Here is a 72089-nt window from a genome sequence, read left to right as displayed (position 1 = left end):
GTCAAACTGGTGTGGTCTGCCCCTTCAGCCCCGGCAGGTGGCAAAACACTGGATATTATATTATTATTACCGACATGGCAGGAGTGTGGGCAGCGAGGGCAGAATGTACCCCTGGCTGGGGCGAGAAGCTGCACAGGGTTAGTGGAGCTTCTGTTTCCAATTCAGTGAAGATTAACCTCTTGAGTGCCAGAGGAGTGCGCAATACAATAACCCTGGTGTTTAAAGTGTTAATAGTGCTGGACCAGGATAGGCTTCTATGGCGGTATAACGTCACGGTGTGGTGTCCGTGTGCGCACGATGTAATGTCCCTGCCGTGACACGTTACCGAGCTCACAGCCGTGTCTCCCAGGACACATTCACATGTCACGTGCTGCCCCCTGCAGTGTGTATAAACAGTCCACATATATGTGCATTATAATCACATGTGCCACGGCTCGCAAACCCAACCAGATGCAACTGATGTAAATATTATATATCATTGAGATATATATATATATTCTAATACATAAATTGGGGTGATATATATATTATTAGATATTATTGGGGTGATATATATATATATATAAATTCGGGATGTATATATAATATATAAATTCGGGTGGTATATATATTATAATATATTAATTGGGGTCATATATATTATATAATTCATCCTCACACACAACTTCTTCAGTTTCAACAACAATATATATCTGCAAACCATGGGCACTGCCACGGGGACGAGAATGGCACCACAATATGCCAGTGTATTTATGGCTGACCTGGAACAACGATTCTTGGAAACACAACTTCACAAACCCTACAAATATTATCGCTACATTGATGATATTTTCATTGTCTGGACGGACGGAAAAGAAAACCTCAGAGAGTTCCATAACGCATTTAATACATTTCACCCATCTATCAAACTCAAAATGGACTTCTCCACAGAAAGTGTAAACGTCTTGGATACAACTGTCACAATAAACAAAGACACACTACATACATCCCTATACAGAAAACCCACAGACCGAGCCAACTACCTGCACAAATCCAGCTTCCATCCATCCCACACAAAGCAAGGCATCATCCATAGCCAAGCCACCAGGTACCACCGCATCTGCTCCAACACTGATAACAGAGACATGCATCTAAAAACACTGTCTGAGACACTCAAACAAAAGGGATACAAACCTAGGATCATCAATAAGAAAATTAACTCTGCTCTACAAACACCACGTGAACACCTGTTGCAATACACAGACAAACAAACATCCTCACGCATACCTCTAGTAGCCACATACAATCCTGCCCTAGAAGAAATCCGAAAAATCATCAAGGATCTGCAGCCAATGCTAGCAGAGGATGTGGTGTTAAAAGAAATTTTCCCTGAACCCCCCATCTTGGCCTTCAGACAACCAGCGAATCTCAAACAAAAGCTGGTGAGTAGCAAACTACATACTGAAACTACACAGATAATGGAAGCAAACCATGCAACAAAGCCAGATGCACACTCTGCCAACACATCTGTACCAGCAACACAGCCACCCACAACAACAAGACATACAACATTACAGGATCAACAACAAGACACACAATATTACAGGATCAACAACAACAACACACAACATTACAGGATCAACAACAAGACACACAACATTACAGGATCAACAACAAGACATACAATATTACAGGATCAACAACAACAACACACAACATTACAGGATCAACAAGACACACAACATTACAGGATCAACAAGACACACAACATTACAGAATCAACAAGACACACAATATTACAGGATCGCACTCATGCACTTCACAGAATGTTGTATACATGATTCAATGCACCAGATGTACTATAGGGTGTTACATCGGTGAAACCTGCCAGCAACTCAATAAAAGGATGAATCTGCACAGATACTCCATCAACCATCATGATGAAGAAAACCTTTGCACTCCAGTTGGGCGCCGCTTCACCCAAACCGGTCACTCCATACATGACCTTAAAATCAAAACACTGAGAGGTCATTTCAAAAACACCCAAGAAAGAAAGACATTTGAAGCCAAAATGATACATTTTTATGATCGTAAAAACAGAGGACTTAATGTGGATTTGAGCTTCTTAGAACACTATCAACACTTACTATAACCTGTGCCTTTTCTTCTTCTCTCTCTCCTACACGCTCACCCCTGCCCCCCCCCAGCCTTATCTGTGCAGTTTATGCCACTATTTACTATTTAAGACCCTCTTAGTTTTTTGTCTGCAAATTCTCCACCGTGTTGTTTTAACCCCTGTTTTAACCCCTGTATCAGAACATGTACTGGTCAGCTTTAAACTGTGTTTTTCACTTACTTGGTCAGAAATGCTTTTGAATCGATAAAGGGAGGACTCCCGAAAGCTCGTCTATTATTTTAAATACTGTTAGTCCAATAAAAAAGGTATTACAAGATTCTGCAACATTCTGTTTTTTTGCATAAATTAGGGTGAAATATATTATAATATATTATTGGGGTGATATATATATATATATATATAATATAAATTGAGGAGAGATATTTATTGTCACGGAGCTGGCTTGTCCGACCGACTACCTCCGCTGTCTTGTGCTCCCTTAGCCTGGGACAACACACTTCACCCGGTTCCCCAGTCACTCGCCGAGACTCAGTGTAGGGTAAAACCAAACGAAGACTGATTTATTTTAGACACACAGAGCTGGATATATCCAGCAAAACACACATTAACATAAAACAAGACATTGGGACACAAACCGCCCCCTTAATCTGCCTCTCAGAGACAACAGGGGCAGTAACGGGATTAACAATACAATAGGGGGGAGACTGATTTATACAACATTAAACATCAAAGAATGGTGGTCACTCCCTGGTGGCAGATCCTGGCTGTCTGCCGGAGATAATCCTCTCAGCCAGTGATGAGATGATACTGCTGGGGGTAGCCACAGAAGTCTCTACAAACCCAGGGCCCATAGTCAATAGGGAGGAGGCTGGCAGTCAGGCTTCTCCAGTGGCCCCAGTGATGGAGGCTTCCGTCACAATTCTCCCCCCTTCGAATTGGACTGACATAGGATGAGACCCCAAACGGGTTGACTCCGTAGTCAGTCAGTTTATTTGGCCCATTAATGCCCTCCCAAAATTGGTGCTCCTGCTGCTGCTAGGGAGATGGACCTGCTGTCACATCTCTCGGTTCCTCCCACTGCCGCTGGGGAGGAAAAACAAGTTCCTCCGCTCCCGGACATGTGAGCTGCCGCTCGGGAGAAGGGCCGGCTGCCACATCTCCCTGGATCCCTGTAGTCATTGCAGATGTGGGGCAGAAGCCAGCAGCGCTCTGCCCTGTTGCCAGCTCTTCAGATGGGACTAAGAGATCTGGGCAGACTGCCCAGCATTCTGAGGCCCCCGGTGTGGAGACCGCAGTGTTATCCACCCCTCTTGGGTTAACATCCTCAGATGTAAAATCAGTTAGATCCACAATCTCTGGATCTGGTTGTGGAGCACAGTCGCACAGCTCCAGTATCGGATCTGGATTAGCTGCCCAGTATCCCTCTGACTCAGGGGTGGAGACCGCAGTCCCATCCACCCCGCCTGGGTCAACATCCTCAGGTGACCACTCAATCACATCCACAAAATCCACACAATCCCTGGACACTGGGGCATTCTGTTGAACGCGGTCAAACAGTTTTTTATACGCCTTCTCCAGTTCCCACTCCTGCGTAATTAAAAAGTCTAAATCACCTTTAAGTCCTAGCGCATCTGGGAGGTCCCACTCCCTGAAATCCCGGATGTCCTCAATCCGCCACTCCGCTGTACTGCCGAAGTCTGGATCCTCCTGAAGACTATCCCATAATAATCCAGGGCCACCAAAGTCATAGCCCTCTGGAGAACAATCTTTCGCAGTTCCCCAATATGCTTGCTCTGTATACCACTGCAGAGCCCTATAGTGATCTTCCAGCTCTACCTCCTGTTGGACCAGCTTGTCCAATTCGGATACCCATTGCTCCTGGGGTTGCTGTCCCAGGAAAGACATCCGTAGTTCCCGCTGGTCTCTAATCTTTTGTTCGGAGTTTGGAAGACACTGACCCCGGCGTATAACAGCCCTCTGCCATACTGACCGTCGAACCACTTGCCTCAGGTTCTGGTATTGTTCTGTAGGCAGGGCAGTGGTGTAGCAGGAGAGGATGACCCGCAGCAGTCCCTGGAATTCGGATACCACATCCATGTCCTTGTCAAGGCGGCCGAAGTCTGCCGTCCTGTCGGTCAATCCCGGTAGAAAGTAAGTGTCCCTCAGACTAAGAAGAAATCCCACCGCTGCCACCAATGTCACGGAGCTGGCTTGTCCGACCGACTACCTCCCCGCTGGTCTCTAATTTTTTTTTTATTTTTTTTTCTAAATGTATCCGTATATTTGAGTTTGGATTCAAAACACTGCATTTAGGCATTTCACACAGTGGACATACTAGATGAATTAACAATATAGGTTATACACTTGTACTTACTGAAACAAGATTAACATGTGAACAAAAGCACCAACTACAATAAATTATGTCTTAACCTTATTAATTTTCCAGCCAAACAAGGATCTTACTTTTAGTCTGCATGCCTCATTCTTCTGTAATTGACTGTTGTAGCAAAACTTGTGTATTTATATACATATATATAATTTTTATAGATTATACTGGAAGATTGATCTGTTATGTATTCAAGGTAACCTTAATTTCAAACTGTTTTTCCTGCTCTTCCATTATAAACTCAACCAGAGTGATGACAACCATGGCTGACATGGATATATCTGATGTACCTGACTTGAATCTATGCCTTGTAAACATGACTGCTCTTGACAGTAACATACCACATATTTCTTGAATAAAATTAAAGTCACACTTCATTGCATCATTCTGCAATTTATCTAAAAGTAACTCCATAATCCCGGAGAGATATGTCACATACTGACATTACAGAAATCAAAATCTGCAGTAACACAGCTGAAAAATAAACAGTAAACATCTTGGCTGTAATATTAAAACCAAAGTTCTTACAACAGCAAATAAATAATAAGTTAGGAATAATTACAAACGTCATTTGGGTCTCTCAGAGGAAAGTATCTGTCACGGAGCTGGCTAGTCCGAGCGACTACCTCCGCTGTCTTGTGCTCCCTTAGCCTGGGACAACACACTTTCCCCGGTTCCCCAGTCACTCGCCGAGACTCAGCGTAGGGTAAAACCAAACGAAGACTGATTTATTTTAGACACACAGAGCTGGATATATCCAGCAAAACACACATTAACATAAAACAAGATATTGGGACACAAACCGCCCCCTTAATCTGCCTCCCAGAGACAACAGGGGCAGTAACGGGATTAACAATACAATAGGGGGGAGACTGATTTATACAACATTAAACATCAAAGAATGGTGGTCACTCCCTGGTGGCAGATCCTGGCTGTCTGCCGGAGATAATCCCCTCAGCCAGTGATGAGATGATACTGCTGGGGGTAGCCACAGAAGTCTCTACAAACCCAGGGCCCATAGTCAATAGGGAGGAGGCTGGCAGTCAGGCCTCTCCAGTGGCCCCAGTGATGGAGGCTTCCGTCACATTTATTATTGGGGTGATACATGTATATATTATAATATATAAATTATGATATATGATATATATAAATTGTGGTGATATATTATAATATATAAATTGGGGAGATATATATTATTGGAGTGATACAGGTATATATATATATATATTATAATATATAAATTGGGGAGATATATATTATTGGAGTGATACATGTATATATATATATATATATATTATAATATATAAATTGGGGTGTACACAGGAATATTAAAACAATTCATTCCAGAAAAAAGGATCAAAAATACATATATTAACAAAATGTTTTTAGTTAAAAAGCGGCGGTATAACGGTTCTGTGTGGCGCGTTTCGCCAGCACTGGCTTCCTCACAGGCGAATAAGTGCATAAAGAGGAGGAAAGATAATGAGAAGAAGAATGGGAGGACTAAGCATGGCTCTATACCTCTGCAACTCAACAATGGCTACATTTCTTTAATAAAATTATTGGTAATAAATGTTTGGGGTTTTTACGGGAATTAGCAAAAATGATGAAATTGTACATATGATTAACGGCATCGCTAATCAAGGAATATATATAAAATCTATGGAATAGAATATATCTCAGATAGAAGAAAACAAAGGGGGGGAGGTGCAGCTTTATGCCAATAAACACATATCCATAAGTACATATATATATATGCACACGTGCATACATGCATATGTGCAAGATACAGTGGCTTAGTATGTTGCTGTATAAATATTAATCCAATCAGTGATTGTTGAATTACTTATTTTTTTTAAAACGTATAAGACGCGGACCCACTTGTTGTATGTAGTGTTGGTGATATATATATTATTGGAGTCATATATATATATATATATTATTGAGGTGATCTATACATAAAATATTATTGAAGTGACATATATATAAATATATATATTATTGGGGTTATATACTGTTTATGTGTTATTATATATTATTGGGGTGATATTTATATATATAGTATTCAGGTGATATATAAATTATTGGGGTTTTATATTATACAGTATTTGGGATGATATATATAGATATCATTGGGGTGATATATGTATATATTATATTATTGGGGCAATATATATTATATAATAGGGTGATATATATATATATATATATATATATTATTGGGTGATATACACTGCTCAAAATAATAAAGGGAACACTTAAACAACACAATGTAACTCGAAGTCAATGACACTTCTGTGAAATCCCACTGTCCACTCAGGAAGCAACACTGATGGACAATCTATTTCACACGTTGCTGTGCAAACGGAACAGACAACAGGTGGAGATTATAGGCAATTAGCAAGACCCCCCAATAAAGGAGAGGTTCTGCAGGTGGTGACCACAGACCACGTCTCAGTTCCTATGCTTCCTGGCTGATGTTTTGGTCTCTTTTGAACGCTGGCGGTGCTTTCACTCTCGTGGTCGCATGAGACGGAGTCTACAACCCACACAAGTGGCTCAGGTAGTGCAGCTCATCCAGGATGGCACATCAATGCGAGCTGTGGCAAGAAGGTTTGCTGTGTCTGTCAGCGTAGTGTCCAGAGCATGGAGGCGCTACCAGGAGACAGGCCGGTACATCAGGAGACGTGGAGGAGGCCGTAGGAGGGCAACAACCCAGCAGCAGGACCGCTACCTCCGCCTTTGTGCAAGGAGAAGCAGGAGGAGCACTGCCAGAGCCCTGCAAAATAACCTCCAGCAGGCCACAAATGTGCATGTGTCCACTCAAACGGTCAGAAACAGACTCCATGAGGGTGGTATGAGGGCCCGACGGCCACAGGTGGGGGTTGTGCTTACAGCCCAACACCGTGCAGGACGTTTGGCATTTGCCAGAGAACACCAGGATTGGCATATTCGCCACTGGCGCCCTGCGCTCTTCACAGATGAAAGCAGGTTCACACTGAGCACGTGTGACAGACGTGACATTCTGCAACATCCTCCAGCATGACCGGTTTGGCGGTGGGTCAGTAATGGTGTGGGGTCTCTTTGGGGGGCCGCACAGCCCTCCATGTGCTTGCCAGAGGCAGCCTGACTGCCATTAGGTACCGAGATGAGATCCTCAGACCCCTTGTGAGACCGTATGCTGGTGCGGTTGGCCCTGGGTTCCTCCTAATGCAAGACAATGCTAGACCTCATGTGGCTGGAGTGTGTCAGCAGTTCCTGCAAGAGGAAGGCATTGATGCGATGGACCGGCCGCCCGTTCCCCAGACCTGAATCCGACTGAGCGCATCTGGGACATCATGTCTCGCTCCATCCACCAACGCCAAGTTGCACCACAGACTGTCCAGGAGTTGGCGGATGCTTTAGTCCAGGTCTGGGAGGACATCCCTCAGGAGACCATCCGCAACCTCATCAGGAGCATGCCCAGGCGTTGTAGGGAGGTCATACGGCACGTGGAGGCCACACACACTACTGAGCCTCATTGTGACTTGTTTTAAGGACATTACATCAAAGTTGGATCAGCCTGTAGTGTGGTTTTCCATTTTGATTTTGAGTGCGACTCCATATCCAGACCTCCATGGGTTGATAAATTTGATTTCCATTGAGAATTTTTGTGTGATTTTGTTGTCAGCACATTCAGCTATGTAAAGACGGACGTACGTCATACGATTAGTTCATTCATTCAGATCTAGGATGTGTAATCTTAGTGTTCCCTTTATTATTTTGAGCAGTGTATATTATATAGTATTGGGTGATATATATTAGTGGATGATATATATATATTATATAGTATTGGGTGATATATATTATTGGATGATATATTATAGAGTATAGTATTAGGTGATATATATTATATAGTAGTGGTCGATATATATTATATATTATATAGTATTGGGTGGTATATATTATTGGATGATATATATTATATAGTATTGGGTGATATATATTATTGGATGATATATATATTATATAGTATAGTATTTGGTGATATATATTATATAGTAGTGGGTGATATATATATTATTGGATGATATATATTATATAGTATAGTATTGGGAGATATATATTATATAGTATTGGGTGATTTATATTATATAGTATAGTATTGGGTAATATATATTATATAGTATTGGGTGATATATATAATTGGATGATATATATTATATAGTATAGTATTTGGTGATATATTATATAGTATTGGGTGATATATATTATATAGTATTCGGTGATATATATTATTGGATGATTTATATTATATAGTATTGGGTGATATATATTATATAGTATTCGGTGATATATATTATTGGATGATATATATCATATAGTATAGTATTGGGTGATATATTATATAGTATTGGGTGATATATATTATATAGTATTCGGTGATATATATTATATAGTATTGGGTGATATATATTATTGGATGATTTATATTATATAGTATTGGGTGATATATATTATATAGTATAGTATTGGGTGATATATTATATAGTATTGGGTGATATATATTATATAGTATTGGGTGATATATATTATTGGATGATATATATCATATAGTATAGTATTGGGTGATATATTATATAGTATTCGGTGATATATATTATTGGATGATATATATCATATAGTATAGTATTGGGTGATATATATTATATAGTATTCGGTGATATATATTATTGGATGATATATATCATATAGTATAGTATTGGGTGATATATATTATATAGTATTGGGTGATATATATTATATAGTATTGGGTGATATATATTATATAGTATTGGGTGATATATATTATTAGATTATTTATATTATATAGTATTGGGTGATATATATTATATAGTATAGTATTGGGTGATATATATTATTGGATGATATATATTATATAGTATTGGGTGATATATATTATATAGTATTGGGTGATATATATTATTAGATGATTTATATTATATAGTATTGGGTGATATATATTAGACTTGCGCATTCGTCTTCGGGCGAACATGAAAACGAGCACGAAGAGGCCGTTTTTTTGTTCGTTCCGAAGACACGCCGAAGAGAATACAGTGCCGGCAAAACGTAGGAGAAGACGAAGACTCTTCGTGATCGTCTTCGTTTTTGCCGCGCAGCCGCCAAAATTTCAAACAGGAGTGAGCTGATCTCGTCTGTCCAGTGGCGTCGCTACAGGGGGGCAAAGGGGGGCAATTGCCCCCCCTAGGATATTCCTTGCCCCACCTGTTGCCCCCCCGCCGATTTTGGAGCCACCCAGGACAGTCCCCTTGACAGCTAACGACGGCATGGTGCCGTCGCTAGCAGTATCTTACCTTGATGGAGGTCTGTGGACCCCCATCAACACCTGCCCCGGCGATCTGCCCCTCACACTGAAGGGCATCACCGAGGCCACCCGATCCGGCCGGTGACGGCACGCGCAATGACGCGATGACGTCACCGCGCAACTTTATTAATAACTGACAATTGTCAGTTAAAGGGGTATGGGGGCATGCTGCTTAGATGCCTGTATCTCAGGCATCTAAGCAGCTACAGACCCCCAACATATACCGTTGGAAAGGTAATTACCTCACCATTCCAATGCTATATAAAAGAATAAAAAAAATCTTAAGTTAAAAAAATTAAAATGTAAAAAAAAGTAAAAAAAAAATGATTTGGGGGTCTCTAAAGGCAGATAAAAAAAGATCAAAATTGTCTAGAGACCCCCAAATGAAATTATTTAAGCATAAAGTAGTTTAATTTAAAAAAATAAAATAAAGTTTAAGTATTCTAGCTAAATGATCACTGTGGTAGCCAATGTTACCACAGTGATCATATAGCTATAAAAAGTCACATTCCCTTTTTAAAAATGGCCGATACTAATTTTTAATCCCATGATCCCTTTGATCATGGGGTTAAATTTAGTCAACGGTAGAGGGAGGCAATTTTTGAAATCCTGATAAACTGCAAATATTATTAAAATCAGCCATTTAGCCCGTGCGGTACGTGAGTAACCATCTCATCCCTGGAGCGCCTTGCATTTTTACTGCAAAACTTATTTTTGCTGTAAAAGTGATTTTTTTTTCTCCCTTTACCATCGTTTCTTTGGGATTGTAAGAGGAAAGAATGGTGTGTGCTTCTGTGAGTGAATGTATGTAAAGTATGGTATGTGCTTCTGCGAGTGAATGGAGATATGAAAGGCGTGTGAATGATCAGTAATTAGGGTTGAAGCCTTGACGTGGCATTACTGCTCACGTAGGAAGTTAAATTATGGCACAAAAAGTACACATTTGCAAGAACTACACCCCTTGGCGCATCAAATGAGGGGTTTCTAGTACAAACCTGGTGTGTGCAAGACACAAATGAACATGTCGCTATGGATAGAAAAAACATTTTCTAGCCAAAGCTACATATTCCATTATTTGTGCACTCAACTTTTGTCCTAGAAATACATGTAACCCCTCATTTGAAGCTCCAAGGGGCGTAGTTTCTCAAAATGGATGAATTGTCCGAATGAGGGAGAGCATGAGTTAATATGTGGATGAATTGTCTGAATGAGGGAGAGCATGAGTTAATGTGTTTGTGTGTATCATAGATGTATAATTGTGGAAGGGAAAAGATGGCACTAGCAGGATGTTTGAGCCTTGGGGACCGAGATGGCACAGGCCGGGTGTATATGGGACAAAGATGGCAAATCTTATGTGTGTTATCTGGGTGCTGGCCAGGTTCTATGTGGGCAGTGTGGACGCCAGGGCTGGCTTTGGGGTGTGCAACCTGTGATCTATCCCTGTAAATTAGGTAGTTTTAAATATACCTTTAATGCCGTGTTTTTATGTTAATTCCAATTGATCTGTACCTGCAAAGCTGGGTTTCTGTGTTATTCTGTAGATCCATATCTGCTATGCTATGTTTCCATACATTATTTATGTATACCTGCAAATACAGGGTTTGTATGTCTTGTTCAGTTGATTAATACCTGCAATGCTGTTTCCATGTATTTATTTGATCTATACCTGCAATGCTACGTTTCATATATTATTATTGTATACCTGCAAATACAGGATTTGTATGTCTGATTCTGTTTATTTGATATATACCTTCAGTGCTGAGATCACAAGTGAATTTCAATTGATCTATACATGCAAAGCTGGGTTTGTGTGTTAATGTGTTGATCTATACCTGCTATCGGCAGCAGGGACTAATATTAATATATATATCGGCAACTGGAGCTAATATTAATATATATGGGCAGCAGGGGCTATATATATATCAGCAGCAGGATCTAATATTTATATATATATCGGCAGCGGGGTCTAATATTAGGCCCTGAAATCATTTAGTGCAAAAGTTAAGGTATTGTGTTGTTTAAAGGATTTCAAGGATTAGTCGTTCTAAATTGTGGCTTCAGGCTTCCCATGTTGAATGATCAAGTATTGTATTGTCCAGTAACAAAAGTATCATTCCATAGCACATTACTTTTGGCAATATATATATATATATATATATGTTTTTTCAGTGGTATGATTTAATGGTGGAAATTATTAATGCCCCCCCAGTTTGACTGTGGTATCTTGTGTGCCCCCCCTATATATTGTTTCTAGAGTCGCCACTGCGTCTGTCCAATCAGCTCACTCTTGTGACGTCACGCTAAGGGTCTCGTCCAATGCCTGTGCTGCTGTTTTTTGAATTCTGAAGGCGCCTTTATAAGACCAGAGCTTGCCTGAGAGATCCATTCATTTTTCGCTGTGACTGCTTTGGCAACACTGCTGTGCTGCATCCGAGCGTTACAGAGAGATTGTTCTGTTCTGTGTGAGACTGGTAAGCCTTAGCCTGCCATTTCTCACAGTGTACTTCATCCTCACTTCAGTGCTACTTAATATAATTAATAATAATAATTTGATTAATTTAATTTTTTTTTATTTAATTTGTCATCAACTGTAGTGTAAGTGCTGTTGAGTTGACAGTGCACCCAGTGTCTCAGTGGCACTGGGGTGCCCTTGCCCTGGGCTGGCACTAGTGCCTACTGCCTGTCCTGCTTAAATAAATTAAATAGAATTTATAAATAATAATTTAATAGAGTCTATAATTTAATAGTTCATTATAATATTATATATATATATATTTGTCAGTCATATATATATATATACTATAGTATACTAGTGTAGAGTGTACTGTAGACATTCATCTACTAGTGCAGAGTCTATTCTTCCTGCTCGCACTACTACTAGTCACGAGTCTCACGACGATATCAGTCTTAGCTCCAGCCTAGCAGGAATTCCATTCAATCTGGCTAATGAAGAGCTAGACTATGAGCCAGAGGAAGTAGAGGAGATGAGTGGTCAGGAATCCTCCACCTTCTCCGCTACGATCATCACCATCACCACCACCAGCAGCAGCAGCAGCAGCAAAACCTAGCAAATCTAAAGCATTTAGCAGTCCCACTATGGCCAGTACTGTTACCACCAGTCCCACCACCACTAGTTCTGCCTCTGTTCATCCACCCCGAGCAGTAGGAGCAGCACCCAAGGCACACTCCAAGGCTATGCGCGCCCCAATTTGGGAGCACTTTGAAAATGTTGAAGAAGGGCACTATGGAAAGTGCAAACATTGTGGGAAGCTAATAAGCAGAGGGAAAGTGTCTGGCCATTTTACCAGTGCTAGCATGAAGCATCACCTCAGCACTCAACACAACGCTGTGCTATTGGGGAAAGATGCAGAGGGAAAACTTAGTGCAGGCAGCATAGCTGGTGGCCGTGGAAAAACCCCAACAGCTTCTTCTTCTGAGCCAATAGCAGCAGCAGCAGCAGCTAGTGCTGGCAGCCAGAGACCAAGGCAGGTTGGAGCACTGCATGTCCAGCCCACCCTGGAACAATTTGTGGCATTCCAATCCAAAAGGTCAATGCCCAAACAGCAGGCCAATAAAGTAACACGACTGATTGGTCAGTTCATTGCTGTTGGAGGGGCATCCTTCTCTATGATCGAAGGGGAGCCTTTCAAACAATTGATGGCGGCTGTGGCTCCACAATATACAGTTCCGTCACGTTCCACTTTCAGCAGGAACATTGTCCCCTCATTGTATCGGTCCTGTGTTGCAGCAGTGAAAGAGGAGCTTTCCAAGGCTGCTGGTCAGTCTGTTCATTTCACTACAGATTTGTGGAGTGCACCTAGCGCCCAGCATGCCTTTCTTTCTTTGACAGCACACTGGTGGCAGCCCGGTGTGTCTAAGGAAGCTGCTGCAGCAGGCTACCGATCTTTCCTTCTCCATGCAGAAGTGATGGATGAAAAGCACACTTCCCAAAATATTCTGCATGCAATGAGGAAAATGTTTAGCCTTTGGGTGGGAGCAGAGGCAGGCACCAATGTTGAAGTTGGTTTTGTGGTAACTGACGGAGGTGCCAATATGGTGAAAGCGCTGCGAGATGGTCATATTGTTGGTGTGCGCTGTGCAGCCCACATCATCCATCTTGTAGTGAAGGCAGCAATGTCAGAAGGAACTAATGTGGCAGCAGTAGTTCTGTCCCGCTGCAGAAAGATCGCTGGGCACTTTCACCATAGTGTTAAGGCTAGCCAACTTTTGAGGGAAGAGCAAGAGAGGTCAGGTCTTCCCGCACACTGCCTACGCCAGGATGTCAGTACACGGTGGAACTCCACGTTAGACATGCTGGAGAGGATTTTGGAGCAGCAGAGGGCAATCCATAATCTTGCCTCAGAGCACAATATTGGGATTACCTCTCCATTGAATAGGGAGGATTGGACAGTGATCGCCCAGCTAGTGGCAGTCCTTAAACCATTCAGGGATGCCACAGAAAATTTAAGCTCAAACACTGCCAGTCTGGCCCAGGTAATCCCAGTGTTCTCCCATCTAGGCAGCAAGATGGATGTGTTCCTTGGAAACCGTGAGGCTGTTCAAGGTGGCACTCTACATCCTGACGTAGCAGCCATAGTCAGGAAGCTGAAGGATCTGCTAAAAGTACACCTTCGCAAACGAATGGAAGAGAGTCCCGAAATGATGCTAGCGTGCCTTTGCGATCCAAGAATTAAGGGAAAGCTAGCTTTGAAATTTAATGTTCTCAGTAGCTACCGGGAGCAATTGGTCAACAAGGTGCGTGACTGGCAGCGTAAAATGGGAATGCTGTCCGAGGAGGGAGAGGTGCAGGAGGAGGAAGAGATGATGTGGTCTGCTACTCCTAGCAGCAGCATCAGCAGCAGTGCCACAAGCAGCACAACACAGCTGAGTGGAGCAGCTGCGTTTTGGGAAGAGGCACTTGGGAGTATAGTTGGACCATCTGACAGAGCTAGCAGCAGAAAGGAGAGTAGTGCTGCTGAAATGGTCAAACTTTACCTCTGTGAAGTTCCTTCTGCGCCTAATGTTGATCCTCTTAGCTACTGGGATGAAAAGAAGAGTGTGTGGCCTGCACTCTCATGGGTTGCGCAGCAGCTACTATCATGTCCGCCAACCACTGTTCAAAGTGAGCGCGTGTTTTCTATGACTGGAAACATACTGAGTCCACAGCGCTCACGCATGGCACCTCATCTGATGGAGCAGATGGCCTTTCTTAAATTCAATCTGCCCAAGTTGGGTTACCCAGCTCTTAGCTTGGAAAGTTAATTTTTTTTATCTGTAATGTTTAAGGTAGTTTCTCCCCCTGGTTGCACGTGTTTGTGGTGTGGCAACGTCTGCTACCTCCGCCGGTGTAGCCAATTTACGCTAGGGCCTAGTGTCTGAGTTCTGGAAGTCCGCTCCCAAACGCCATGGACTGACAGACTTTCATGCTTTGCCCTGGGGTGAAACAGGTGAGCGGGTCGTCAATTGCCCACTCATTCACCTTTTTCCGTTTCCAACGCTGCTGCTGGTGGTGGTGCCAGCATCTTTTGCCAGTTCGCTTCCTGGCTGAAATCATGCCTCAGATGTCCCTAATGGAGAGGGTAGTTTCTCCCCCTGGTTGCACTTGCTGCGGTGTGCAACGTCTGCTACCTCCGCCGGTGTAGCCAATTTACGCTAGGGCCTAGTGTCTGAGTTCTGGAAGTCCGCTCCTAAACGCCAAGGACTGACAGTCTTTGGATGCTTTGCCCTGGGGTGAAACAGGTGAGCGGGTCGCCAATTGCCCACTCATTCGCCTTTTCCAATGCTGCTGCTGCTGGTGGTGGTGCCAGCGTCTCTTCAATGCCAGTTCGCTTCCTGGCTAGTGTCATGCCTCAAATGTCCCTAATGGAGAGGGTAGTTTCTCCCCCCTGGCTGCGTCTGTTTGCGGTGTGGCAACGCCTGCTACCTCCGCCGGAGTGGCCAGCTTACGCTAGGGCCTTGTGTCTGAGCTCTGGAAGTCTGCTGCCAAACGTCTAGGACTGACAGTGTTTGGGTGCTTTGCCCTGGGGTGAAACAGGTGAGTGGGTCGCCAATTGCCCACTCATTCGCCTTTTCCATTTCCTTTTCCATTTCCATTTCATTATTTTCCTTCTGATACACAACCAACCAACCAAACATAACACAATAACACAAATAACACAGTGACATAATACATAACACATATAACACACAGTGACAACACACATAACACACATAACACATACACGTACAATGCACAAATCACAAGGACCTTTCCTCTTGTTATTTGTCCTGGCCTTCACTTCTACACTCACTAGCATTAACGCTATAACTCACACGTCATACTATAACATTTTTCCATCCACATACCTGCCAACAGACCCAACCTTTTCAGGGACAGTCCTGCTTTTTTCCAGTCCTGTCCCATCTAATTTAGCTATCTAGGTATGCAAATACACGTTGGTAGTTATAGCTCGGTAGGTAGCACTAGTATAAACATTAAATAAATATAATAAAGTACTAAATAATAAATCTAACTTTAAAATACATTTAAATAAACCCCTTAATTTTTTAAAACCCATTAAAATTAAATTATTATTTAGACATAATACATCTTTAACCAAAGCAGTGCACTGCTACTAATCTTAAACATAACCGTACATTAACCCTAAGCTATTTTTTAGTTCTTGTCCAACATTTTTCCATCCGCATACCTGCCAACGCACCTAAGATTTTGGTGGACAGTCTTGCTTTTTTCCAGTCCTGTCCAGTAAAAGTTGGGTTGTTGCAAAGTATGCCATTGTGAATAGGTAGCAAATGTTAGGCATGTATTACAAGTGGTCCAAAATCAATTTAAAAATGTAAAATATTCCCTATTCTTTTATTAAACATCTATGGATGTGTGATTGTGTATGATAAACGGAGGCCAAGTTCTTTGGAGCATTTGTCTCTAGGTCATTTTGTGTACAGTACACCTCAGTACGTGTGTGCAACTCTATTGGTCGTTTCGGCAGGGGGCTGGCCTGCCATCAACGAATGACGTGCGTTCTGCAATTCACTCGTTGATGCCAGACCAGCCCCCTGCCGAAACGACCAATAGAGTTGCACACACGTTCCTTCACGGCAGCTGCTGCTGTGATGTGTTGTTAACCCCGTATTAACCCCTGCTAGGCAACCGGGAAGGAAACGAAGATTAAACGAGCACGAAGAATGTCCGCGAATATTCGCCCGAAGAGAAGACAGGAACGGGCGAATATTCGCGGAATACGAAGGTTTTTTTCCCCCGAAGACGAGCACGAAGACGAACACGAAGAGCCCCCTGGTGCCCAAGTCTAATATATATTATATAGTATAGTATTGGGTGATATATATTATTGGATGATATATATTATATAGTATAGTATTGGGAGATATATATTATATAGTATAGGTGTGGTTTCTTCTTACACAGACTATTAACAGGGTAAATGTTATGACTGCAAATGCGGTATTAGAGAGAGGGAGGCCTTTATTTTTTGGGTAAGTAAACAGGGTTTTTGGGTTAATATACCATAATTTATTACACTGGAAGCCCGTCCCATTCCTTGAAGATGCACTCATCCCGGTAAGTGTGTCTCGCTTAGGCTGGGGAGCCAAGCTCCATGACAACGGTTGCTATGGAAAACCTCCAAGGAGGTCGATGCTGTTACAGCTTAGGTGCTGAATGCATTACAAGCGCGGCCTCCATAAGGTGGAATTAACCCTGTGAGTGCTGGAGGGCAGCCATTATCTTGCCGGTGGCGGCCACAGATGGTGCTGTGAGAAGCCAGGACCGGACATGTCACAGAATCGGGCCGTTATTACAAACCTTCCGAGCTGCCCGGGGCACAGACATGGAGAAAAGTAGCAAAAGTGGAGCAGCACGAAAGTAGAAAGTGACGCGCACCGTAACAGTATATATTATATATATTATATAATATATTATATATATAATGAAATGGCCACTATGTGCACGCGTGCAGCACGGAATCACCGCCTGCCGGCTTGCAGGAAGGTGCTGCAGTCCCGCTGTAACATCTCCAGTGTATTGTATTCCTATTATTACCTGCTGGGGGTTTTTTGGAGGAGGGGGATATTTCTGCTTTAAATAGATTTTCCGCTACCTGTTGCATAACTTGCGACATGCGCCGCCTCCAGCCCCCTTCTGAATTCTGTTACAGGGGTCCTAGAGCTCAAATGTACAAATGTTGCTTTTGCTCCCAGTATGTTATAGTTGATATCTCTGCTTGAATGCAGGTGACTTAATTAAGTGTATCTTTAAATAATGACAAAGTTTCCATGACAACACGTATTAAAGCCATTTGGCAAGTCACTACCTAGAATCTTTACAGCGCGCTATTAAAGGGTTAATATTATAGGAGTCTCAGGGTCCCATCAGGAGTTACACTGCCGCCCAGTGGCCGAAGTCAGCAGTACAGGTCAGTCCATGCAACACATTCCTATTTACTTAATCTGATCATTTGCCCCAACACTGTATACAGTAATATAACCCCCAGCGCTGTATACAGTAATATAACCCCCAGCGCTGTATACAGTAATATAACCCCCAGCGCTGTATACAGTAATATAACCCCCCAGCGCTGTATACAGTAATGTCTGGTTTTATCTCATTGTGACGGAAGCCTCCATCACTGGGGCCACTGGAGAGGCCTGACTGCCAGCCTCCTCCCTATTGACTATGGGCCCTGGGTTTGTAAAGGCTTCTGTGGCTACCCCCAGCAGTATCCTCTCATCACTGGCTGAGGGGATTATCTCCGGCAGACAGCCAGGATCTGCCACCAGGGAGAGGCCGCCATTCTTTGATGTGTAATGTTGTATAAATCAGTCTCCCCCCTATTGTATTGTTAATCCCGTTACTGCCCCTGTTGTCTCTGAGAGGCAGATTAAGGGGGCGGTTTGTGTCCCAATATCTTGTTTTATGTTAATGTGTGTTTGCTGGATATATCCAGCCCTGTGTGTCTAAAATAAATCAGTCTTCGTTTGGTTTTACCCTACACTGAGTCTCGGCGAGTGACTGGGGAACCGGGGAAAGTGTGTTGTCCCAGGCTAAGGGAGCACAAGACAGCGGAGGTAGTCGCTCGGACTAGCCAGCTCCGTGACACTCATTTTGCCCCAATAAACTCCCTTTATCTGCAGACCTGGAGCCGCCGTCGCTGTCAGTCATGTGATATTTTGGGTGACTTTTCCAGCTCAAACACCACACTGAGCTGATGCTTTACGGCAATGCTAATGAAGTCGGTTCATCCATAGATTTTCATTAATTAGAGGGTCCGACTGAGTGATTAAGACTGAGCCATTCTATTCCCTGCCACAGGCAGTATGATAAGCGCTTGTTGATCGTCTAACACATAAGTTATAGTGATGTCCGGATCATGAACGAATCGTTCATTTGATCCGGTTCTTTTTAGTGATCCGGATGAATCAATCCACTAGACTGAACGATTCATTTGTAGCGGTTCAGTCTGTGAATCATGCAGCTGTAACCTGATCCTAGAGCTGTGAGTCATCTGCAGAGCACTCAGACACAGACTCTGGGGTCAGGTTACAGCTCATTAATTCACACAGGAACGATGACTCTTAGAGTCAGAGAGTCGTTCAAAGAGTCGAATGATCCGAAGAGTCGAATGATCCGAAGAGTCAAATGATCCGAAGAGTCGAATGATCCGAAGAGTCGAATGATCCGAAGAGTCGAATGATCCGAAGAGTCGAATGATTCGAATCTTACAGGGATCCGGATCTTACAGAGATTCGAATCATTCAGAGAATATCACTGATACCATACTTTTATAAATAAATACATTAATAATGTTCACACTGCCCCCAGGATTTAGATTCCCCTGAGTTTGCCCCCCCTTTACCTATAACTGCACCTACAGTTAACTTTATTAAATTAATTAAATTAACCCTCAGTCATCAGCATAAAATTAACCCTTATACCCCATCAACCATAACTGCCCCTGAAATTAACCGTAAAGATCCCATTAACCATAACGGCCCCTGAAATTAACCCTAAAGACCCCATTAACCATAACGGCCCCAGAAATTAACCCTAAATACTCCATTAACCATAACTGCCCCTAAATTAATTGCATGTACTCCAGATAAATTACCTAATAAATTGGTATGGTTGATGGGGTCTTTAGTGTTAATTTGGGGGCAGTTATGCTTAATGGGGTGTTTAGGGATAATTTAGGGGCAGTTATGCTTAATGGGGTCTTTAGTGTTAATTTAGGGGCAGTTATGCTTAATGAGGTGTTTAGGGTTAATTTGGGGGCAGTTATGCTTAATGGGTCTTTAGTGTTAATTTAGGGGCAGTTATGCTTAATGAGGTGTTTAGGGTTAATTTGGGGATAGTTATGCTTAATGGGGTCTTTAGTGTTAATTTAGGGGCAGTTATGCTTAATCAGGTGTTTAGGGTTAATTTGGGGGCAGTTATGCTTAATGGGGTCTTTAGTGTTAATTTAGGGGCATTTATGCTTAATGAGGTGTTTAGGGTTAATTTGGGGGCAGTTATGGTTAATGGGGTGTTAAGGGTTAATTTTAGGGGCAGTCATGGTTGATGGGGTGTTAAGGGTTAATTTTAGGGGCAGACATGGTTGATGGGGTGTTTAGGGTTAATTTAATGGTGAGGGTTAATTTAATTAATTTAATAAAGTTAGCTTAAGGTGCAGTTGCAGGTAAAGGGGAATGTAAATCCTGGGGGCAGTGATTATTAATGTATTATTTATAACAGTATGGTGACATTCTCTGAATGATTACAATGCCAATGAAGGCAGAGAGTCGTTCAAAGATCCGGATCTTACAATGATCCGGATCACTGTAAGATTCGGATCCCTGTAAGATCCGAATCTTTGAACGACTCTCTGCCTTCATTGACATCACTGGAGGCAGGGGGGAGGATTCATAATGAAAGGGGCGGGGCCAATCGTTAGTGTGCCTGCACGGAGTTACTGGAAAACAGTAACTCCGTGCAGACACACTGAGTGATCCGAAGATCCGGATCATGAATCGGATCATTTCAGTGAACGAATCGAAATGATCCGATTCACTTTAATGATCCGAACTTCCCATCACTAATAAGTTAATACTGCCGAGCAGGGACAGGGAGACGCAGAACACGTGATGAAGGAAGTAACACGCCACTATCGGCAGATCCCATTAAAAGACAGTTGCGGACGCGGTCCGGAGATGCGCGCGCAGATGATGCCGGGAGTTGTAGTTTGGCGTCGATAACGCATGGGATGCTGGGATCTGGTTCCGGGGTCGCGCTCTGCAGGCCCCGCCTCCATCGCTGACAGCTCTGTACAGTAGTGACGTCACGTGACCCGTGTGGCTCCGTACAGTAAGGGCCCGGCATGGCGGCGGCTCACGGGCGGTGAGAGAGTTTACCATCGCAGAAATGCGGGACCCAGCCAGGAGGAGACGACGACGGCGGAGGAGGAGAAGGAGGAAGGGCAGGACCTGGGCCGAGGCCGCTAGGACGGTCAGTGACCGGGGCAGCCGGAGAAGGGTTAATTCGGTGTGTGCAGCCGGCCAGAGGGGAAGAATACCGCTGTGTGAAGGGTTAATCCCCCTGTGTCTGCATCTGAAGGGTTAATGCCGCGGTGCTGCTCTTCACGCTAATGGGGTAACTTTCTAGGACCCCTGGTGTGCAGGTGACAGCGCCGTGTACGCGCGCGCCTACCCGGTGTGCTTACAGCGCGCGTCTGCTCCACATTTAGGCCGTGTGTTTACAGGGGGGGCTGGGGGTATGCTTTGTGTGTTACATTGTAGTGCGTGTTTATAAGGCATGTTTTGTGGACTGTAATTACATGGCAGGATACACTGTAAACACACACAATGTACACACACCTCGCTGTCACCTGCACACTAGGGACCCTAGAAAGTTAACCCATTAGTGTGAAGAGCAGCACGCGGTGTCTGTTTACAGGAGGGCCGGTGCGCACACACGCGGTGTCTGTTTACAGGAGGGCCGGTGCGCACACGCGTTGTGTGTAACATGGTAGTGCATGCTTTCACAGCGTGTTTACTGGACTACAAGTGATTCTAATGCAGCATATGTTTACTCTTTGTGTGTGCGTGTTTATCACATGGCGGCGTGTTTACAGGAAGGACTGTGGCGTTGGGTGTTAACATGGCGGTGTGTTTACAGGAAGGACTGTTGCGTTAGGTGTTAACGTGGCGGTGTGTTTACAGGAAGGACTGTTGCATTGGGTGTTAACGTGGCGGTGTGTTTACAGGAAGGACTGTCGCGTCGGGTGTTAACGTGGTGGTGTGTTAACAGGAAGGAGTGTTGCGTTGGGTGTTAACGTGGCGGTGTGTTTACAGGAAGGACTGTGGCGTTGGGTGTTAACGTGGCGGTGTGTTAACAGGAAGGACTGTTGCGTCGGGTGTTAACGTGGCGGTGTGTTTACAGGAAGGACTGTTGCGTCGGGTGTTAACGTGGCGCTGTGTTAACAGGAAGGAGTGTTGCGTTGGGTGTTAACGTGGCGGTGTGTTTACGGGAAGGACTGTTGCGTCGGGTGTTAACGTGGCGGTGTGTTTACAGGAAGGACTGTTGCGTTGGGTGTTAACGTGGCGGTGTGTTTACAGAAGGGACTGTTATGTTAGGTGTTAACATGGCGATGTGTTTACAGGAAGGACTGTTGCGTTGGGTGTTAACATGGAGTTGTGTTAGGTGTTAACATGGCGGTGTGTTTACAGGAAGGACTGTTGCATTGGGTGTTAACGTGGCGGTGTGTTTACAGGAAGGACTGTTGCGTTGGGTGTTAACGTGGCGGTGTGTTTACAGGAAGGACTGTCGCGTTGGGTGTTAACGTGGCGGTGTGTTTACAGGAAGGACTGTTGCGTCTGGTGTTAACGTGGCGGTGTGTTTACAGGAAGGACTGTTGCGTTGGCTGTTAACGTGGCGGTGTGTTTACAGGAAGGACTGTCGGGTGTTAACGTGGCGGTGTGTTTACAGGAAGGACTGTTGGGTTGGCTGTTAACGTGGCGGTGTGTTTACAGGAAGGACTGTTGCGTTGGGTGTTAATGTGGCGGTGTGTTTACAGGAAGGACTGTTGCGTCGGCTGTTAACGTGGCGGTGTGTTTACAGGAAGGACTGTTGCGTCGGCTGTTAACGTGGCGGTGTGTTTACAGGAAGGACTGTTGCGTCGGGTGTTAACGTGGCGGTGTGTTTACAGGAAGGACTGTTGCGTCGGGTGTTAACGTGGCGGTGTGTTTACAGGAAGGACTGTTGCGTCGGGTGTTAACATGCTGGTATGTGTCTCCTGTGCATGTTTACTGGGCGGCGCATGCTTACACAACACGTTTATACAGAGCAGTATGACAGGCAGTCTGTGCTTACAGGCTCCATAAGGGCCGCAGCTAACGGTTAATCGGATATAAAAATTAATGTAAAATTTTCTTTTATTTAAAATAATAAAAAAAAGCGCAATTTTAGTGATAAAAAAACCCGCAAAATAAATTACTATCGCAAAGTTTGACAGGTGGTAGTAGAATTAGTGCATGGAAAGGGTTAAAATACCAGCGGATGGTTTATATACAGTATATATATATAACGTATACGGGGCGAACGCTCATTAATGGGATATATATCGTATGTATATATTGTATGTATGTATATATTGTATGTATGTATATACTGTATGTATGTGTAATGTATATGTAGGTAGTATTTTGGGACACTCGATCGGTTCTCGGTGTGGGTTGGACCAGGGGCCCGGTTCTCCCGCACAGCGTTACATGTACTGGTTCCGTGTTCCGTGTCCAGGTGTTGGAGAAGTATCACAACACACCCATGAGCCATAAGGAGATCCTCCAGGTCATTCAGCAAGAAGGACTCAAGGAGATCAGGTGAGCGCGATGCCGGCAGGTACCTTAACGGGGTTCATGCGCGGGGCTCGACAAACCCCAGGGACCCTCACTGTCCATAACGGAGACCCCCTGTCCCACCACCCCCCCCCCCAGCCTACCACCCATACCGCTGCCTGCACTCCCTCAGTCTCACTGAGTGTGAGTGCGGGGGAGATGATTTCCCGCAGGCAGCGGAAGCACTGTCCAGAGGGGCAAAACAAGTGTGTGTGTTGGTATGTGTATTAGCGTGTGACGGTGATATGGTGGTGTTTGTATTAGCGTGTGTGTGAGTATATCGGTGTGTGTGTTGGTATGTGTATTAGCGTGTGACGGTGATATGGTGGTGTTTGTATTAGCGTGTGTGTGAGTATATCGGTGTGTGTGTTGGTATGTGTATTAGCGTGTGACGGTGATATGGTGGTGTTTGTATTAGCGTGTGTGTGTTGGTATGTGTGTGAGTATATCGGTGTGTGTGTTGGTATGTGTATTAGCGTGTGACGGTGATATGGTGGTGTTTGTATTAGCGTGTGTGTGTTGGTATGTGTGTGAGTATATCGGTGTGTGTGTTGGTATGTGTATTAGCGTGTGAGGGTGATATGGTGGTATTTGTATTAGCATGTGTGTGTTGGTATGTGTATTGGTATGTGTATTAGCGTGTGGCGGTGATATGGTGGTGTTTGTATTAGCGTGTGTGTGTTGGTATGTGTGTGAGTATATCGGTGTATGTGTATTAGCGTGTGAGGGTGATATGGTGGTGTTTGTATTAGCGTGTGTGTGTTGGTATGTGTGACAGGGCCAGGCTAGCTGGCTCATATGTCATATGAAGTTTAGCCGGGTCACGGAGCACTTTTGTGTCCGGTTCCGTATACCGTGACCCGGTAATATATTATATTGTGTTTATTGTGTAACCGGCCCAGAGACTGATGTGGATTCAGCCCCAGTCTTCAAAGAGACGATCCTATAATCTGGCTGGGGCTCTTAATCAGCCAACACAGCCCTGTCTGCCCAGACGGCCCCCGCACTACAGGGGGGATAACACAGGTGGGGGAACCCATTGTATTCTGTAATCCCCTCACCTGATACATCCCCTGTATACTGATGGGATTTGTGATGGGATGTGGCTGATGGGATTGGGGGTTGGGTTCGGTACACATTGCATTGAGATTGTATATAAGTTCTGTGTGTTTGTAATAAAGAGAGTTCTTCTTGGTTTACTACGAATGGTGGTCTGGATGATCCGTGGATAGCTGAGTGCGATCCGTATGAGGGACTGACTGGTGATTCCTCAGCCCTCAAACAGGGGACCCAGCCTTGGGTACGGTGACCCTGTAACAGTATGTGTGTGAGTATATCGGTGTATGTGTATTAGCGTGTGGCGGTGATATGGTGGTGTTTGTATTAGCGTGTGTGTGTTGGTATGTGTGTGAGTATATCGGTGTGTGTGTTGGTATGTGTATTAGCGTGTGGCGGTGATATGGTGGTGTTTGTATTAGCGTGTGAGTATATCGGTGTGTGTGTTGGTATGTGTATTAGCGTGTGGCGGTGATATGGTGGTGTTTGTATTAGCGTGTGTGTGTTGGTATGTGTGTGAGTATATTGGTGTGTGTATTAGCGTGTGACGGTGGTGTGTTAGTGTGTGTGTAAGTATGGTGGTTGGGAATTACCCCAAGCCCGTGTTACCCCCGTGCTGTGACTCCCATCAGCCCCTCTGATCCGCCCCAATCGTGCCCCTTGGAGGAAACCCCCCAGCGCTGCAGCCGCCCTCCTCCCCCAGTGAGCCCAGCAGGGATCCATTCCTTATACTGGGCCGTGTTTGTTCTGTTCCAGCGGCACGTCTCCTCTCGCCTGCCTGAACGCCATGCTCCATACCAACTCCCGCGGGGAAGAGGGCATGTTCTACAAGGTCCCGGGCAGGATGGGGGTCTATACGCTGAAGGTAGGTCCGGGGGTATTCAGGATTAACTGCCTCCGCTCCGCGTGGGAAGTTCCCTGCTCTCCGTGGGGGGGTTTGCTTCACCACGCGGGATTTCACATCATGGGTATTGATGATAACGGAGTGGGTTCTTAAGTGAGTGGGGACCCGGTTTGTGCGCAGACATCATGTGATCAACTAGGGCCACGCCCCCACGTAAAATTTAATAAAGTGGATATAAAAATGTTAATTTCCCCAAACCCTGCCCTTCCTCGGGGCGATACTCGGAGGAACGCCGCACAGCTGACGAAGCCAATTGCCCCCCTCTCCCCGGCCAATGGGGCTAACAGCTCGGCCCTGATTGGTTCTTTTCATGCCTTGCAGAAGGACGCCGCCGATGGGGTGAAGGAGATCTCCGACTGCTCAGACGACAGCAGCGACGCGCACTCCGACTCCCAGGGCTCCGAGCACAGCAGCAGTAGTGGAAGCAGCGCCAGCAGCAGCGGCAGAGCCGGCACCAAGGAGCGTAGAAGCAGCCGCTGGAGACAGAAAGGTAGCAGACTGCCCCGGCCGGGGGCTATTCCCGTGCAGGCAAAAGCTTGCTTTTTCTATCGATTGTTGAACCCAGGTGCGGCTCGCCGAGATTTAACCCCTTAAATCTCTCAGAGCTGTGGGCTCTGCGTGGCCCCTTTCCTGACGGCGTCTATACGTCGTGCCGGCCGCGAGCCGTTATATCGGTGACGCTTTACGTGATTCCGTGCCCTGACACGGCTGCCTCTCTGTGGCCGTCTTTGTGGCTTCGTCTCTTGCCCTGCCGCACACCTCGAGGGACTCCCTTAGCGTGTATACCCTGCCGTGCCCAGCAGGCCCCCCCCCGCTTTACGCACCCGCCTGGCAATCGGCGAAGGAAACGACTACTCTGTGAAGGGAAGGTTAATGTATCACCCGGTTATACAGCCCTCACCCTGCGGGGGGCAGCACTTTGCTTGGGAATGAGTAGAGACGGCCAATGTGCTCGCCCTCCGTACACCTGCCCCAGCTGCCCCCCCTCGCTGTATGCACGGGGCTAATAGGTGGGTAAATATCATGCACTGAAACGTGCGCGGATCCTGCAGAATTAAGATGCGTGTCGATGGAGCCGCCGGGAGGCCGTGGCCTGCGATCTGATGTCTGCTGATGACGTGGAACTTTGTTGAGCTTTTACAGAAAGAGACCGAAGTGTCGGTTTAACCTCGAGTGGCTTCGCTCTGTAACAGGAAGCGCGTTTCAGATGCGATCACCCACCGCTTCCTCATACGAGCCCCGCCGCCCTCTGCAGCCGCCATAATACAGAGGACGTGCGCGGCGGGCGCCATGTACCGAGAGCCGCAGGGCGGTGGCTCTCACCCCCCAGGTAAGGGACCCAGGAGGGCCAAAGAGGAGGCACGCGCCGGGTATATGGATTCTCTCATTGACACGTCTGCATTTGGCTCCGTCACAAGGGCCAGTGTGGCCCCTGAGCGCGCAGCACCGAGTTCTTCTGCCGATGTCTGTAGAGAGCTCTGCGGAGAGTCCTCCGTCTGTCCCGTAGACGCGCGTATAGGAGAGGGAAATACAGGGTTTTCTACCCAAATCTGACCCGTCGGCTGCCGTTAACGGGAAATGGACTTAAAAATCTATCTTAAAGGGGAACGTCCATCGTTTTCTTTATCACTAGAATCAGATTAAAATAGACTTTCAAAAATATCGCGCTTTTCCTTTTCTGACTCCTTATTATACTGCCTGCGGGACACAATAGAATGCCTCAGTCTTAAATATCCAGCCGGACTCTCTGACTAACGACAGTCTATGGAGGAACGGACTTCATTAGCATCGCCATAAAGCATCAGCTCAGTGTGGTGTTGAGTCGGGAAAATCACCCCAAATATCACATGTATACAGCGCCGGGGGGTTATATTACTGTATACAGTGCTGGGGGTTATATTACTGTATACAGTGCTGGGGGTTATATTACTGTATACAGCGCTGGGGGTTATATTACTGTATACAGCGCTGGGGGGTTATATTACTGTATACAGCGCCGGGGGGTTATATTACTGTATACAGTGCTGGGGGTTATATTACTGTATACAGTGCTGGGGGTTATATTACTGTATACAGTGCTGGGGGTTATATTACTGTATACAGCGCTGGGGGTTATATTACTGTATACAGCGCTGGGGGGTTATATTACTGTATACAGCGCTGGGGGGTTATATTACTGTATACAGCGCTGGGTGTTATATTACTGTATACAGCGCTGGGGGGTTATATTACTGTATACAGCGCTGGGGGGTTATATTACTGTATACAGCGCTGGGGGGTTATATTACTGTATACAGCGCTGGGGGTTATATTACTGTATACAGCGCTGGGGGGTTATATTACTGTATACAGCGCTGGGGGTTATATTACTGTATACAGTGCTGGGGGTTATATTACTGTATACAGCGCTGGGGGGTTATATTGTATACAGCGCTGGGGGGGTTATTACTGTATACAGCGCTGGGGGGTTATATTACTGTATACAGCGCTGGGGGGGTATATTACTGTATACAGCGCTGGGGGGGTATATTACTGTATACAGGGCTGGGGGGTTATATTACTGTATACAGCGCTGGGGGGGTATATTACTGTATACAGCGCTGGGGGGTTATATTACTGTATACAGCGCTGGGGGGTTATATTACTGTATACAGGGCTGGGGGGTTATATTACTGTATACAGCGCTGGGGGTTATATTACTGTATACAGCGCTGGGGGGTTATATTACTGTATACAGCGCTGGGGGGTATATTACTGTATACAGCGCTGGGGGGTTATATTACTGTATACAGCGCTGGGGGGTTATATTACTGTATACAGCGCTGGGGGTTATATTACTGTATACAGCGCTGGGGGTTATATTACTGTATACAGCGCTGGGGGGTTATATTACTGTATACAGCGCTGGGGGGTTATATTACTGTATACAGCGCTGGGGGGTTATATTACTGTATACAGCGCTGGGGGTTATATTACTGTATACAGCGCTGGGGGGTTATATTACTGTATACAGCGCTGGGGGTTATATTACTGTATACAGCGCTGGGGGTTATATTACTGTATACAGCGCTGGGGGGTTATATTACTGGATACAGCGCTGGGGGGTTATATTACTGTATACAGCGCTGGGGGGTTATATTACTGTATACAGTGCTGGGGGTTATATTACTGTATACAGCGCTGGCGGCTAGTCTGCTCTGTGACGTGTTACACGCGTGTTCATGTGTCTGGGAAGCTGTTTGTAACGCGTCTCTTTTTTTGTCTGTCTCTAGTGGCTCCCAGACTGTCTCAGCCGTGCTCTCCCCCGTCAGGCTGCCCGTCTCCCTCCATTCCAGCCGGGAAAGTCATCTCTCCATCCCAGAAGCACAGCAAGAAGGCCCTGAAACAGGTAAGAGACCCCCCGGCTGTGTGACCCCCCTCCCCGCTGTGTGACCCCCCTCCTCCGTTGCCCGCTTGTAATTACGGCGTGTGTCTGCGCAGGCTCTGAAGCAGCAGCAGCGGAGGAAGCAGCAGAGACGGCCGGGGATTCCCATCACCTCCAGCCAGCACCTCCTGCTGAAACCCGTGAAGCCGACCAGCAACCCCTCGCCTGCCAAACCCAGCGAGCCCCCCGGTACGTCACCAGTGGCTACCCGCTGTCCTCTGGCTGAGCATAGTGGGAGTCGTAGTGGCTGTGATTCTGACTCGGTGGGGCTCTCTCCGTCTCTTGGGGTTTGATGGGTCTCCTCGTATAGTAACGGGGCGACACTCTCCGGCCGAGGGCCGCTCGGCCCCGGGACACTCACCTTTGTTTTCCCCTGTTCTGTAGGATGGCCGGCCAAGCACCCAGAAGGGCCGCCGAAAGCCCCCCAGACAGCGGGGTCTGACCCAGCGGCGGCTGCCAAAGCCGCAGTCTCGTTGCCCGGGCTGGGGAGGAAAACGCTGCCGCGAACGGACAGGCTTCAGGCCCGTAAGTGTCAATAACCCGGCTTACTGGTCCGTCCCCTCCACCCTTACAAAGGCTGCCTGAGCCAATCAGCAACGACGAGCCACTAGGAGAGGATTAATTTTACTGGGGAGGAATAATCCTGAGAGCAGGGAGTTATGACGGCGGCCCCCGTGGTTCCTAACACACGTGTATTGGTAACCGCTTGCCCCGGTGTATTTGGGTATATATGTAATATGTATGTATAAGTGGGGCGCCCGCTATGCTCTGACGGCAGCTTCCCCATCGGGGTCAGGATTCGGCCCTTTGGACTGGCAGAGGCTGTTTGGGTATTGGGGGTCTCGCCGGTGCGTAGTATCTGCCCCCCCCCCCCCCGTGTTTCCCGTCACTAACGTCCCCCCTGTCCGCAGGGCACCTGAAAAGGACGCGCTGCGCGGAGATTGACGTGGAGACGCCGGAGTCCATCTTGGTGAATACGAACCTGAGAGCCCTGATTAACAAACACACGTTCTCGCTGCTCCCCGGCGACTGCCAGCAGAGGCTGCTGCTCCTCCTGCCGGAGGGGGACCGGCTGGTGAGGGCCCGGCGACTCCATGCTCCGTCTGTGCCTGACCTAGACAGGGGCAGTGATCACCAGAGAGGAGGCTTTACTGCTCGTTAATACCCCGAGCGTCCGGGTCGTTCACATGGTGTGCTGGTTCTGGGTTATACAGGCTTTTGGGCGGGGTGCTGTTTCTGGGTTGTACTGGGTTTTGGGGGGGGTACTGGGTTTGGGGGGTACTGGTTCTGGGTTGAACTGTATTTTGTAATTTGCGTTCCGGTGTCGCGCAGGTTGGTCCTGACAGTCAGATGAAGCTGAACAGCTCGGCTCTTAATAACGAGTTCTTCACATCAGCGTCACAGAGCTGGAGAGAGCGTCTGGGGGAAGGTGAGACCGTAACGCAGCTTGAGACATCTACGTATCTATACGGAGCCCGCGTGGGATTAGTATGTTATACCGCTGTGCGGAGCCCGCGTGGGATTAGTATGTTATACCGCTGTGCGGAGCCCGCGTGGGATTAGTATGTTATACCGCTGTGCGGAGCCCGCGTGGGATTAGTATGTTATACCGCTGTGCAGACCCGCGTGGGATTAGTATGTTATACCGCTGTGCGGAGCCCGCGTGGGATTAGTATGTTATACCGCTGTGCGGAGCCCGCGTGGGATTAGTATGTTATACCGCTGTGCGGAGCCCGCGTGGGATTAGTATGTTATACCGCTGTGCAGACCCGCGTGGGATTAGTATGTTATACCGCTGTGCGGAGCCCGCGTGGGATTAGTATGTTATACCGCTGTGCAGACCCGCGTGGGATTAGTATGTTATACCGCTGTGCGGAGCCCGCGTGGGATTAGTATGTTATACCGCTGTGCGGAGCCCGCGTGGGATTAGTATGTTATACCGCTGTGCGGAGCCCGCGTGGGATTAGTATGTTATACCGCTGTGCGGAGCCCGCGTGGGATTAGTATATTATACCGCTGTGCGGAGCCCGCGTGGGATTAGTATGTTATACCGCTGTGCGGAGCTCGCGTGGGATTAGTATGTTATACCGCTGTGCGGAGCCCGCGTGGGATTAGTATATTATACCGCTGTGCGGAGCCCGCGTGGGATTAGTATGTTATACCGCTGTGCGGAGCCCGCGTGGGATTAGTATGTTATACCGCTGTGCGGAGCTCGCGTGGGATTAGTATGTTATACCGCTGTGCGGAGCCCGCGTGGGATTAGTATATTATACCGCTGTGCGGAGCCCGCGTGGGATTAGTATGTTATACCGCTGTGCGGAGCCCACGTGGGATTAGTATGTTATACCGCTGTGCGGAGCCCGCGTGGGATTAGTATGTTATACCGCTGTGCGGAGCCCGCGTGGGATTAGTATATTATACCGCTGTGCGGAGCCCGCGTGGGATTAGTATATTATACCGCTGTGCAGACCCGCGTGGGATTAGTATGTTATACCGCTGTGCGCCGGGGCCGCGTGGGATTAGTATATTATACCGCTGTGCAGACCCGCGTGGGATTAGTATATTATACCGCTGTGCGCCGGGGCCGCGTGGGATTAGTATGTTATACCGCTGTGCAGACCCGCGTGGGATTAGTATATTATACCGCTGTGCGCCGGGGCCGCGTGGGATTAGTATGTTATACCGCTGTGCAGACCCGCGTGGGATTAGTATGTTATACCGCTGTGCAGACCCGCGTGGGATTAGTATATTATACCGCTGTGCAGACCAGCGTGGGATTAGTATATTATACCGCTGTGCAGACCCGCGTGGGATTAGTATGTTATACCGCTGTGCGGAGCCCGCGTGGGATTAGTATATTATACCGCTGTGCGGAGCCCGCGTGGGATTAGTATGTTATACCGCTGTGCAGACCCGCGTGGGATTAGTATATTATACCGCTGTGCAGACCCGCGTGGGATTAGTATATTATACCGCTGTGCAGACCCGCGTGGGATTAGTATATTATACCGCTGTGCGGAGCCCGCGTGGGATTAGTATGTTATACCGCTGTGCGGAGCCCGCGTGGGATTAGTATATTATACCGCTGTGCAGACCCGCGTGGGATTAGTATATTATACCGCTGTGCGGAGCCCGCGTGGGATTAGTATATTATACCGCTGTGCGGAGCCCGCGTGGGATTAGTATATTATACCGCTGTGCAGACCCGCGTGGGATTAGTATATTATACCGCTGTGCGGAGCCCGCGTGGGATTAGTATGTTATACCGCTGTGCAGACCCGCGTGGGATTAGTATGTTATACCGCTGTGCGGAGCCCGCGTGGGATTAGTATATTATACCGCTGTGCAGACCCGCGTGGGATTAGTATATTATACCGCTGTGCAGACCCGCGTGGGATTAGTATGTTATACCGCTGTGCAGACCCGCGTGGGATTAGTATGTTATACCGCTGTGCGGAGCCCGCGTGGGATTAGTATATTATACCGCTGTGCAGACCCGCGTGGGATTAGTATGTTATACCGCTGTGCAGACCCGCGTGGGATTAGTATGTTATACCGCTGTGCGGAGCCCGCGTGGGATTAGTATGTTATACCGCTGTGCAGACCCGCGTGGGATTAGTATATTATACCGCTGTGCAGACCCGCGTGGGATTAGTATATTATACCGCTGTGCGGAGCCCGCGTGGGATTAGTATGTTATACCGCTGTGCAGACCCGCGTGGGATTAGTATGTTATACCGCTGTGCGGAGCCCGCGTGGGATTAGTATATTATACCGCTGTGCGGAGCCCGCGTGGGATTAGTATGTTATACCGCTGTGCAGACCCGCGTGGGATTAGTATATTATACCGCTGTGCGGAGCCCGCGTGGGATTAGTATATTATACCGCTGTGCGGAGCCCGCGTGGGATTAGTATGTTATACCGCTGTGCAGACCCGCGTGGGATTAGTATGTTATACCGCTGTGCGGAGCCCGCGTGGGATTAGTATGTTATACCGCTGTGCGGAGCCCGCGTGGGATTAGTATATTATACCGCTGTGCAGACCCGCGTGGGATTAGTATATTATACCGCTGTGCGGAGCCCGCGTGGGATTAGTATATTATACCGCTGTGCGGAGCCCACGTGGGATTAGTATGTTATACCGCTGTGCGGAGCCCGCGTGGGATTAGTATATTATACCGCTGTGCGGAGCCCACGTGGGATTAGTATGTTATACCGCTGTGCGGAGCCCGCGTGGGATTAGTATGTTATACCGCTGTGCGGAGCCCGCGTGGGATTAGTATGTTATACCGCTGTGCAGACCCGCGTGGGATTAGTATGTTATACCGCTGTGCAGACCCGCGTGGGATTAGTATGTTATACCGCTGTGCAGACCCGCGTGGGATTAGTATGTTATACCGCTGTGCAGACCCGCGTGGGATTAGTATGTTATACCGCTGTGCGGAGCCCGCGTGGGATTAGTATGTTATACCGCTGTGCAGACCCGCGTGGGATTAGTATATTATACCGCTGTGCGCCGGGGCCGCGTGGGATTAGTATGTTATACCGCTGTGCAGACCCGCGTGGGATTAGTATATTATACCGCTGTGCGGAGCCCGCGTGGGATTAGTATATTATACCGCTGTGCGGAGCCCGCGTGGGATTAGTATGTTATACCGCTGTGCGGAGCCCGCGTGGGATTAGTATGTTATACCGCTGTGCGGAGCCCGCGTGGGATTAGTATGTTATACCGCTGTGCGGAGCCCGCGTGGGATTAGTATGTTATACCGCTGTGCGGAGCCCGCGTGGGATTAGTATGTTATACCGCTGTGCGGAGCCCGCGTGGGATTAGTATGTTATACCGCTGTGCGGAGCCCGCGTGGGATTAGTATGTTATACCGCTGTGCAGACCCGCGTGGGATTAGTATATTATACCGCTGTGCGGAGCCCGCGTGGGATTAGTATATTATACCGCTGTGCGGAGCCCGCGTGGGATTAGTATGTTATACCGCTGTGCGGAGCCCGCGTGGGATTAGTATATTATACCGCTGTGCGGAGCCCGCGTGGGATTAGTATATTATACCGCTGTGCGGAGCCCGCGTGGGATTAGTATGTTATACCGCTGTGCGGAGCCCGCGTGGGATTAGTATGTTATACCGCTGTGCGGAGCCCGCGTGGGATTAGTATGTTATACCGCGTGGGATTAGTATATAGGGTCTCCCGTCACTTCCTGTCCGCCGGGGCCGCGTGGGATTAGTATGTTATACCGCTGTGCGGAGCCCGCGTGGGATTAGTATGTTATACCGCGTGGGATTAGTATATAGGGTCTCCCGTCACTTCCTGTCCGCCGGGGCCGCGTGTCTCCCGGCTGCGTACGCGGTAAATACGCTGGGTTCTGGTTGCAGGTGAATTCACCCCCGAGATGCAGCTACGAATTCGTCAGGAAATTGAAAAGGAGAAGAAAGTCGAGTCTTGGAAGGAGCGATTCTACGAGAGCTTCTACGGAGAGCAGTGAGTACCGAGTATCCCCGCGGGTGCCGGCCGACACCTTCTCACCACAGTCAGTCGCGTTAAACTTTCCCTAAGGGCCAGCCCTAGGCAGGGGTGCCAGCGGTTACTGCCTCCACCCCCATAGGGTCAGGTTCATACGGCCCCCTGTGACGGGGGAGGGGCCGCCTTATTAAGTAATTATACCCAAAGTGAAATAACATTTTTAATAAAAAATATATATTTCTAAGATATCTGTAATTTCATGCTTTTCTCTGCAAAACTCAAAAAAAGCCTGCGGATCTTTCGCATTATTCTCTTGGGAGAAGATACACGGATGTAATGTTGGGACGTGTTGGTGTGATGGACACGGATGTAATGTTGGTGTGATGGACACAGATGTAATGTTGGGACGTGTTGGTGTGATGGACACGGATGTAATGTTGGGACGTGTTGGTGTGATGGACACGGATGTAATGTTGGGACGTGTTGGTGTGATGGACACGGATGTAATGTTGGGACGTGTTGGTTTAATAAACACGGATGTAATGTTGGTGTGATGGACACGGATGTAATGTTGGTGTGATGGACACGGATGTAATGTTGGGACGTGGTGGTGTGGTGGACACGGATGTAATGTTGGGACGTGGTGGTGTGGTGGACACGGATGTAATGTTGGGACGTGGTGGTGTGGTGGACACGGATGTAATGTTGGGACGTGTTTAGACGCTTTAAGGGGTGTTTAACTTCTAAATGGTTTGTTCTCTCTTTTTTTGCTCCCAATAGTTCTGGTTTGAGTCTAGATGACTTCAGTAAGCTGACGGAAGAGACTGATGAGACCTCTGATCAGACCCGGGCTCCTGAGATCACTAAATATGTCCCAGACCCAGAGCCCCCGGTCGCTGCCCCGCCAGCTGGTACCGACCCGAACGCGGGAGAACCTGCCCAGAACGACAAAGAAAAGAAACCTGAAACGCCAGCGGATGCCGGAGCCGCGCAGCAGCGGGGCAGAGAAATCGGAGCGAAGGCAGGGCCTGTTTCTTCTTCTTCTTCATCATCATCATCATCATCATCATCCTCTGAGGTGACCGGAGTAGGAAGCACCTCAGGCCCAGAGATGGCATCTAAGCTGCTCCCATCAGCGATGGAGTCCAAGGAGACGGACGAGCTGCGGCCAAGTAAACCAAAGAGCCCTGAGCCCACCTCGGCCCGGCCGACGCTCGCGGCCCAGGAGGCTCCTCAGCTTCTAGATCCGAGTCCCGGAACGGCTGCCGGCGCCAAGAGGAAGCTGGACGTTGGTGACGATGGTCCGGTGGAGAAGCAGCCGCGCATGACGGAGCCGGGACAGGATCGGCAGCCGGTTCGTGCCTTATTCCGGCCCGTCACCCAATCGGCGCCTGGCGATGCAGAGCGGAAAGCACCGCTAATCGAGGTAACGCTGAGTGAGTGCGATGTGGGAGACGTTGCCTCCTGTAATGATATCTCAATGGTTTCCCTTTGTTTCTGTTTTAGGTCGCGGGGCTCTTCCCAAAGCCGTTTCCCGCTAGCCGGGTCTCTCCCAGGCCCGCGTTTCCAGTCGCCGCGTCGAGTCCCGGCAGAACCGGAGCGAGGACGCTTGCAGACATCAAAGCCAAGGCACAGCTGGCTAGAGCACAGAGAGCCGCCGCTGCCGCCGCCGCCACGTCTGCTGCCTTTGGAGCTTCTGTCCCAGGTCCGGGGCCCGGTGGAGGAGGGGGTCCGGGGCCCGGTGGAGGAGGGGGTCCGGGGGACCCGAGGAGGGAGCAGGCGGACTGCTCCAGTCAGACCGAGGGCCGAGTACTGGACGTGGGAATTATTGGAAGCAGGAGAGGTGAAAGGGGAGCTGCACCCCGGTCTACCGGCAGCCTCAGGGAGGCCCACATTGCAGGGCAGACGTCGGCTGACAGTGCAGCACGAGCACAACTACTCCAAAAACCCAGTTTACAACCCAGAATACGCACCATGCAGCCAGAGCCGTCTGCCTTCCCCACCATCTCCTCGCTAGACAAGCCGAGTGCAGGTAAAGTGAAGAACCTGCCGCCCGGAAGAAGCAACGGCCCCTCCGTAACATCAGGAACGTTGGGGGTCATTACGGACTCTGCGGCCTCCATTACAAGAGAAATGAGAGAACCATCAGTAACGCAGGGTGTCACCGGAGTCACCAGACAATCCCAGTCGCACGCCATGAAGCCAACTGACATATCTCCGGGGGCCACAGAAACATCTTCTGTCCCACAGCAAGTCGGCTTAACGCCCGTTCCAAAGCCAAACGCCACCCCTGGGTGTTCTACAGCATCGCAGGTTACGGGAAGGTCGGACCGGTCGTCTGCATCCAACACTCCCCACGTGAGAGCGGCCAGGCCAAGCGCAAGTATCCCGGCCAGTAACCCACTGGTGACTCGGCTGCTCCAGGGGAAGAATGTTCCGATAGTGAATATACTACCTAAGCCACCGACCAGGGTGGAAATTCAGCCGGTGCCATCGGCTGCCAAGGCGACGCCGAATGTAACCACGGGAACGTCGACGTCCGGCTTGGAATTAAACGATCAGGTCGGCGCGGAGAGACAATCGAATACGCCGGCCCAACAGCTGGAGAGGTTCCTCAGCCAGAGCCGACAGCTGGCGTCTGGGCAGAGAATATGGCAGCTGTTCTCAGGGCAGGATTACGGCAGCAGAAATCAGGTCCAACGCCAGGAAGAAGAGGGCTGCGTGAGGCGAGAACAGAGCCTACAGTCGCTCATCAAAAAGATCCAACAGGAGAACTCGGGAACCGCATGGAACCCGCCGGCCTTCGATTCGAGTCGCTCGGGTCTCCAGGGAGAAAGCATCTCGACCAGTCAAAGATTCATGCTGGGCTTCACCGGCCGGCGGACGTGTAAGCCGGCCATGTCCGGTCACTACCTGCTGAACATATCGACTTACGGAAGAGTTCCGGAGAGGTTTAGGCAAACGAGCGCCATCAGCCCTGAGAGCGGGATGAGTGTAAATGACCCCGACTACCCAGAAGACTGCGAATCCGGGGAGGATGAGACGGAGTCCGGCGCGGAGAGCGGAGAGGAGAACGCTCAGGACGCGGATTCCTGCTCGGTTAACGTCTCCAAAATATTCTCCGCTCCCAAGTGTGAGCCGCCTTCCGACAACCGAGTGTCCGCTCACGGTCCAAACGCCGAGGCCGCTCCTACGCTCGACATAAAGGAGACTGTTGAAGTTTTCACAAGAGGCAGCATTTACGACGAATCCAGCCTGGCTAGAGAGTTTATCCAAGCAGCCCAGGCCAAAATGGCCAACGTCCTGGGCGTGAAGATAAATCCCAACGCGCCTGAGCTGTACAGGACGCAGCCCTCGGGCTCCCAGTTCCATCACCCCGACCTTCAGCCAGGTGCCCGGCCTTACGGGAGCCCCGCAGCTCTCATCGGATCCAGTTATGGAGGCACAATCAGCATCTCCACCTCGACGGATGTGATGCACGCCTCGGCCGTCCCCGTGAGCGGGAATCTGGGCTCGGCCAGGGCCGATAACGTCGTGTCCTTCTCTGTGACCGTCACGACTCTCCCCTCCGGTCATAGCGTCAGCTCCGGCAGCCGCGAGCCGGCGCTTTCCGTCCAGGCCTTCGCCGAGGACGACGACCCGAAGACCAACGCTTCCAAGTGCTACTGCCGCCTCAAAGCCATGATCGTCTGCAAGGGCTGCGGGGCTTTCTGCCACGACGACTGCATCGGCCCGTCCAAGCTGTGCGTCTCCTGCCTCGTCGTCCGGTGAGAGCGCCGTCTCCCCGAGGATTAGAGCGCAACTCGGAAGGGAATCTCGATTTCATCAGTTTAACCCTTTGCCGTGCAGCCACCGAGTTAGGAACTTTGCAGGAGCTGCGTCGGCTCGGAAACTTCCGGATTACGACAAACGTTTGCACTTAAATCCTGTAAATAGATTTTTAAAGAATTTTAATACCTAAAATCCAAAGAATTCCCTCCCCTTCCTCCTTAAATAATATTAAAGCAATATATTTCCTTAGATACTTTGTATCAGCACTCAGCGGGTGGGGGGGGTCCTTTTTAAAGCAATAAGCTTTAACCTCTTGTGTCAGGGGTACGAGCAGCGTGTTGCACCCCTCTCTGGCACACTAATGGTTAAAGCACCTAAAAGCCTCCATGTTTGATACGCAGTCTTTCCCTCTCTCAGCATGGCGTCCCCAGGCTCTGATGAGACCGGAGTATTCGCTCGCTGCAGTCTAAGACCCGAATACCCCTGTCTCGTAAGCCGTCGCCGGGGAGATGTTAGGATGGGTAGGATGACGGCGGCGGGGGTAATCTGGAGCTGCTGCTGCCCCATAGCAGGGCTAGAACTTGGCACTGTGATTATCGTATATCACCAGGGGAGGCCAAACGCGCTGGGGCACCCACGGGACCTCATCATGGAGACCATACGTCTCCGCGCACCGCTCGTTACACTAATGGCGTGACCTTCACTGGATCATTTGTGGTGTTCTCTCATCACCTAGAACCAGAAGGAACCTCAGGGCAGAAAGCTTCGTAAATTAAAGCCCAGAGGCTGGCGTTTGTCTTAAGTTAGGCTCAGGTTTATTAGAACTTTAAAGCTGCTGTTCCACTCAGACAAAACCTCAAATGCTCTCTCCAGCAAATATTATGATTAAAGGGTTTGGGCTCTCAGCAGGGCTGGGAATGGAGTTTCTAAAGCTTCGTATCCTGTACAGTTTCGACAAATCGGGACAGCAGCTTTAAAATGTATTAAGTACTCTCTCCCCCATTCTTCTAACATTAAACTGCAGCCGCCGCTCTCTCCCCCATTCTTCTAACTAAACTGGGGCTGCCGCGCTCCCCCCATTCTTCTAACATTAAACTGCAGCCACCGCGCTCTCCCCCATTCTTCTAACTAAACTGCGGCTGCCGCGCTCCCCCCATTCTTCTAACATTAAACTGCAGCCGCCGCGCTCTCCCTCATTCTTCTAACATTAAACTGCAGCCGCCGCGCTCTCCCCCATTCTTCTAACATTAAACTGCAGCCGCTGCGCTCTCCCTCATTCTTCTAACATTAAACTGCAGCCGCCGCGCTCTCCCCCATTCTTCTAACATTAAACTGCAGCCGCCGCGCTCTCCCCCATTCTTCTAACATTAAACTGCAGCCACCGCGCTCCCCCCCATTCTTTTTACATTAAACTGCAGCCGCCGAGCTCTCCCCCATTCTTCTAACATTAAACTGCAGCCACCGCGCTCCCCCCATTCTTCTAACATTAAACTGCAGCCACCGCGCTCCCCCCATTCTTCTAACATTAAACTGCAGCCGCTGCACTCTCCCCCATTCTTCTAACATTAAACTGCAGCCGCCACGCTCTCCCCCATTCTTCTAACATTAAACTGCAGCCGCTGCGCTCTCCCTCATTCTTCTAACATTAAACTGCAGCCGCTGCGCTCTCCCTCATTCTTCTAACATTAAATTGCAGCCGCCGCGCTCTCCCTCAGTCTTCTAACATTAAATTGCAGCCGCCGCGCTCTCCCTCATTCTTCTAACATTAAACTGCAGCCGCTGCGCTCTCCCTCATTCTTCTAACATTAAACTGCAGCCGCCGCGCCCTCCCCAGACTTCCGTCTATGGGGAGAGCCGCTGCTGGCACGTTGGCCACGGACCTGAACCTCACGGGAAAACGTTTTACCTATCAGGGCCCGGACTGGCTATCTGGCACCCCCTGGGGCAAATGCCCCGTGGGCCGCCTGCGCTACGCAGTTACTGCACTTACGTTATTGGGTAGCCACTGGCCTTAAAGTGGCAGGTCGGCCCTGAACGCGCCGCGTACTCCATGTTGTCACGGTTGCTTGCGCCACCGCTCCCTCCTACTGCGCAGGGGCAAGCACACACACCTAATTAGCCTATCACCCCCTTGAAGGTTAGCCCTCCCAGTTTGCACATTCGGGGCTGGGCTTGCATTGGTTAATGAGCCTTCGGAGGGATGCGTTTAACCTATTGAGCGCTGTAGGGTTGTGCTGCTCGCCCATCAGGTGCTCAATAGGTTAACAAGCCATGTGGTAGACCCCCATAATCCCCCTCATGAGATTCTCCTTGCTGTCACTTTAGACGATGTCGCTCTATATAAATCCGGCTGCAGAGATAGACGGTATAATAATATATTTTAAGTAATATATATTTGTGAGAAATGTCGGAATGTATATACAGGGTATCGCGCGCGGGATCAGAAACGTTTAAAAATATTAATTCCTCCAGAAAACGGCAATAATTCGGTTTCCTCTAGAATTAGAAAATCCAGGCCTTTGTGTATTTTAGGATTTTTTTTTCGTTTTCTGGATTTTTCTTAATAAAGGGACTGTTAGATTTGGAGGTCGGGGTATGTACAGAAACATAGCCGTGACAGCCTTTTAAGGATAAAATACTATATTTTCAGAATCTATAGAAAAAAAAAAAGAAATCTCTATCTGTGTATATACGTGAATGTAAATTTATACGGCTCACATTTTCGTTATTTTAGAATGTATTTGTAAGGAATTCTGCAATAAACCGTGATAAATGTTGTTTGCGCATGTTCTTTAAAAACGTGGCCTCTGCACCTGCGCAAACTGATTTTTTGGGGACCAAAGAGGGACTGGCCAAAGTGAACAGGGGCACTTGGCAGGTATGGGTGTATTTGTCTCTCTCACATGATCGCATTATTGGGCTAATTGAAGGGAAATTCAGGAAATTGAAGGGGCCGGGGTTGAAATCTGTAGATCTGCCCTTGATGAGGGTTCGGGGCAGTTCATCCAGCAGCACCGCGAATGTCACGGGATTACCCCGACCGTCCTGTAATAAACCCGGAACACGTAACATGTGAGTGAACATACGCGGCCACGAGAAGGTACAAATTATTTATTTAACGCCTCGGCAGCCCCCCGTCCATCTTCGGGAATGGCGAGAGAGGCCGGCTCTCAGACCAACCCTACAGGAGCGAAGGGGTTAAACACAAAATTCAGCCCGGCACAGAAATCTCTGCGGGTAAAAACCGGGCGGAACGCGGGATTAACAGAAAGTAACTAAGAACAAGCGTAACCGGCGGAGACGCTCCATGTTGCGGCGGCTTTTAGTCGGCCGTCTCTTCTCGGCTTCATGCGCGGAGAACCTCGGCGCTGTTTACATGCTAGTGAAATACTCCTTCAGGGGGGCAAAAAGGTGACGGATAACGGGGACGCTCCACGATCGCCCCAAAAGCCTCTGGCGCGCCGGTCGGGTCATGTTCGAGACGTCCGTGTAATGGGCCGGGAAGCCGAAGACCCTGGAGATGGAGAAAGGGAGCTCAGGAAGGATCCGCCGAGACGGCAGGTCTGCTGCCAAAATGCTCTTGAGGGCGCCCTTTGGGTGCTGCAGCCTCTCACCTCTCGATCTCCGTGCACCACAGGAGGTCCTCCTTGTCGTTGCTGTAGACCGGGTATTGCTGGTCTTTGCCCTGCTTGATGGAGTTGGACTGCGTGGTGATGGTGCAGACTTTGCCGAACTGGGGGAGAAAGGTGGTTACCGTTTGTGAGCGACCTCCGCGGCGATCCCCGCGCCCAAAGTGACGCCAGCTCTGCCACCAAACTGTACCCAACCGTGAGGATTATGTACTAAACACACGCGCTGCCGATGACTTCAAGTGGGGCAAATGGTAGATTGGACTGGGGCAATGACAGATATGTACAGAGACAAGATTGGGCATACAGAATTAAATATTTTTCTTCCAAAGAAACAAATATTTGGTAATGTTAACATTTATTATATGATGGGGCGCTGTCCCAGGTGTCACGGCGCTGCCCCAGGTGTCGCGACACCAGCTCTACACCGGGGCTACACCGGCATAGGAAGGGAGTAGGTAGGTACTAACCCAGGGGGATTGACCTTGGGGCCGAATTGTCTGATGGGGTCCCCGCGATGTTTACCTTGGCTATGCGGCCGTGCTCCAGACAGGCCTGCAGGTCCAGCTTATCGTTTGCTGTGGAAACCAGCGGCCTGAAAAGACAAATTAGGGGCGAAAATGCGTGATGAGGGGTAATTAGGGGTATAGGCGAGGGGTTCCTAATGTTTTGGCCCTGAACACGTAAGATAGATTTCCCAGGTAACATTGTATCCGTAGTGCGGAACGTCTGCGTTCCATTAGGATCTGGAACCGTGTGAAGCCTTGGCGGAGAAACGATGCGTTCCGCGTCTCAGGGCTTCTGGAGACGGAGCGGATCAGACTCAACGCTCTCTCGCGGTTTGCGTTGGGTTCGCTCACACTCACCTGTTCATACCGGGGAGGTTACCCCAGAAGTAACGGGCCCTGCGGGCGGCTGACACTTCGCCGGCATCGATCCGCACTGGGTTCGACTGGAAAAGAAAACAAGTCTGAGAAACCCACAGAAAATGCCTTCTTTGTAACCAGAAACGGATCTGGGACCTTCCGGCCGACAGCGAACGAGGCTTTCAGCCTTAAGTCTATTCACATACGATACAAAGTTACGTGTTAGCGTTCTGAGAACGCGCACGCACCTCCAGATGCTGGGAGATGACCGCCTTGAAGCTGCTGTCCATGGCCACGACGTTTTCAAAAAGCCAGAAGAACGGGCGGTCTTCATCCGCCTTGGGCTGAGCTTCGCGAAGAAGACGAGGGAAATCAAAAAAGAGGCTTCCGGTGCCAGCTGTGTGAGGAAGGGGTTAACGCGTCACATCGGAGGGGTCCGTGAGTCAACGCTCACCTTCTATGTCACCGCTGACCACCCTTCAGGATCTCAAATAATAACGGTCACCATTTCTAAAAGGGCAACGGTATTCAAATGCCACCGATAGGGTGAGACGCTCCAGAATGTTCCATGCATGTTACGGGTGGGAAAAGCAGCGGGGTCTGGAGCCACTTACCGTAAATCCCTTTGCGAGCCGGGTTGACGATTGACAGGTCGTTACACGGACTCCCTCCGATTACCAGATCGAACGGCCCCCATTCCTGAATCTGCCGAAGGATCGCTTTATTACTTTAATATGGCGGCTGTAAAAACCAGAGAACCGCTAATCCCCCCCCCCCCCCCTGCCCCGGCCCTGAACTTCACCTGTTTCCTTGTGATATGTTGTACGTTCCCCACATATGTTATCTCGCCCGGGTGTTGCACTGTCCCCACCGCGATGGCGTCCTCGCAGACCTCTGAGGCCACGTATCGCTCCACCTGAATCCTGAGGTTTTTTAACACCAGCAGACCTGCCAACGAGATCCTGAAAGCCATCACGCCTGCGACACGGGACTGCAGGACACGGGATCCCGCTTTACGCTGCAGGCGTGGCGCTGCACCCACCGGCTGGGGTATATGGGGCATGCGTTCCGGGTGATGGCTCACCTGTGGCAATGCCATCAAATAATGACAGGACACGGATCGGCTTCCTCGCCCGGGCTGGTAAAGGCAGGTAGAGCTTCGGCGGGTCCTGAAGGAGAAGAGATACTCGATGGGCAACCAAGCATCAGCTGCGTGGGTTTGCAGTCACTATGGCCGCTATGACCAGCGAAGGCAAACGGGGCCGGCCGTATGCGATACTATACGGGGAGCCCCCTGGCCACGCGTGGCTCTTGCCGATAATGCGTCCGTTCCCTGTGAATGTGGGAGAGAGGGAGCCCGGCCCGTCTGGACTTACAAACTCCTGGTCGTGGCTATTAGACAGTATCTCCCGCAGGCGAGAGGGCCAGTCATCCCTGCGTCTGAGCAGCCCGTGGGATCCCCTGCGGTCACACATGTAGCAGATCCAGGGATCCTCTTTAATGGCCGCCTGAGCTGCGCCGGGGCCCACGAACAGCTCCACGCATTCCATGCAGAAACACCTGGAGGGGGCAAATATCGTCAGACGCAGGATGCCTGTGATACGCTGGCTGTGCTTTAACTCCTGCAGTGCCAGAACGTAACATTACATCGGATCCATTTGATCCCATATAGCCTGATAACTGCCAAGCGCAGTTCTCCCGAGGGCTGGCTGCGCCCGGCCGCACGATAAGCAAGCAGAACAAAGCAGCGGGCCGTGGCCAATCTGACTCCGGTCCCAAGTCTCCATGTTTAGTTTGTCCAGACCCTCTATCCACCCCTGATGCCCCTCTTTTCTTGGAGATTAGAATGTTGAGTATCATTGGCAAGTATGTTACAGTGTGGGTGTTAGTGTGTGTGTGTGTAAGTGTGTTACAGTGTGGGTGTTAGTGTGTGTGTTAGTGTGTGTGTAAGTGTGTTACAGTGTGGGTGTTAGTGTGTGTGTAAGTGTGTTACAGTGTGGGTGTTAGTGTGTGTGTAAGTATGTTACAGTGTGGGGTGTTAGTGTGTGTAAGTATGTTACAGTGTAGGTGTTAGTGTGTGTAAGTATGTTACAGTGTGGGGGTGTTAGTGTGTGTAAGTATGTTACAGTGTGGGGGTGTTAGTGTGTGTAAGTATGTTACAGTGTGGGGGTGTTAGTGTGTGTAAGTATGTTACAGTGTGGGGTGTTAGTGTGTGTGTAAGTATGTTACAGTGTGGGTTGTTAGTGTGTGTGTAAGTATGTTACAGTGTGGGTTGTTAGTGTGTGTGTAAGTATGTTACAGTGTGGGTTGTTAGTGTGTGTGTATGTTACAGTGTGGGGGTGTTAGTGCGTGTGTAAGTATGTTACAGTGTGGGGTGTTAGTGCGTGTGTAAGTATGTTACAGTGTGGGGGTGTTAGTGTGTGTAAGTATGTTACAGTGTGGGGGTGTTACAGTGTGGGGTGTTAGTGTGTGTAAGTATGTTACAGTGTGGGGGTGTTAGTGTGTGTGTAAGTATGTTACAGTGTGGGGGTGTTAGTGTGTGTAAGTATGTTACAGTGTGGGGGTGTTAGTGTGTGTGTAAGTATGTTACAGTGTGGGGTGTTAGTGTGTGTGTAAGTATGTTACAGTGTGGGGTGTTAGTGTGTGTGTAAGTATGTTACAGTGTGGGGTGTTAGTGTGTGTAAGTATGTTACAGTGTGGGGGTGTTAGTGCGTGTGTAAGTATGTTACAGTGTGGGGGTGTTAGTGTGTGTAAGTATGTTACAGTCTGGGGTTGTTAGTGTGTGTATAAGTGTATTACAGTGTGGGGGTGTTAGTGTGTGTGTAAGTGTGTTACAGTGTGGGGGTGTTAGTGTGTGTGTAAGTGTGTTACAGTGTGGGGTGTTAGTGTGTGTAAGTGTGTTACAGTGTGGGGGTGTTAGTGTGTGTGTAAGTATGTTACAGTGTGGGGTGTTAGTGTGTGTGTAAGTATGGTTGTGTGTAAGTAGGGTAGTGTGTGTGCGTTAGTGAGTGTGTATGTATGTTAAAGTGTGTGCATTAGGGGTGTGTGTGTAAGTGTGTTAGTGTGTGTGTGTATCATAGAGGGTCTGGTCACCACCTTTTCACCACATATTGCACAGGGTCCCGTGCTGCATGTATCTACTCTCATCCCCCCCCCCCCAGTCTTACACTTTTTATTAAGTAAAATGTATGGAATTTGCTAAAAATCTGGCCGTTCTCTTTCTATCTCATTTTGTTCTGCTGTGCGTCTGCCTGCCGCCAAGTTAACCGCCAGATACGGAGGGTTTAAGAGTATAAATGTATTTATTCCGCCCCAGCAGGTCTTACCTCCAGCAGCTGGCATTCCCACACATGAGCACCTCCTCCCCGGAGCAGCAGACACTGCAGTATGACTGGTAGCCGTCGTCGTCCAGCTGGTAGCCCCACTCCACGAACCATTTCTGGAAACGCAGACACCCAGTCAGCGGCAGATTCTGCACCCTGTGCGTTAGGCTGAGTTACTGCGTTATATATTACTGTGTAACGATGTTACTATATTACTATGTTACTATGTTACTGTGTAACTATATTACTATATTACTATATTACTGTGTAACTATATTACTATATTACTGTGTAACTATATTACTATATTACGGTGTAACTATATTACTATATTACTATATTACTGTGTTACTATATTACTATATTACTGTTACTGTATCACTATATTACTATGTAACTATATTACTGTGTAACTATATTACTATATTACTGTGTAACTATGTTACTATATTACTGTGTAACTATATTACTATATTACTGTGTAACTATATTACTATATTACTATATTACTGTGTAACTATATTACTATATTACTGTGTAACTATGTTACTATATTACTGTGTAACTATATTACTATATTACTGTGTAACTATATTACTATATTACTATATTACTGTGTAACTATGTTACTATATTACTGTGTAACTATATTACTATATTACTGTGTAACTATATTACTATATTACTATATTACTGTGTAACTATATTACTATATTACTGTGTAACTATATTACTATATTACTGTGTTACTATATTACTATATTACTGTTACTGTATCACTATATTACTATGTAACTATATTACTGTGTAACTATATTACTATATTACTGTGTTACTGTATCACTATATTACTATGTTACTATGTTACTATATTACTGTGTAACTATATTACTATATTACTGTGTAACTATGTTACTATATTACTGTGTAACTATATTACTATATTACTGTGTAACTATATTACTATATTACTATATTACTGTGTAACTATGTTACTATATTACTGTGTAACTATATTACTGTGTAACTATATTACTGTGTAACTATATTACTATATTACTATATTACTATATTACTGTGTAACTATATTACTATATTACTGTGTAACTATATTATTATATTACTGTGTAACTATATTACTATATTACTGTGTAACTATATTACTATATTACTGTGTAACTATATCACTATATTACTGTGTAACTATATTACTATATTACTATATTACTGTGTAACTATATTACTATATTACTGTGTAACTATATCACTATATTACTGTGTAACTATATTACTATATTACTATATTACTGTGTAACTATATTACTATATTACTGTGTTACTGTATCACTGTGTAACTATGTTACTATATTACTGTGTAACTGTTACTATATTACTGTGTAACTATATTATTATGTTACTGTGTAACTATATTACTATATTACTGTGTAACTATATTACTGTGTTACTATATTACTATATTACTGTGTTACTGTATCACTATATTACTATGTAACTATATTACTGTGTAACTATATTACTATATTACTGTGTTACTGTATCACTATATTACTTTGTTACTATGTTACTATATTACTGTGTAACTATATTACTGTGTAACTATATTACTATATTACTGTGTAACTATATCACTATATTACTATATTACTGTGTAACTATATCACTATATTACTATGTAACTATATTACTGTGTAACTATATTACTATGTAACTATATTACTGTGTAACTATATTACTATATTACTGTGTAACTATATTACTATATTACTGTGTAACTATATTACTATGTAACTATTACTATATCACTATATTACTGTGTAACTATATTACTATATTACTGTGTAACTATATTACTATGTAACTATATTACTATATTACTATATTACTGTGTAACTATATTACTATATTACTATATTACTGTGTAACTATATTACTATATTACTGTTACTGTATCACTATATTACTATGTAACTATATTACTGTGTAACTATATTACTATATTACTGTGTAACTATATTACTATATTACTGTGTAACTATATTACTATATTACTGTGTAACTATATTACTATATTACTGTGTAACTATGTTACTATATTACTGTGTAACTATATTACTATATTACTGTGTAACTATATTACTATATTACTATATTACTGTGTAACTATATTACTATATTACTGTGTAACTATATTACTATATTACTGTGTAACTATGTTACTATATTACTGTGTAACTATATTACTATATTACTGTGTAACTATATTACTATATTACTGTGTAACTATATTACTATATTACTGTGTAACTATATTACTATATTACTGTGTTACTATATTACTATATTACTGTTACTGTATCACTATATTACTATGTAACTATATTACTGTGTAACTATATTACTATATTACTGTGTTACTGTATCACTATATTACTATGTTACTATGTTACTATATTACTGTGTAACTATATTACTGTGTAACTATGTTACTATATTACTGTGTAACTATATTACTATATTACTGTGTAACTATATTACTATATTACTATGTAACTATATTACTGTGTAACTATATTACTATATTACTGTGTAACTATGTTACTATATTACTGTGTAACTATATTACTATATTACTGTGTAACTATATTACTATATTACTATATTACTATATTACTATATTACTGTGTAACTATATTACTATATTACTGTGTAACTATATTACTGTGTAACTATGTTACTATATTACTGTGTAACTATATTACTATATTACTGTGTAACTATATTACTATATTACTATGTAACTATATTACTGTGTAACTATATTACTATATTACTGTGTAACTATGTTACTATATTACTGTGTAACTATATTACTGTGTAACTATATTACTATGTAACTATATTACTATATTACTATATTACTATATTACTGTGTAACTATATTACTATATTACTGTGTAACTATATTATTATATTACTGTGTAACTATATTACTATATTACTGTGTAACTATATTACTATATTACTGTGTAACTATATTACTATATTACTGTGTAACTATATCACTATATTACTGTGTAACTATATTACTATATTACTATATTACTGTGTAACTATATTACTATATTACTATATTACTGTGTAACTATATTACTATATTACTATATTACTGTGTAACTATATTACTATATTACTGTGTTACTGTATCACTGTGTAACTATGTTACTATATTACTGTGTAACTGTTACTATATTACTGTGTAACTATATTATTATATTACTGTGTAACTATATTACTATATTACTATATTACTGTGTTACTATATTACTATATTACTGTGTTACTGTATCACTATATTACTATGTAACTATATTACTGTGTAACTATATTACTATATTACTGTGTTACTGTATCACTATATTACTGTGTAACTATATTACTGTGTAACTATATTACTATATTACTGTGTAACTATATCACTATATTACTATATTACTGTGTAACTATATCACTATATTACTATGTAACTATATTACTGTGTAACTATATTACTATATTACTATATTACTGTGTAACTATATTACTATATTACTGTGTAACTATATTACTATATTACTGTGTAACTATATTACTATATTACTGTGTAACTATATTACTATGTAACTATTACTATATCACTATATTACTGTGTAACTATATTACTATATTACTATATTACTGTGTAACTATATTACTATGTAACTATATTACTGTGTAACTATATTACTATATTACTATATTACTGTGTAACTATATTACTATATTACTATATTACTGTGTAACTATATTACTATATTACTGTTACTGTATCACTATATTACTATGTAACTATATTACTGTGTAACTATATTACTATATTACTGTGTAACTATGTTACTATATTACTGTGTAACTATATTATTATATTACTATGTTACTATGTTACTATATTACTGTGTAACTATATTACTATATTACTGTGTAACTATATTACTATATTACTATATTACTGTGTAACTATATTATTATATTACTGTGTAACTATATTACTATATTACTGTGTAACTATATTACTATATTACTGTGTAACTATATTACTATATTACTGTGTAACTATATTACTGTGTAACTATATTACTGTGTAACTATATTACTATATTACTATATTACTGTGTAACTATATTACTATATTACTGTGTTACTGTATCACTGTGTAACTATATTACTAGATTACTGTGTAACTATATTACTATATTACTGTGTAACTATATCACCATATTACTGTGTAACTATATTACTGTGTAACTATATTACTATATTATTATATTACTGTGTAACTATATTACTATATTACTGTGTAACTATATTATTATATTACTGTGTAACTATATTACTATATTACTGTGTAACTATATTATTATATTACTGTGTAACTATATTACTATATTACTGTGTGTTGTGGACATGGATTGCATCGTCCATTATTAGTGATTCACGTCACAGACGCAATATCTGTATCTCCCTTTGGATAAACCACTCCCCTAACTGTGGCATACATTACAATACCAATTAGTTCTATTGTTTAAGAAGTGCCTTACCTCTACCACCAGGTAGCACTAGAGAGTGAGTGATGTGTACATCTATTGTTTATCTAAGACCATAGATAATGGCTACCTACATGAAAAGCCATGTGGGCTATGCCAGGAACAATGGGATATCAGGAACTCCAGGAAGAAGGGGGAAGAGCAGAGGAGACTGGAAGGACAAGAAGGAAGCAGCATGGCAGAAGCTAAGGGAGCTGTGAAAGTTTGCCAGAGAAAAAGTATGAAATAGAAAGCTGCTCTTCCATCTTGGGCTAGTTAAGTGCCAAGAAGCTAGGACTAGTTACGTGCCTAGTATTGTAACTAAGAATTAGAAAACAACTACTGAAAGAATCCTTTAAAGTCTTCTATATGATCCTGGTATCTTGAGCCATTTTGGAAACTGAACACCAAAGGAGTGATTTGATATGCTGATACTCTCTGAAGTTAAGTACATATGTTATTACAATGTTATTAGAATATAATTGCTGACTGTCTGTAACTTTGTTATGGTAACCTTTTTCGATATATTGTTTTTACCGCTAGAGGTATTAATAAAGTATATCATTATACATCATAACATCTGTTGGTATTCGTCTTTACATAATTTAACTGTATTCCTGAATCAAATTTATTGTTGTATTGTTAGATGTGTTTTGTCTAAATTGTGTATTTAAATATTAGCATAATTTTGCATAAAACAGGCCACGACCACAACACTGTGTAACTATATTACTATATTACTATATTACTGTGTAACTATATTACTATATTACTGTGTTACTATATTACTATATTACTGTGTTACTGTATCACTATATTACTATGTAACTATATTACTGTGTAACTATATCACTATATTACTGTGTTACTGTATCACTATATTACTATGTTACTATGTTACTATATTACTGTGTAACTATATTACTATATTACTGTGTTACTGTATCACTGTGTAACTATGTTACTATATTACTATATTACTGTGTAACTATATTACTATATTACCGTGTAACTATATTACTATATTACTGTGTAACTATATTACTATATTACTGTGTTACTGTATCACTATATTACTATGTAACTATATCACTGTGTAACTATATCACTGTGTAACTATATCACTGTGTAACTGTTACTATATTACTGTGTAACTATATTACTGTGTAACTATATTACTATATTACTGTGTAACGATATTACTATATTACTGTGTAACTGTTACTATATTACTGTGTAACTATATTACTGTGTAACTATATCACTATATTACTATGTAACTATATTACTGTGTAACTATATTACTGTGTAACTATATTACTATATTACTGTGTTACTATATTACTATATTACTGTGTAACTATATTACTATATTACTGTGTTACTATATTACTATATTACTGTGTTACTATATTACTATATTACTGTTACTGTATCACTATATTACTATGTAACTATATTACTGTGTAACTATATTACTATATTACTGTGTTGCTGTATCACTATATTACTATGTTACTATGTTACTATATTACTGTGTAACTATATTACTGTGTAACTATATCACTATATTACTATGTAACTATATTACTGTGTAACTATATTACTATATTACTATATTACTGTGTTACTATATTACTATGTTACTATATTACTATATTACTATATTACTGTGTAACTATATCACTATATTACTATATTACTATATTACTGTGTAACTATATTACTATATTACTGTGTTACTATATTACTATATTACTGTGTTACTGTATCACTATATTACTGTGTAACTATATTACTGTGTAACTATATTACTATATTACTGTAGTACTATATTACTGTATTACTATGTGTGACGGATCATCCTGTGCCCCAGACTGGACACATCCGCCCGTCAGCTCCTTCCCTCTCCCAGTAAGCGGACACGCTGTGGCTGTCCGAAGAAAGCAGTCACAGACCAGCACTTCCCTCAATCATGAGACAGGACTTCATGCTTTGAGGTTAAAAACAGAACTCCTCTTCGAGCCCAATCTCCTGTCGGACCAGCCTCTCTAGCTCTGCAACCTCACCTGGAGACGCAGGTCCCCCGAACAAGTACAGCCTCCCATTCACCTGGTCCCTGACTCGTTGTTCTAGGGTGGGCAGATGTGTACCTTGCTGGGCGCTCAACTTTTCTAGGGCGCTCTCCATCTCACGAGCCGGGCTCGGGTCCGTCTCTCAAACTCCCATACTGGAGTCTCCAATTCAAGGGTCTCGACTCCCCTCCAAGTCACCCCGCATCCCGGTGACTGTTCAATCCACTCCATCTGTGGATCCGTTTGGCTCTTCCTCGCCAGGGTATAACTTTGTTCTGCGGCTAGTTGCTTTGGTCCGCTCTGGTCTGGAAGGAGTAGATCCCACCGCTGCCACCAATGTGACGGGACCGACCTGTACCCCGACTGGGTACGCCCGCCGAACGTTGCTTCCTTCGCCCCATGGCCACCGGGGCACCAGAGACTAACCCCTTCGCTGTCTGTGGCTAGCCGAAACTGAGCTACACAGGGTGGCTATCGTCCTGAAAAGGACAATACGCGATCATAGCAGAGAACACAGCTCTTCAGGAACCTCGGCCGTACTGTAGTATACCGAAGTATAGCAATACAGCACCCTACCGCCCTAATAAGGGCAGCGGTGGGATGCTTCCTCAGTACAGAGACAGCCCAACCACTACTGGGACTAACAGGCTTGCTGACCACGGAGGTACAGCCACATCGGCGGCAGCTATGGCAGAAGAACTGAGCCGGTGTCGGGAACAGGCAACGAAGAAGTTCCGCAACAGATTACAGAGGAGGATGGCATTCTACGGAGCCACTCCATCTGCAGAAACAGTCTGTAGGACGGTAATGGAAATGGATCGGCAGTTCAAGGTGGACCTGGATCTACAGAGGAATGCGTCACGAGGAGCTGATGAGTATAAGTGGGAAGCTCCGTTATGGGACTTTGAGACTCGAGTTAAGGTCGCCCTGACGATACAGGGAGGGCCGATTCCAGAGGAAGTACGGCTGGAATGGAGAGCCCTGATTCGGCTAGAGCTGTGGGAAGATGCCATGGAAAACTGGTACACCTGCAGAAGCGAGAACCTGCCTACCCCAGAACAACGCTTCGGGGAGCTGTTTAAGCTGCGGCGTCGCCGGATGAGATGGCAGCCCACCGAGGAGGAAGTAGCCACACTGGAGAAGTTGGTGGCGAAGGAGCTCGAGCTCGGGGACCTATACCGAGCATTATATTGGGCTGCAGCCCAGCAGGAGTGGGGGTCCGGAAATCACTATTCTCCGGAAGGTGAGGACCTCTATGTCCCTGGCTTAGATTGGGAAGCTTTTGAAGCAGAAGACGACTTTGGTAGTTCGGAGAGCTATAGGTTCTGGGACCTGTACAAGGACCGCGAGGAAATGCTGCCGCTTTCCCAAGAACTGACCCTGGCAGCTGACTTAGAAGGGCTAGTCTACAGGGAATGGTGCCTGGAGATGGAATACTTAGGGCTGCTGGAAGGCGGCCTTTCCATGACACGGGAGTCGACAGATCCTGCAGTTCCAGCTGAAGCACTGACAACAGGGCAGAGGGACGCTGTTCTCTGCCCAGCACCATGCGCCCCTCCTACTCCGGCTGAAATGCTGGCAGCGGGGCAGAGTGCCGCTGGCCTCTGCCTGCCCCACGGTGAAGGGTCCCCGCCTGCTAGCAGGGACCCACCAGGGCAGAGCAACGCGATCCTCTGCCCAGCACCGCAAAATGCCAGACCGGCAGAAGAGCCGGCCACAGGGAAGAGTGCTTTTGGCCTCTGCTCATCCCCCAGCACGGTGTCCCGGCCGGCTAACGAGGACCAACCAGCAGAAGCGCTGGCACCTGTAGAGAGCATCGCTGACATCTGTCCTGCATCAGCAATCCTCGCTCAGGCTGAAGCACCGGCAATAGGGCAGAATGCTGCTGGTGTCTACCTGTCCCACAGCGAAGGGTCCCCACCTGCTAGCAGGGACCCACCATCGGAAGAGCTGGCGACAGGGCAGAAAGTTGCTGACCTCTGCCCTGCCCCGCCTACATCCCCATCATCTGGATTTCCCCAACAGCCGTCACCAATCATGGGAGGAAGGGCAACTGGCGTTCCTCCCCAGCGGCTGACAGATATCCAGGGAGATGCGGCAGCCGGCCCATCTTCCCAGCGGCAGAAGGAGCACCAGGGAGGGGGTGCAGGTGGCATCCCTCCCCAGCGGCTGAGTGAGAACCCGGGAGATGGCGCAGCTGGTCAGTCTCCCCAGCGGCAGCTCACAGACCCGGGAGCGGAGGAACCGGTCCTCGCTCCCCAGCGGCTGATCCCAATGATTGGAGCTGAGGGTATTGTCCCTCCTCCCCAGCGGCTGGCAGATATCCCGGGAGATGCGGCAGCCGGCCCATCTCCCCAGCGGCAGAAGGAGCACCACGGAGGGGGTGCAGGCGGCATTCTTCCCCAGCGGCTGAGTGAGGACCCGGGAGATGGCGCAGCTGGTCAGTCTCCCCAGCAGCAGCTCACAGACCCGGGAGCGGAGGAACCGGTCCTCGCTCCCCAGCGGCTGATCCCAATGATGGGAGCTGAAGGTATCGTCCCTCCTCCCCAGCGGCTGGCAGATATCCCGGGAGATGCGGCAGCCGGCCCATCTCCCCAGCGGCAGAAGGAGAGCCAGGGAGGGGGTGCAGGCGGCATTCCTCCCCAGCGGCTGAGTGAGGACCCGGGAGATGGCGCAGCTGGTCAGTCTCCCCAGCGGCAGCCCACTATCCCGGGAGCAGAGGAACCTGCCCTCCCTCCTCAGCAGCAGATGATAGCAAGGGACACCGTTCCCTCCCCCCAGCTGCAGGCCGGACCCGAAGATCCCTTAGCCCCAGCAGAAGCGCTGGCAACAGGGCAGAGCACCTCTGGCCTCTGCACAGCACCTACAACAGGGATCCAGGGAGATAAGGCAGTCGGCTCATCTCCCCAGCGGCAGAGGGAGCAACAGGGAGGGGGTGCAGGCGGCATCCCTCCCCAGAGGCTGGGTACCCTCCAGGGAGAAGGGGCAGTCGGCACTTCTCTCCAGCGAATGGTATACGCACCGGGAGAGGCAGACGTTGGCCGGGTAAGCGCTACCTTTGTAGGAGCAATCGAGCTAGGGGACTGTCACAGAGGCCTCCATGCCATGGGTTTCTGGAGGGGCCTGAGTGCCAGCCTTCTCCCTACAGACTATGGGCCCGGGTGCAGAGCGCCACACTCCAAAGACTGGGGAGCAGAGACAACCTAATGCCCACCTATCTTTCCCGGACAGCCCCAAGCCGACCCGTTAGGGGTCTAGCCGGGTCTGCCGGACTATGGGGGGGGGAGATGTGACGGCCCCGGGTTAATCGGTACCGTCTGTAATAATTAGTGTTTGTGATACCTGCATTTCCCAGTATATGTTGTGATTATGGTGTGTGCTTTTGTTCCCCTTGTTTGCTACCCTGTCCAGGTGCCACATGTCCTGCCCCTCCCTCCTTACACAGACTACAGTAGAGACCCCCTACTGGGCTGAGGGCTAATGCTCACTCATATGCAAAGGAGGGCAGGATGTAATTCCCTTGTGTCTATTGGACGCAATTCCCTTGTGTCTATTGGACGCAATTCCCTTGTGTGTCTATTGGACGTAACTCAATCCCTTGTACTGTTTAAATGCCCCTGTGTTCCCAAATAAAGAGAGTTCCTGTTTTACCTCACTACGAGTCCTGTCTTGTTATTGAGGTAAGCCTCGGTGCTGCCCTTATTAGGGCGGTAGGGTGCTGTATTGCTATACTTCGGTATACTACAGTACGGCCGAGGTTCCTGAAGAGCTGTGTTCTCTGCTATGATCGCGTATTGTCCTTTTCAGGACGATAGCCACCCTGTGTAGCTCAGTTTCGGCTAGCCACAGACAGCGAAGGGGTTAGTCTCTGGTGCCCCGGTGGCCATGGGGCGAAGGAAGCAACGTTCGGCGGGCGTACCCAGTCGGGGTACAGGTCGGTCCCGTCACACTATGTTACTATATCACTATGTTACTGTGTAACTATGTTGCTGTATTCCTGTGTTACTACATAACTGTGCGATTGTGTTACTACATAACTGTGCGATTGTGTTACTGTCTTATTGTGTTAATAAGACCATCCCTCCTCTCCCCCCGGCTTTACCATGCATCGCTGGCACATCCCGCCATAAAACAAGGGGTGCTCCAGGGGGCCCCTCAAACTTCCGCAGGATATACAGAAATCTGCGGAGGAAGCGAAATTAAACAGATAAGAATCAAGGATGAGAATAACCAACGGCAGCTGACGGGACCCAAAAAGCCCTGAGACCCTGGGACCCCCAGCCTAGGGGTCTGAGCGTGTGGTGTTACTATGTGTGGTGAGTCTTAGTGTCAGCACGTGGTGTTAGTATGTGTGCGCGCCGACGTGTGGTGTATGAGTGACAGAGTATGTGGGACATGTGGGGGGTGCATGGGGACCCCAAGATTTCTGATGGTGGCGCTGCCTCCTGTGGTCACAGTTCAAACAACAAAATACCCATAACGCACCTTTAATACTCCTGAACTTCTGCATCACTTCACAGAGCAGCGTCTCTGCGGGGCGCGGAGGGAGAGCGGTTATTAGGACCCGGCACACATTTCACCCTAACCCTAACTCTAACTTCCTCAGCCTAATATAGAACCGACTTAACTGTATGTCATCTGCCCCCTCTCTGCCCCCTCTCTGCCCGAGTCATACAGCAGCGCAGCGCCGTAAAGTTGATGCCTGTGGCTGATAACACTAAAGGCTCCTCCAAACTGCCATTAACCGGTTTGGTTCATAACAGGAGCTTAGAGACTCTCCTCCTCGTCAACTTAACGCTCAACTCAACTGGCCTTGGATCTACCGGAATCTAACACGAGAGGATCAGACGCTGAGATAGAAAGGAAGTTTTACTTTACTGAAAGGGTGGTAAGTAAGTGGAACAGCCTCCCAGCAGAAGGGATAGAGGGTAATACAGTGAGGGATTAAACATGCATGGGATAAACATACGGCTCCTGAATCTAAGACGAGACCAACGATTAAGGTTTGAGTCATTACAGCAGGAGAAACAGGCGTCTAGGCGGGGGCCGGATGGGGCCGACCTGCCGGCGGGTCTTGGGTTTCTTATCGGATCTTTCATTTTATTAATTAAACTGGAATTCTATAGGATTTATTTTAATTACAGAAACACGTCCCGTAACACTTAGCAGCGGCTGATCTCCCGTAACACGCATGGCACACGCCAAGTCCTCACATACCTCGCGTTTTCTCTGCCTTCTTGAGCAGGGGACTTGCGAGGCTTTTCTCGGTGAACCCTGGGGATTCCTCACTGGTTGCTTCACAATCTTTCTCGTGGGGTAGAAAGAAAACTAATAATAATAACACACATTGTACAGCGCTGCGGAGTATGACGGCGATATATAAATAATAATAATAACACACGTACAGCGCTGCGGAGTATGACGGCGATATATAAATAATAATAATAACACATTGTACAGCGCTGCGGAGTATGACGGCGATATATAAATAATAATAATAACACGCATTGTACAGCGCTGCGGAGTATGACGGCGATATATTAATAACAACACGCATTGTACAGCGCTGCGGAGTATGACGGCGATATATAAATAATAATAACACACATTGTACAGCGCTGCGGCGTATGACAGCGATATATAAATAATAATAATAACACGCATTGTACAGCGCTGCGGAGTATGACGGCGATATATAAATAATAATAACACACATTGTACAGCGCTGCGGAGTATGACAGCGATATATAAATAATAATAATAACACGCATTGTACAGCGCTGCGGAGTATGACGGCGATACATAAATAATAACACACATTGTACAGCGCTGCGGAGTATGACGGCGATATATAAATAATAATAATAACACACATTGTACAGCGCTGCAGAGTATGACGGCGATATATAAATAATAATAACACACATTGTACAGCGCAGCGGAGTATGATGGCGATATCTAAATAATAATAACACATTGTACAGCACTGCGGAGTATGACGGCGATATATAAATAATAATAATAACACATTGTACAGCGCTGCGGAGTATGACGGCGATATATAAATAATAACAACACACATTGTACAGTGCTGCGGAGTATGATGGCGATATATAAATAATAATAATAACACATTGTACAGTGCTGCGGAGTATGATGCGATATATAAATAATAATAATAACACACATTGTACTGCGCTGCGGAGTATGATGGCGATATATAAATAATAATAACACACATTGTACAGCGCTGCGGAGTATGATGGCGATATATAAATAATAATAATAACACACATTGTACTGCGCTGCGGAGTATGATGGCGATATATAAATAATAATAACACATTGTACAGCGCTGCTGAGTATGACGGCGATATATAAATAATAATAATAACACACATTGTACTGCGCTGCGGAGTATGATGCGATATATAAATAATAATAATAACACACATTGTACTGCGCTGCGGAGTATGATGGCGATATATAAATAATAATAACACACATTGTACAGCGCTGCGGAGTATGATGGCGATATATAAATAATAATAATAACACACATTGTACTGCGCTGCGGAGTATGATGGCGATATATAAATAATAATAACACATTGTACAGCGCTGCTGAGTATGACGGTGATATATAAATCTCTCACCTCCGGGGGGCAGTAAAGTCTCCGGGGCGTCTGGCTCGGACGCCACAAACGTTTTCTTGCGATGCGTCGTCTCGTCACTCTGCAGAACGTACAGAGGAAAGATCGTCAGAACGCGCGGGGGAAACTGTGATGCTGTGGTCTTATCACCATAGCAACCGGAGTTGGACCTTTCAGCTGGTTGTTATGGTGATAGGACCAGTTTTCAAACTTTCCTCCAGGATGACTTTTTATGTCGCAGGGCGTGTGATGATGTCATTATTAGAATTATTTCGGGACCAGTGACAGCTGTGGTTTCCAGTAATGAGGTCATCGCAGTTATTTTATGTCGGGTTATGTCAGTTTCTCTTGGATGATGTCACTCTGTCTGCAGTAGCGTACCTAAAGGGGGGCGAGGGGTAGTGGTCCGCCCCAGGTGCCCCTCATCAGGGTGGGTGCCCGGTGGCCTGACGGCCGCCTAGCTCAGGCCTACAGCTTACTGCTGTGGCCCCCGCACAGTGTATAGACGTCTGCGCAGCCGGCCACCGGACCAGTGAAATCTGCAAGAGAGGTTAAGGAGTGTGGGAGAGCAAATGAATGAGTGAATGAGTGGGTGAATTAATGAATTGAATGAAGTTGCTAAGGTACTAGTGAGTAATTTGGTGTTTAGGGGCAGAAATGACACAGGTAGGCTGATTAGGGAGCAGTATTGGCACAGACAGGCTGCTAAATGGGCAGTGGTGGCACAGTTTGGCTGCTAAAGGGGCATCAGTGGAACAGTTAGGATGCTAATGGGGCAGCGGTGGCACAGACAGGCTGTATTAAGGGCAGAGGCCTACCACGTCAATGTCTGGCTTAGTATATAGTAATAGGGGTTATGCTGCACTACCAACAACGTCTGGCTCAGTGTATAGTGATGAGAGTTATGCTGCACTACCGACAATGTCTGACTCAGTGAATAGTGATGAGAGTTATGCTGCACTACTGTGAATGTCTGATTCAGTGTATAGTGATGAGAGTTATGCTGTACTACCGACAATGTCTGGCTCAGTGTATAGTGATGGGCGTTATGCTGCACTACCGTCAATGTCTGGCTCAGTGTATAGTGATGAGAGTTATGCTGTACTACCGTCAATGTCTGGCTCAGTGTATAGTGATGGGCGTTATGCTGCACTACCGTCAATGTCTGGCTCAGTGTATAGTGATGGGCGTTATGCTGCACTACCGTCAATGTCTGGCTCAGTGTATAGTGATGGGAGTTATGCTGCACCATATCTGTTCAGTTAATGTTATTTATTTAAATTAATAATTTAATTTATTTTTCCAGATTTCTATTTTTTTCCAGTTGAAATACAGTTAAAAATGTGTAAAATAAATATTTTTGACAACATTGATTTTTTTGTTTCCGGGGGCCACATACAGGATCCGCCCGGGTGCCAAATACTCTAGGTACGCCCCTGTCTGTCTGTTATTAAGGCACGTTAAGGTCTCTGAGTGTATGACATCACGCCGGACCCCACAAAGCTTCGCTAGCGATTCACTTTATTCTTTCTCTATTACCCCCCTCCCGATACACTGAGGGCAGGGAGAGCTGTGGGCTGTAACAATGTTTCACAATTCTACACCCTGCTTTATCACAGGGGCCCCAGTGTGCAGACATTGTGTCCCCCTGTGGCACCTGCTGGGCTGTGGCCCTTGGGGTCCAATCCATGCTTTCTCTTCAGGGGCTTCTCCTTCCAAAAAAAAACAACACAAATATGACTCAGATTATACACCCTATACCTGCCAACTGCCCCATAATCTATCTATCTGTCTATCTATCTATTATTTATCTATCTATCTATCTATCTATCTATCTATCTATCTATCTATTATCTATCTATCTATCTATAATCTATCTATCTATAATCTATCTATCTATCTATAATCTATCTATCTATCTATAATCTATATATCTATAATCTATCTATCTATCTATCTATAATATATCTATCTATAATCTATCTATCTATCTATAATATATCTATCTATCTATTTATCTATCTATAATCTATCTATCGATCTATAATCTATATATCTATAATCTATCTATCTATAATATATCTATCTATTTATCTATCTATAATCTATCTATCTATCTATCTATTTATCTATCTATAATCTATCTATCTATATATCTATCTATAATCTATCTATCTATCTATTTATCTATCTATAATCTATCTATCTATATATCTATCTATCTATAATCTATTTATCTATCTATAATCTATCTATCTATCTATCTATCTATCTATCTATCTAGCTATCTATCTATAATCTATCAATCTATAATCTATCTATCTATCTATCTATCTATCTATCTATCTATCTATAATCTATCTATCTATCTATCTATCTATCTATCTATCTATAATCTATCTATCTATCTATCTATCTATAATCTATCTATCTATCTATAATCTATCTATCTATCTATCTATCTATCTATAATCTATCTATCTATATCTATCTATCTATTATCTATCTATTATCTGTCTGTGATGGGGTCACCTGTCTTTGGTCTCCCTGGTGGGCTTCACACTCCAGAACCCCCCTTGCAGTGTACAGAGTGCCCCACCCCTGCTGTGTCCTGCCCCACCCATGCAGTGTCCTGTCCCGCCCCCGCCATGTCCTGTCCCACCCCTGACATCTTCTACCCTTCCACCCAGCACCAGCAGAGGGGGCAAGTAGTGAGAGAGCAGAGTTGGTGCAGAACTGGATGGGCGACCCTGCAGCATCCCGCTGTTGCCTTGGTGATTGCACCTCTGCCCCGCAGACTATTATTTATATGGTGTGTTTCTGTCATATCAATAATTAACCCTTTCTGCCCCACAGGAGCACGATAACTTGCACCTGTTTCTGTTTAACCCCTGTCTTTAATCTGCATGGACCCCGAGCCATGGCAGGGAACATCAGCCTCACGTGGGGGTATTTTGGAACGGCTCGGTCCCCTCCCTCTACCCCTGGGCTCCCGGCCCCTGAAAACACTCCATTAACACCACAATGTTTTATCCCTGCTCTCGTTCCGATTCATTTCTGGTCTGACGGACGTTTTTACCACCTCAGGACGGGGCATTCATCCCACAACTCCAGGGTTTCCTTAACAACGATTCTCCTTTTTAATTTTCCGTGCGCCCGCACTAATTATATATTGGTTTTCTCCAAGGACAGATTGCGCTTCCCTCTATTTTTATTGCGCTTCATTCTATTTTTAGATGCAGAGTCTAAATAAATAATAAAAACCACATATTTTCTAATATAAACACAGTTTAGATGAAAAGATACATTTTCACAGGTATGCCAGTCTTTTCCGCACCCGCTTTTGTTGGCCGCAACTCCCATCACCTTTATCAGCTTGGCTGAGGGTGATGGGTGCGGGGGGCAGGGGTTGTTCTCTATGGCATAATGACTGACGAACCCCCCGCATATCTGCATTTTATTATTATTTTACTTTTTAATTTTTTTTTTACTTTTACATCTATTATTATTATTTATTTTGTTATTTTTTATTATTATTATATAAATATTATTTATTTATTAATTTTTTATTATTTTTTACTTTTACATTTTTTGTTATTTATTTTACTTTTTATATTTTTTATTATTATTTATTTTACTTTTTATATTTTTAGGTACTTTTTTATTTTTATTTATTTTACTTTTCTGAGGCTCTTGGTTGGTTTCTCACCGATCAGGAGCACCCCCTTTGCATGAATGGAGTGGCTTTTATTTGAAAGTGGGTGAAAAGAGCTTGCAATCTATAAACATTCCATGGCGCTGGTGGATGTTATCTGTGCGGCGATGGCGGTCGCCGGCAGAAGACAGGGGGCCCCGGGCCATGCGCAGCCCGACTGTACCACACCCATTATTGGCAGTGAATGGGTGAATGATGCTGCCCTCATGCCCCATAACAGCAGCATCATTCACCCCTTCACTGCCAGACGGAGGTTTCTTACAGTAATGAGAAGATAAAAAGGAAAAAAAACTAAAAAATCTGCCCATTTACCCAGAGACTGGGGTAAAAACCCTGAGAATCTGCCCATTCACCCAGAGACTGGGGTAAAAACCCTGAGAATCTGCCCATTCACCCTGAGACTGAGATAAAAGCCTTGAGAAACTGCCCATTTGCCCTGAGACCGGGGTACAAGCCCAGAGGATTTGCCCATTTGCCCAGGGACCAGGGTAAACACTGCCAGTTCCTGGTATGGGGTATATGAGTACGGGTTAGCTGCAGACATATCAGTCACATATACCGTAACGCAGTAATACTAAACACACACAGTGCACCAAAGAGCTGCCAGGAGCCAAGATGGCGGAGCTGGGTCCGTGACGTAATCCCGGACAGCATAGGCGGGGCGTGGGGGAGGTCGCGCGCTGGCTCTGTGCACGCGCCGCCGTGGTTGGCAGAAAAGGAAGGCGGGCGGTAGCGGGAGGTAACGGGAACGGGAGATAACAGGGATGGCGGGAAGAGAACCGGAGAATGGGGGAAAGATGAGGGGCAGAGACCCCGGAGTTGGGGGGCGGGAAACAGTGCGGACCAGAGAACAAAGCGGTTCGCAACCAGAGGGTACATGGAGGAGGACGGCGGTAAAGGGGTATATATACAGTGTGTGTGACAGGGGGGGTATATATATATATCTATATATAGATATATATATATACATACATACAGTGTGTGTGTGTGTGACAGGCGGGGGGTATATATACAGTGTGTGTGACAGGGGGGGTATATATATATATAGATATATATATATATATACATACATACAGTGTGTGTGTGTGACAGGCGGGGGGTATATATACAGTGTTTGTGTGACAGGCGGGGGTTATATATATATATATATATATACAGTGTGCGTGACAGGCGTGGGTATATATAAAGTGTGTGTGACAGGCGAGGGTATATATATACAGTGTGTGTGTGACAGGCGGGGGTATATATATATATATACAGTGTGTGTGACAGGCGGGGGGTATATATACAGTGTGTGTGACAGGCGGGGGTATATATATATATATACACAGTGTGTGTGATAGGCGGGGGTATATATATATATATATATACAGTGTTTGTGTGACAGGCGGGGGTATATATACAGTGTGTGTGTGACAGGCGGGGGTATATATATATACAGTGTTTGTGACAGGCGGGGGGTATATATACAGTGTTTGTGTGACAGGCGGGGGTATATATACAGTGTGTGTGACAGGCGAGGGTATATATACAGTGTGTGTGTGTGACAGGCGGGGGTATATATACATACAGTGTGTGTGACAGGCGAGGGTATATATACAGTGTGTGTGACAGGCGGGGGGTATATATACAGTGTGTGTGACAGGCGGGGGGTATATATACAGTGTGTGTGACAGGCGGGGGGTATATATACAGTGTGTGTGTGTGTGACGGGGGGGTATATATATATACAGTGTGTGTGTGTGTGACGGGGGGTATATATATATACAGTGTGTGTGTGTGTGACGGGGGGTATATATATACAGTGTGTGTGTGTGTGACGGGGGGTATATATATACAGTGTGTGTGTGACGGGGGGTATATATATACAGTGTGTGTGTGACGGGGGGTATATACAGTGTGTGTGACAGGCGGGGGGGGTATATATACAGTGTGTGTGACAGGCAGGGGGTATATATACAGTGTGTGTGACAGGCGGGGGGTATATATACAGTGTGTGTGTGTGACAGGCGGGGGTATATATACAGTGTGTGTGTGACAGGCGGGGGGGTATATATACAGTGTGTGTGACAGGCAGGGGGTATATATACAGTGTGTGTGACAGGCAGGGGGTATATATACAGTGTGTGTGACAGGCGGGGGTATATATACAGTGTGTGTGACAGGCGGGGGGTATATATACAGTGTGTGTGTGTGACAGGCGGGGGGGTATATATATATATACACAGTGTGTGTGTGACAGGCAGGGGGTATATATACAGTGTGTGTGTGACAGGCAGGGGGTATATATACAGTGTGTGTGTGACGGGGGGGGTATATATACAGTGTGTGTGACAGGCAGGGGGTATATATACAGTGTGTGTGACAGGCGGGGGGGTATATATATATATATATATATACAGTGTGTGTGTGACAGGCGGGGGGGTATATATATATATATATATACAGTGTGTGTGTGACAGGCGGGGGGGTATATATATATATATACAGTGTGTGTGTGACAGGCAGGGGGTATATATACAGTGTGTGTGTGACAGGGGGGTATATATACAGTGTGTGTGACAGGCAGGGGGTATATATACAGTGTGTGTGACAGGCGGGGGGGTATATATATATATATACAGTGTGTGTGTGACAGGCGGGGGGTATTGATACAGTGTGTGTGACAGGCGGGGGGGTATATATATATATACAGTGTGTGTGTGTGACAGGCGGGGGGGTATATATACAGTGTGTGTGTGACAGGCGGGGGGTATATATACAGTGTGTGTGACAGGCGGGGGGGTATATATATATATACAGTGTGTGTGTGACAGGCGGGGGGTATTGATACAGTGTGTGTGACAGGCAGGGGGTATATATACAGTGTGTGTGTGTGACAGGCGGGGGGGTATATATACAGTGTGTGTGTGACAGGCGGGGGGTATATATACAGTGTGTGTGACAGGCAGGGGGTATATATAAAGTGTGTGTGAGTGACAGGCGGGGGGTATATATACAGTGTGTGTGTGTGACAGGCGGGGGTATATATACAGTGTGTGTGACAGGCAGGGTGTATATATACAGTGTGTGTATATGAGTGACAGGCGGGGGGTATATATACAGTGTGTGTGTGACAGGCAGGGGGGTATATATACAGTGTGTGTGTGACAGGCGGGGGTATATATACAGTGAGTGCTGCGCATGCGCGTTCAGTTTCATTTTGTAGCCCGTGTGTGTCTCGTGTGTCAGGTGACTCCAGATCCGGTGCCCATGTGCTGAACACGTGATTTCACAACATGTATGTAGAAGTATTTATGTGTGTATACAGAGTACCGGGCATGACGTGTAATCATGGGTTTTATCATGTGATCCTCTGTGATAACAGAACACGCAGTCATGTAACAGGTCAGAGCCGAGTTAAATACAAACAGGTACAGTGGCCCCTATGGGCGGTGCCAGGTGGTTAGCACAGTGGCCTGTAAGTAGTCTCTGTGGCCCCTATGGGCAGTGCCAATGTGTAAGTAGTCTCTGTGGCCCCTATGGGCAGTGCCAGCGTTTAAGTAGTCTCTGTGGCCCCTATGGGCAGTGCCAATGTGTAAGTAGTCTCTGTGGCCCCTATGGGCAGTGCCAGCGTTTAAGTAGTCTCTGTGGCCCCTATGGGCAGTGCCAATGTGTAAGTAGTCTCTGTGGCCCCTATGGGCAGTGCCAATGTGTAAGTAGTCTCTGTGGCCCCTATGGGCAGTGCCAGCGTTTAAGTAGTCTCTGTGGCCCCTATGGGCAGTGCCAGCGTGTAAGTAGTCTCTGTGGCCCCTATGGGCAGTGCCAGCATGTAAGTAGTCTCTGTGGCCCCTATGGGCAGTGCCAGCATGTAAGTAGTCTCTGTGGCCCCTATGGGCAGTGCCAGCGTTTAAGTAGTCGCTGTGGCCCCTATGGGCAGTGTCAGCGTGTAAGTAGTCTCTGTGGCCCCTATGGGCAGTGCCAATGTGTAAGTAGTCTCTGTGGCCCCTATGGGCAGTGTCAGCCTGTAAGTAGTCTCTGTGGCCCCTATGGGCAGTGCCAGCATGTAAGTAGTCTCTGTGGCCCCTATGGGCAGTGCCAGCCTGTAAGTAGTCTCTGTGGCCCCTATGGGCAGTGCCAGCGTGTAAGTAGTCTCTGTGGCCCCTATGGGCAGTGCCAGCGTGTAAGTAGTCTCTGTGGCCCCTATGGGCAGTGTCAGCCTGTAAGTAGTCTCTGTGGCCCCTATGGGCAGTGCCAGTGTGTAAGTAGTCTCTGTGGCCCCTATGGGCAGTGCCAGTGTTTAAGTAGTCTCTGTGGCCCCTATGGGCAGTGCCAATGTGTAAGTAGTCTCTGTGGCCCCTATGGGCAGTGCCAGCGTTTAAGTAGTCTCTGTGGCCCCTATGGGCAGTGCCAATGTGTAAGTAGTCTCTGTGGCCCCTATGGGCAGTGTCAGCATGTAAGTAGTCTCTGTGGCCCCTATGGGCAGTGCCAATGTGTAAGTAGTCTCTGTGGCCCCTATGGGCAGTGCCAGCGTTTAAGTAGTCTCTGTGGCCCCTATGGGCAGTGCCAATGTGTAAGTAGTCTCTGTGGCCCCTATGGGCAGTGCCAGCGTTTAAGTAGTCTCTGTGGCCCCTATGGGCAGTGCCAATGTGTAAGTAGTCTCTGTGGCCCCTATGGGCAGTGCCAATGTGTAAGTAGTCTCTGTGGCCCCTATGGGCAGTGCCAGCGTTTAAGTAGTCTCTGTGGCCCCTATGGGCAGTGCCAGCGTGTAAGTAGTCTCTGTGGCCCCTATGGGCAGTGCCAGCATGTAAGTAGTCTCTGTGGCCCCTATGGGCAGTGCCAGCATGTAAGTAGTCTCTGTGGCCCCTATGGGCAGTGCCAGCGTTTAAGTAGTCGCTGTGGCCCCTATGGGCAGTGTCAGCGTGTAAGTAGTCTCTGTGGCCCCTATGGGCAGTGCCAGCGTGTAAGTAGTCTCTGTGGCCCCTATGGGCAGTGCCAATGTGTAAGTAGTCTCTGTGGCCCCTATGGGCAGTGTCAGCCTGTAAGTAGTCTCTGTGGCCCCTATGGGCAGTGCCAGCATGTAAGTAGTCTCTGTGGCCCCTATGGGCAGTGCCAGCCTGTAAGTAGTCTCTGTGGCCCCTATGGGCAGTGCCAGCGTGTAAGTAGTCTCTGTGGCCCCTATGGGCAGTGCCAGCGTGTAAGTAGTCTCTGTGGCCCCTATGGGCAGTGTCAGCCTGTAAGTAGTCTCTGTGGCCCCTATGGGCAGTGCCAGTGTGTAAGTAGTCTCTGTGGCCCCTATGGGCAGTGCCAGTGTTTAAGTAGTCTCTGTGGCCCCTATGGGCAGTGACAGCATGAAAGTAGTCTCTGTGGCCCCTATGGGCAGTGCCAATGTGTAAGTAGTCTCTGTGGCCCCTATGGGCAGTGCCAGCGTTTAAGTAGTCTCTGTGGCCCCTATGGGCAGTGCCAACCTGTAAGTAGTCTCTGTGGCCCCTATGGGCAGTGCCAGTGTGTAAGTAGTCTCTGTGGCCCCTATGGGCAGTGCCAGGGTGTAAGCAGTCTCTGTGGCCCCTATGGGCAGTGTCAGCCTGTAAGTAGTCTCTGTGGCCCCTATGGGCAGTGCCAGCCTGTAAGTAGTCTCTGTGGCCCCTATGGGCAGTGCCAGCATGTAAGTAGTCTCTGTGGCCCCTATGGGCAGTGCCAGCGTGTAAGTAGTCTCTGTGGCCCCTATGGGCAGTGCCAATGTGTAAGTAGTCTCTGTGGCCCCTATGGGCAGTGCCAACATGTAAGTAGTCTCTGTGGCCCCTATGGGCAGTGCCAACGTGTAAGTAGTCTCTGTGGCCCCTATGGGCAGTGCCAGCATGTAAGTAGTCTCTGTGGCCCCTATGGGCAGTGTCAGCCTGTAAGTCGTCGCCCCTCTGAGTGTAACGTCTGGCAAAAGGCTTCATACCCCAGAGCTGGCAGATGTGCCCCTCAACCCGTAGATACCCCTGAAGGTTGGCGGCAGGAATATTATCCAATATTATACCCCTGCTAAGCTGTATGAACGTGTGTTCTCTCTCCATGACATGTTACATGTGCAGATACCGGATCCCGTGTCTCATCACGTCAGCCGGTGATCCGTGTCTTTCCTCTGGGCGGTAAACACGTTAATGGCCCCCGCGTGCAGCCGGCGTGTAATTACCCCGCCGCCCGTAGGCACGGACCCTTTCACTGCCAACTCCACAGAGCTGGGGCAAAATCCACCATAAAGAAGCCTCTGACCGCTGACCTATTATACTAAAGTTACTGAAAAGTGGTTTAATCTCCATGGCAACAGAATGGTCCGGCCTACTTCCCATTGGCTGCAGGAGCGATTAGAACGCTGCAGACTGTATGTATGGCGTCTCCAGAGCACGTAATGTGACGGGACCTTTACTGTCTGCTGGCCAATCATACTACGGCTGCAGAGATTTATCTGACCGTTTGGGGGGGGGGGTAATAATTAAATTTTTGTATTCATTTTTTTAAATTGGAATTTTTTTATTCATTTTTTTGTCATTTTTTTAAATTGGAATTTTTTTATTCATTTTTTTATTGGAATTTTTGTATTTCATTTGTTTTTTAATTTGACTTTTTGTGTACATGGACTGCGTGACATTTATTTGTGGGGCGCCAGCTACTTTTATTTGAATTTTTTTTGTAGAAACCCTATAAATGCCAAAGGAGTCCTACTGCTCCCCCCGGTACCCGTGTGTACGCTGATTATCCCTGTGGCATATCCCCACCGACCCCTGTCCTGCTGGTTTTTTGGGGAAGAATTTGCTTTTGGCTTTTTAAATTTCTTTTATGTTTGTTTGGTTTTTTTGGGGGCGGGGGGGGTGTATTTTCAGCACGTTGGCAGAAATCCAGCCGCTGTGCCTCTTATTACAGGTCAAAACACTGAAATTCTGCTACGGACCTGGGGTACGGTAGGGTCCCCGCGGTGTCAGGAGGGGTCCCGTGGTGTCAGGAGGGGGTACGGTAGGGTCCCGTGGTATCAGCAGGGGTCCCGTGGTGTCAGGAGGGGGTACGGTAGGGTCCCGCGGTGTCAGGAGGGGGTACGGTAGGGTCCCGTGGTATCAGCAGGGGTCCCGTGGTGTCAGGAGGGGGTACGGTAGGGTCCCGTGGTATCAGCAGGGGTCCCGTGGTGTCAGGAGGGGGTACGGTAGGGTCCCGTGGTATCAGCAGGGGGTCCCGTGGTGTCAGGAGGGGGTACGGTAGGGTCCCGCGGTATCAGGAGGGGTCCCGTGGTGTCAGGAGGGCGTACGGTAGGGTCCCGTGGTGTCAGGAGGGGGTACGGTAGGGTCCCGTGGTATCAGCAGTGGGTCCCGTGGTGTCAGGAGGGGGTACGGTAGGGTCCCGTGGTATCAGCAGTGGGTCCCGTGGTGTCAGGAGGGGGTACGGTAGGGTCCCGTGGTATCAGCAGTGGGTCCCGTGGTATCAGCAGTGGGTCCCGTGGTATCAGCAGTGGGTCCCGTGGTGTCAGGAGACTCGTGTGCCCCCATGTCATTTAATATCCCGTGTCATTGAATACCCCGCTCCCCCGGCTTGTGGTCTGTATTTTTAATGGAATGACACGCGTACTAACACACACACTCATATTATCACACACTCCCACCGACATACGTACTAACACACACACTCATATTTTCACCCCCGCCTACACACATACTAACACACACACTCCCGCCGACACAGTAGCTGTATGCTATAGGTCTCTGGAGGTGTTTGCCCCGCGCCTGTCCGGTTTGCCCTGCGCCTGTCTCAGAGACCTGTGTTTTACCCCCTTATCTCACTGTTTGTTTCCTTCTTTAGGATGATTGAAGAGGGCGGTAAGAGGAGGAGGACGATGGCTGAGAAGAGGCAGCTCTTCATGGAAATGAGTGAGTCCTGTCATTCCCCGTACCTGGCGCGTATCCCCCCCCCCCGTACCTGGCGCGTATCCCCCCCCCCGTACCTGGCGCGTATCCCCCCCCCGTACCTGGCGCGTATCCCCCCCCCGTACCTGGCGCGTATCCCCCCCCCCGTACCTGGCGCGTATCCCCCCCCGTACCTGGCGCGTATCCCCCCCCGTACCTGGCGCGTATCCCCCCCCCCCCGTACCTGGCGCGTATCCCCCCCCCCCCGTACCTGGCGCGTATCCCCCCCCCCGTACCTGGCGCGTATCCCCCCCCCGACCCCCCCCCGTACCTGGCGCGTATCCCCCCCCCCGTACCTGGCGCGTATCCCCCCCCCCCGTACCTGGCGCGTATCCCCCCCCCCGTACCTGGCGCGTATCCCCCCCCCGTACCTGGCGCGTATCCCCCCCCCCCGTACCTGGCGCGTATCCCCCCCCCGTACCTGGCGCGTATCCCCCCCCCCGTACCTGGCGCGTATCCCCCCCCCCCGTACCTGGCGCGTATCCCCCCCCCCCGTACCTGGCGCGTATCCCCCCCCCCGTACCTGGCGCGTATCCCCCCCCCCGTACCTGGCGCGTATCCCCCCCCCGTACCTGGCGCGTATCCCCCCCCCGTACCTGGCGCGTATCCCCCCCCCGTACCTGGCGCGTATCCCCCCCCCGTACCTGGCGCGTATCCCCCCCCCGTACCTGGCGCGTATCCCCCCCCCGTACCTGGCGCGTATCCCCCCCCCGTACCTGGCGCGTATCCCCCCCCCGTACCTGGCGCGTATCCCCCCCCGTACCTGGCGCGTATCCCCCCCGTACCTGGCGCGTATCCCCCCCGTACCTGCGCGTATCCCCCCCCCGTACCTGGCGCGTATCCCCCGCCGTACCTGGCGCGTATCCCCCCCCGTACCTGGCGCGTATCCCCCCCCGTACCTGGCGCGTGTCCCCC

General features: G+C 47.1%; 2 protein-coding genes across 2 annotated transcripts; one reads left to right on the top strand and one right to left on the bottom strand.

Annotated features, from left to right (window-relative positions):
* The first annotated feature begins 21322 nt into the window (after positions 1-21322).
* LOC149271427 (putative Polycomb group protein ASXL2) lies at positions 21323-38378 on the top strand. The gene is made up of 13 exons (XM_089507433.1): positions 21323-21364; positions 23654-23736; positions 25564-25672; positions 26033-26201; positions 28984-29099; positions 29192-29324; positions 29520-29660; positions 30047-30210; positions 30468-30564; positions 34520-34625; positions 35388-35518; positions 35744-36033; positions 36114-38378. Exons 2-13 carry the CDS (start codon positions 23681-23683, stop codon positions 38376-38378), a joined length of 3777 nt encoding a protein of 1258 aa, XP_089363559.1. The 5' UTR covers positions 21323-21364; positions 23654-23680.
* A 3372-nt stretch (positions 38379-41750) lies between these two features.
* Positions 41751-70760, bottom strand: LOC149271426 (DNA (cytosine-5)-methyltransferase 3A-like). Its single transcript, XM_089507436.1, has 14 exons — positions 70658-70760; positions 60023-60082; positions 57376-57420; positions 56993-57072; positions 46200-46312; positions 44250-44433; positions 43958-44042; positions 43676-43821; positions 43488-43578; positions 43122-43270; positions 42874-42959; positions 42533-42602; positions 41993-42111; positions 41751-41892 (listed from the first exon to the last, which is right to left on the bottom strand). Exons 1-14 carry the CDS (start codon positions 70758-70760, stop codon positions 41751-41753), a joined length of 1473 nt encoding a protein of 490 aa, XP_089363562.1.
* Between the last annotated feature and the right edge of the window lie 1329 nt (positions 70761-72089).

The sequence above is a fragment of the Sceloporus occidentalis genome, unplaced genomic scaffold, assembly GCF_023333645.1.
Source record: "Sceloporus occidentalis isolate IW3139 unplaced genomic scaffold, rSceOcc1.0.p SCAF_521, whole genome shotgun sequence".
Classification (NCBI taxonomy): domain Eukaryota; kingdom Metazoa; phylum Chordata; class Lepidosauria; order Squamata; family Phrynosomatidae; genus Sceloporus; species Sceloporus occidentalis.
Note: the sequence above shows the minus strand (reverse complement) of the source record. Positions and strands in the feature narration are given on the sequence as shown.

Coding starts and splice junctions, on each gene's coding strand:
- LOC149271427 (XM_089507433.1), top strand. CDS start 23,681: ATGAGCCATAAGGAGATCCTCCAGGTCATTCAGCAAGAAGGACTCAAG. Junction 29,325..29,519: donor CAAACCCAGCGAGCCCCCCG/GTACGTCACCAG, acceptor CCTGTTCTGTAG/GATGGCCGGCCAAGCACCCA. Junction 35,519..35,743: donor GGTCGCTGCCCCGCCAGCTG/GTACCGACCCGA, acceptor TGCTCCCATCAG/CGATGGAGTCCAAGGAGACG.
- LOC149271426 (XM_089507436.1), bottom strand. CDS start 70,760: ATGGGGGCACACGAGTCTCCTGACACCACGGGACCCACTGCTGATACC. Junction 42,603..42,873: donor AACCTCCCCGGTATGAACAG/GTGAGTGTGAGC, acceptor TTGTCTTTTCAG/GCCGCTGGTTTCCACAGCAA. Junction 42,112..42,532: donor AGCACGGCCGCATAGCCAAG/GTAAACATCGCG, acceptor TTTCTCCCCCAG/TTCGGCAAAGTCTGCACCAT.